Source organism: Erythranthe guttata, chromosome 14 (assembly GCF_056151865.1).
Source record: "Erythranthe guttata isolate IM_541 chromosome 14, IM_541, whole genome shotgun sequence".
Taxonomy (NCBI): Eukaryota; Viridiplantae; Streptophyta; class Magnoliopsida; order Lamiales; family Phrymaceae; genus Erythranthe; species Erythranthe guttata.
In genome coordinates this window covers 19841320-19893014 of record NC_142546.1, presented here as the reverse complement: position 1 = coordinate 19893014, position 51695 = coordinate 19841320, and the positions used below count along the sequence as shown (strand labels likewise).

The window sequence follows — 51695 nt, the reverse complement described above, 5'->3', positions numbered from 1 at the left end:
TCTCCTTTGCGTCCAATGATACCACCAACTCTTTGAGCAGGAACTAACAACCTAAAAACATTCTCTCCGGGCCATCCAGGCCATTTCTTTTCCTCAACAACGACTGCATCATTTTCATCTCCCTTCACTTCCTCTGCAACTTTTTCGCTTCCGTTCACTTCTTCTGCATCAATTTCGCTTCCGTTCACTTGGTCCGCATCATTTTCATCTCCCGTCACTTCGTCCGCATCATTTTCGTTTGCCGTCACTTCGTCCGCATCATTTTCATCTCCCGTCACTTCTTTCGCATCATCTTTTTCGTCTGCCTTTACTTCTTCTGCATCATTTCCATCTCCGTTTACCTCTTCTGCATCATTCCCATCTCCCTTTACTTCATCTGAGTGCTGTGAGTTCTCGGATACATTGTCATCCTGTAGATTACTCAAGTCCTGTTCCTCAATTTTTTCCTCAGCCATTTGCTGAAACAAAAATATCAAAATTACTTCTCAGGTATAAGGCCACAACCAAGGTTTAACTCACCAACGCAGGTTATAATTTACATGAACGATATGAAGGTTAAGAGTAAGTACATAAACAGCAAACTGAATAATCAGAAACTATATCCATTTTATCAACAAGAAAATTCAAATATCACAAGAGCATGTTTACCTGTTCCTCTAAGTTTTCCTCCGCCATTTGCTCCAACAAAAATTTCAAAATAACTTGTCAGGTAGAATATAAAGGCCACACCAAAAATTCAAGTCAGCTTCGACACCAAAACCTACAATAATTTACACCAATGATTAAAGATTAGGAGTGATTACATAAACAGTAAACTCATAAATACGAAGATTCTCGTGATTACATAAATAGCAAACTGAAAAAAGAAACTATATCCATCTTATAATTCCGTGTATCAATAAGAAAATTCCAATTTCACGAGATGTAAGTCTGACAACATCAAACTGTCCCGGTGCAAAACAACGTGGACTAAAAATTACACAATACAGGTCTAACATCTGTCAGTTGCATATACTGGAATGAAATCTCAGCTCACTCGAATCTGTTCTGACAAAATCAAATAATAAAATGGTGTTGAATTTAAAGAAATTGAAGAGAATCTTAACTAGATAAAACTTCAAATATCAAATTAAATGACACATCAAAAACTCCTAACCCAAAAAAAGAGAGAAAAAAAAAAAAAAAAAAAAAGAAGCACTCTCCCACAGCTGAATGCTCCTCCAATTTCTGTATTGCAATATCCAACAATAACAATTTTTGTTTCTAAATGACAATTTTATTCCAAATGAGAAACGAAGATTCTCTAGAAACTTCCACCCAATAATACTATCACCCATCTTTTTCTGCAACACACTAAAGAAAATTCCATCCTCAACTCTCATCAAACACCCAATAACTCGAGCACAGTGCCTTCAAATCACAAATTCTAGCCCAATTAAAAACCCTAAAAAATCATACTTGGCGCGTAAATACAGCAGAACACACACACGTACGTAAACCTAAATATGTGAAATTAAAATCCATGCCGTAAATTTGATGCTAAGGTGCGCAGATACACTTACGTTTTTTGGGGAAGTTTCGAAGTGAGAGAGAGAAAGGAGTGGAGGCTGTGAGTGTGTGAGAGAGAAGCGGGAGATTGAATTTATTTCCGACACTCGGTTAGGTTTTATAGAAGCGGCGAACCAAGTTCCGCGTTATTTAACTTTTAACCCTCCAGCTTGTATGAATTTGGATAACTGGACTGTTTCTAATTTCATATATTGCATTTAGGTCCATACATGAAAAGAGTCCTCCACTTGTCTCCCATGAAATTCTTGGCAAATTACAAATGTTTTTAGATAACACTAATTAGGGATGGGGTGACGAGTAATCATGTACGACGAATGCTAGTTAATGAAACCGAATTATTTTCTAAATATTAATTACTCGAAATAAAATTTGATCGTGTAATCCAAAGTTGGCGGAAAAATTAGTTGTATACCTTGGAAACGAATTTCCCGATTGTGAAAGCGGGCTCCACCAGATAAGTGACGTGTAGCTCATCGGCGCAACTTTAGTAAGTTGTTCCATCGTCATCATAAATTTTGAAATTATACGATTTCGAAACAAAATCGAAATTTTGAAGTAAAAAAGAGGGGAAAGGAAAAGAAGACAATAAAGTTTGAAATTATTGTGTAAAATAACAAAATTTTGGAATTATACAATTTTAATTCTAACAAATCCATTTATAGAGTTCATTTTCAATTTCAATTTCCCCCTTTTTTTCACTTTTCATATCAAAATCTATATTACTTACATTTTATTTTTCAATCCAATTTTAATTTTCAAAAATAATTTAAAATATTAATTTATTATCCTCAAATAGTATACCATTGTTAGGGGTGATGCTTGAAAGCCATTCTTTTATTTAATTAATTTAGTATAGTTGATTTTTAAAACTGAATTTTGTAATTTTCTTTAAGAAAACTAATGTAACTCAAACGTGGGTCAATTGACACGGAACCACTTGCTCCAACCGTCAGATCATCATTTGCGGGACATCTATATTATTTAACTATATATATATATATATATATATATATATATATATATATATATATATATATATATATATATATATATATATATATATATATATATATATATATATATATATATATATATATATATGTGTGTGTGTGTGTGTGTGTGTGTGTGTGTGTGTGTGTGTGTGTGTGTTAAGGAATTTTTTTTTTTTTTACTTGAAGAAAAAGAAAATAAAAATAAAGATGGATGAATCAATGGATTGAACATAACTCACATTTTGTTCAAGGCTTGGAGCCCATATTGAACTACGGAGGTCTCATGAGATCTTATATCCAGTAATTAAATACACCATGTAATTTTAAACCGTAGATTTATATAAATTACTACCTGTTAAACACACATACACATTGGTGTCTGTTATTATATTTAAATTAATAGTGTAAAATTATTTTAGCAGGTGTAGGTTCTACAAAACCCGAATAGTACGAGTTGAGTACAAATTGCATCGTTCATCACGGATTCGGTGTATTGAAACATATGAATACAATTTAATGTTTTTTTTTTCTTGGATACAATATAAACATAAATCTGAAAATATATATATAAACCAAAAGGTTGCATGTACCTGGGCATTTGCAAATTCGAATCAAAGATATTGAACCAATAGGAAATTAGCAATGAATTTGGTAAATATGACTTAGGCTAACCCCGTGATTGTGAAGGAGCGTTCCCATTTCTGAATCTTCTTTCATACGCCATGCATTTAATGCCCGCAACTCAAACATCACACTCACTAATTTTATACTATTAATAATTTATTTAATTAAAATATTTCCAATCACAAAAATTGAAATTAAAAAAGAGAATAATCAAATGCTTCATACCTGTCGGCATTTGCAGAGGCAGCCGCTCGCTATAAATACCCCCCGCCCGATCAAAACCCTATTCAGCAGTAATTAATTACCCCCCTCCCCTCCCACGCAGCACCACAAAATTAAATGGTTGTAGAAAAGCTTCATAACCCTAGCGGAGGGGCAGCGGCGGCGGCGGCGGCGCAGCCGCCTTTCCCCGCGAAGAAGGGGCCGCATTTCCGCGGCGTCAGGAAGCGGCCCTGGGGCAGGTACGCGGCGGAGATACGCGATCCGTGGAAGAAGACCAGGAAGTGGCTCGGCACTTTCGACACGGCGGAGGAGGCGGCGCTGGCCTACGACGAGGCGGCGATGAGTCTCCGCGGCGCCAGAGCGAAGACGAATTTCACGTACGGCGGCGGCGGCGGCGTTTCGGCGGCCGCGCCGCCGATGAGCGTGAACCTCGGCTATTGGCGGACGCCGGAGTTCTCCCGTCCTATCGCCGAGCCCAAGGAGTCGGCGTCGCCGACGCCGTCGCCGTCGGAGTACAAAGGGTATAAGATGGAAGAAGTAGGGGCGGTGGTGATGAGTGAGCAGGGGAAGCAGATTAGGAGTGAGAAGAATCGGCCGTTTCTATTCGATCTGAATCTTCCGGCGCCTCTGTTTTGATCGCCGGCGGCGGCGGCGGCGGGAGGTGAAAATTAATTAAATTGGAGTAGTAAAAAGGAATATTGACCGGGTCTTTTTTTTTTTTTTTTTTTTGTTTTTTTTAAATTTTTGTCTTGTATCAATGTATTTTGCTGCTGCATTTACTGTTTATGTACAGACGATGATTACGAACATTTGACAAAACTTTTTGGACGACTTACTTATATTCCATTATTTTATTTTTCAGTATTTTTTTTTAATTCATAAATGAGATAAGATGTTATTCAATTTCATTAAACTATTAACAAAATTAACAATATGTTGAAATCACCCTTGGCAAGGGCAACTTCGCCAATAAATTAACAAAAGTAGTGTGTAAATCGTCTACAATAAAGTCAATTTCATCTTAAATTTAACTTATAAATTGCCATTTTTTTTTTCTTTTTCTAGAGTAGCTACTCGAAAATGCACGGATAAACTCGTCGTTCACAAATCACAAATACTAAAAGTAAGTAACGACGGACTGATCTAGAAAATGTTGGCAACTGGGAAGAGGGTTCACTTGGTAATCCTGTACTTAACCGTACCGGAATTTCGGTATACTGAAATTTCGATACTTCGAGAATTTGTATTGTACCAAACCGAACAATTCGATTTGATATGATTTTTTATCAAGTTAAGTTCGGTTTTTTCACCGGTAAAAACGGAAATAAATTGTAATATTTTAAAAAAATATAAAAAATTATGTTTAACCTAATTAAATCTTGAATTTGACATTCAAATTTCAATAATCGGTCCTAAAAACAAAAGACGATTATCAATAGACGCTAATTTGTAAAAAACAAAAAGAAATTACCAATCTAAAAATATTTTATAATTTGACATGAACTTAAAGAATTTAAAATAAAAGAAAAGAATAAATATTTATTATATATTTCGGTATTCGGCATGTACGATGTACGGGCACCGTATACCGGAATTCCAAAAAATCTTTACTGAATATGGAACCGAATTTTCTGTTCGATTTGATTCGGCCGGCTTACTGACAAGTAAAAATCTCTACAAAGGAGTACAGTTTAATGACATCGTGCTCTCTTACTCCACCAACTAACTAGGCCACCCTTCATAAATCCAACTGTATAAATTAAATTTGTGAACACTAAGAAATAGGGTCAAATTTACCATTTCCTTCGGTAACAATATTGGCTTGAGCTTTTAATTAAGTTTGGTTAAGTTAATGTGAATCCAAATGAATTGGAACTTAATGAAATTAGACTTCCACTTAGGTGAAATGTGCACTAGGTGACTAGTTAAAGAAAATTATATCATTCACTATACATCCATCAAATATAATATTAAATTTTGTTATTTTACTATGGTGCAACAACTCTCAAACCACATAACATAATGTTTGTAAAGAAAATTAAATTTAGATCAAATCACATAAACTCTCTTGCTTTAACTGTTAGGACGCTTCTTATGTGACAAAATCCATCAATATTATGAAATATGAAGTGATCGAATAGGAATATACTATGAAAGGAACTAATAAATATAATAAAATCTATAGTCGAATACTCAATCCATTGTATTTTGGGTGAATCACAAGAACTTAAAGACTATTATCAGAAATTTAGTTCTAGTTTAGTAAAAGAAAATAAAAAAAAAAATCCCTTCAATTAGGTGCAATTTGTAACACAGGATGATATTAATCAATTGGTTTTTCTATAATACATCAAATTTTAATGTTACTCTTCAAACTATTCTTATCTTTTTAATATGAAAGATTTTGTAAAGGCATAGAGTTAATTATGTTTCAAGGTTACATAAATTAATTGTATTTTTGTGCAAGACTTATTGTAGATTAATGATTATCCTCGAGATAACTCCAATGAGAATTGGTTTCTTGTGGGCATCAGGTTCGGATCCGTTATCCTAACGAGTCGTTTAGTCACCATAATCTACATTCCTCCATCAAATACTTGTCGGACCAAGAGATAGGGGTCCTAGGGGCGAGGCATTTTGTCTTTTGGTACAAGTACACAGAATGTCAGCGCAACTCCAATGGAGAAATGAAAAATTAAATAGTAAAACTTATATTTTAATCCTTCGAAATTCAAACTTTTATTTCCAATGAAAAAATCAATTGGTAGTTATTTTGATATTCAACTTCTGGAGATGTAAAAATGCATCTTGCGAAAAGATGAATCAAAAAATTAACTACTCAAATAACCGATCATAAATTGACAAGTGTCGATTTTAAGTATATTTATACTTATATTTAAAATTTGATAATCAAAATAATAAAACTAGCATCAAAATAGTATTTGGTGATTCATTTTGTCATTGAAATTGCTCTGACTTAACCACAATAACTTTTTCTCAATTATTTTTATGTACTATATCCGTTTCAAATTAACTGTCGCTTTGGATGATTTTTTTGCATCATATTATTTGTCATTGTAGAATTCCGATGATGCGTTAATTACTATTTTATCAATTTTGCCCTCTTAATTAATTGGAAGAAAGCGAATGAAAATAAAATTAATAATGTGGATGATTTAGTTAAACCATGATTGATCTCTCTCTTTGGCAGCAAACTAACACATCTCTGCACCACATCGCAGAATATACCATCTATCAGCCATTGAAGCGTAAAAAAACGTGGGTGTTTTGTAGCTCGAAGCCTCAATGCATCAAATCTCGATACCACCATCTCATCATAATGCACAATGGGAGTTTGTACTCCGGTTAGCTCGACGTTAACTTGATCGCATGATTGGATCATATCATTTATGGTACATATATTTTTCCTAAAATTCATATATATATTTATTAATTTTATTATTATGTGCGCAACAATTCAAAACGACATTTATTTTGTAACAGAGGAAGTAACATACACGGGTAAGTAGAGTATAAATTTGGATAATTTAATCGGATTTTATTTTCGTGGACGCGTGGAATGTCGAGTAAATTTAATTGGACATATGTGTGAAAATAATGAATGTGAGGGGTAAAAGAGTCAAAGAAGAAAAGTATGCCGCTCAGTTCAACATCGTTTTCCAGTGTTGACCTAATGAAAGTATGATATATCATTAATAGTTTGGTTCATGGGGCATCTCCTCATATAACATAATTCACGTGTTGTTCTTCCTTACTGATTTTTCAATTGGTTGGTCCCACTTTCTTTCTCATTGCATGCACCATATTTTTAATTACTTGTTTGATTTTTTTTGTTCTTTCAATTATTCGTTTTGACTTTTGTGAATTCTTGTTCAATTTTCAATTGGTTGGGTTGGTACACCCTTTGTTTCACAATCATTGATGCAGCAACGATAAAATTGACATGGCTGCAAAATAACTTAAACACAATATCATAGTGGTAGTTACGAATGAGGACAACTGAAAAAAATTGTCGCTTTTCGGGCTCTATCACGAATTGAAAAGGCGGAACGGGTCTGAAGTGAGAAAAACTCAGATAAGAAGAAGCACACGTGTTTTAAGAGACCTATAAAAAGAGTGTCGGGTGAGGATTTTCCAGTTTTAGAACTCTAACTGCCAAGTCGATCGAATTTGAGGAGAAACAATAATTTGTATTTAGAGAACTATAATAAGAATGTGTGTTAAAAATACCGATGAGAGTCGTCGCTCTTTTATCTTCAAGACTGTATCTATACATGTCGTATGGATGGGGTGGTGGGTCCCGCGTTATGTCTTTGGTCAGATGACACGTTTAATTGGTGTGACTACTACGTGTTAAGTATGTCTGCTGAGCGCGAGCTATCTTACTCTCTGCGAGTTGGATCAGCTGAATGGAGAGAGGCCGTTGGTGTGGTCGCTCCTAGTTCTACCGCAACTCATGGGCCTCTCCCATGTCCATGTCATGTTGCAGGTTTTCCACCTTTGTTTCTGACATTGGAACGAATATAGTCACATTCGTCGTCTATGTCTACCCCATGTGGGGCTAGTGAGATGCTTCTGTAAAGTGTCAGTAGACAATGCGAGAGTGAGATTCTTACTATTTGGACTTTAGAGCAATTGAGCCTGTATCAATCGTCTATTCAAGAAATGATTGATGGACATTGATCTCAAATGAGATTGTTGGAGGAGAGGACCACCCAAATTAATGTTTTTTTAGCAAAATACTGAAAATTCTATCAATCCCATTTTATTTTATTTATGGACCATGAATAAATGTGAATTGAATTTTTCAGCAGTGGGAAAAATAGTGTGGTCGTTGCCTAAAATATCATTGATCCATGGTTGAAGACTTCACTATTTGAAAACAAATAAGAACACTATTTCGCCTGATAGAATTTATATTCATTTCACAATATTAATAATCAAGGCCAATTTTTATTTGATAACTTAATTTGATGTCCGATAGATCACGCAAATTGGTACGATCAAGTTTTTATCGACAACTATCTCTTTAGACCACCGGAGTAGATCTTCGATGAAGAGCTCTCCGTCGGGTTTGTTGTGTGGAGAGATTTGTGAAGAAGAACATATTTAGTTTGTGTATGCAGGTAGATGGGTTTTCATTGGAACTCGTGATATGTATATATACATGCTCAATTTGAGATGCTAAATTAACCCCATATCGATATTGCATATTCTCCATTTTAATTGATCTATAGTTTATCCGGTCTTAAGTATGATATTCCTATAGTTCATTTCAATATTTTAATATCATAAACAATCACATTATTTTTATCGAACGTGGACAAAATATTCTAATTTATTGGATTATATATGTAGTACTAAATTACTAATACAAAAGTTTACTCTTTTGAATACGTGTGTTGTAAGACCATATTATAAGATCACAATAATTTATAAGAAAATAGCCACTCACAACCCACCTAAGCATCCCATAAGGTCAATCCGCGTCCAAGGGGTGAGTCCAACCCATGGCCAGGGTTGACTCAACCCACCCCACAAATTAGAATTTTTTTTAGGGAATTGCTTTTTGCGGTTTGAAAATTGCTATTTGCGGTTTCTAACAAAATCCCCCACAAAAACACTTTATTTCACTAAAACCCCAAAACTTTCCAAAAAAACCTCAACTATATTCTAGTTGGAGAAAAAGACTTCTAAAATATCTTTTAGGCCATGACCAATGCCCCAGTTGGTCCTATACATGTAACCCGCTATCAGGAACAGAACAGCAATAGCTAAATGATGGTGTGCAATATCGGTCAACCATAGACCCCCGGTTACTGGATCTAATCCTCCACGAAAAGTAAGAAATTCCGCATATTTTGACCAATTCAAGGTGAAAAATGGGGTTGCTCCCTCGGCAAAACTTGGATAAAGTTGAGCCAAAAGATCGCGATTTAAGACAAATCCAAACCCCCCCCCCCCCCCCCCCCCCAAAACGCGTAAAAGCCCAACTTGGGCGCCCATTCATGCAGTGCACGCCCAAGTTGGGCGTGCAAGCTGCATTTTGGCGCCCGAGTTGGGCGTCCAGTGCAAATTTTTTTTTTTTTTTTTTTTTAATGTTCGAACGCCCAAGATGGGCGCCCAAAGTGTGTACGAACGCCCGGACACGTCTTGGGCGTTCGAACATTTTTGCGAAAAAAAAAGGCCTACAAATCGATTTGTAGGGCTTTTTAACATGAAATTGGTTCCGTAATCGACCTACCCAATGCATATTGCACATAAAAGAGTCGAAATTACATCAAAAAATCGAAGCCCAACCCTTCTTCAAGCTTGATTTCGAATTTTCGAATTTTTTTTTTTTTTGCTATTTGCAGTTTTGGGGGTTTTTTTTTGATATTTTTAAAAGTTTTGGGGGGTTTTGTTAGAAACCGCGAATAGCAATTTTGTGACCGCAAATAGCATTTCCGTTTTTTTATTATATTCTACATATATTATTATTTAGTGCATCCAATTTTTATTATTTATTCCATTTGAAATTCAAATTATTCCCAGAAAATACTAAAAAAAAATTCTTCTTAATTTGTCCAAAAAAAAGATCCAATTTTTTTTCAGGGGTGCTTGCCCCGAACCCCTGAAAATTTAAGTCCACCATGTACTAGTTTTCTGGATTTACCACTGTCAGCGTCTAAATAAACTCAATCAATCAATTTTACGTGAATTAAGTTCAAATTAAATGTTCACGAGTAAGGCAAATAACCAAGGCAAATCAACAATCCGATTATAACTAAATCAATATTCCATGAAATCAAAGTGACCTTTTTTGAGAGAAAACGAAGATATTATTAGGCACTATCGGCCAAAATAGTGGGAAGGCTAATTCCTTCCATGGAGTCCAAAGATGGTGACGAAGCTAGATAATGAGCGAGGCTATTGCCTTGTCTCTTTACAAACGAGAAGGTGCAAAACGAAAAACAACTCAAATAAGAAAAACATTCCTCTACGATCGCCCCATATGACTGCAAACTAGGTTCCCGTTTTTGGAGAGCTTCTATCACTGGAAGACAATCACTTTCCACCGTGATAGCATTCCATTGCCGAAATTTAGCTGTGCGTAGAGCTTGAAGAATGGCATGTGCCTCACCTTCAGATGGGCTCACCATGCCCAATACTCGTCGGACTTGCCACCATACACATGTTCCTGTTGCGTTTCGAGCAATCAAGGAGACGCGGTGAAATTCTGAGTTTGGTGGGAAAGCCGCGTCTACATTAAGTTTAAGAACTCCAATAGGCGGCGGTGTCCATGTTTGCGAGAATTCCGGCCGCCGAACATTGATATGCTGTAATTGGGCGTCGTCATATGTCCGGAGATACGCTGCGCACCACCCAACCATGTCCTCCAGATTAATGAAATCTTCTTGGTGAATAATTTTATTTCTACGTTCCCACAATTTCCAACAAACGATGATGGCGAGGTGCAGTTTGTCCGGATCCAGTTCCCGCTTGAGAATATCAAGCCAATTCCAAAACGACAAATTCTCGGCTATAGGCATAACGTGAAAAGGTGCACTCTCCCACATGTGATTCACACCCATGCATCCCGCCACGACATGAAGAATAGATTCAATTTTACTGCCACAATTTTGGCAAAAGGGAGATGTGGAGATTTTCCGTCGATAAAGTTCCAAGTTTGTCGGAAGAGAGTTAGAGCAAGCGCGCCACAAGAAAATCTTGATTTTCGGTGGGATGTCAAAATGCCAGATATGTTTCCAATTGTGGGCTGGTACACCGCTCGAGGTTCCATTAGGTGAGTTACGGCTCGATTCCATAATCGCATGGTAACAAGATCGCACCGTGAACAATCCGGTTGACGAGAGAGACCACACGAGTTTGTCTTTGGTAGAAACTCCTCCAATCGGAACCATTAAAATACGGTGCCGATCAACGGGCCAAAAAAATGAGTTAATAACCTGTAGGTTCCATTCTCCAGTTTGTTGATCAATGAGATCGGCTACTGTGTTTGGAAAAACAGAGTGTATTGGCCTTGGTGAAACGATTTTTAGACTGCCCTCTCCGACTAGCCACGGATCGCTCCATATTGAAGTTAGTTTACCATCTCCTATTCTGACCCGAGTTCCTTTGTTGAGGTGAGCACGGGCTGTGATGATGCTTCTCCACCTTGCCGACGCCCGATTACCAACAGTTGCGTTCCAGAAATCTCCATTGGAAAAATAGCGGGCTCTCAAAATACGGGAAAGTAGCATGTCCGGTTTCGTGACAACCCTCCATGCTTGTTTAGCTAGAAGAGCCAGATTGAAGCACTTGAGGTTCCTAAATCCCATACCTCCCTCATTTTTTGGTTTGCATAAATTACTCCACGACATCCAAGCCATATATCTGCCCGTTCTCGCTCCCCACCAGAACCGTCGTATAAGGGCTTCGATCTCATCTAGCAGATTTTGAGGTAATATGAAGCAAGACATCACATAGGAATGGATAGCTTGCAAGACCGCCTTAATTAGTGTTTCCTTACCGGCCTTTGATAATTTGCTTGAGTTCCACCCCTGGATTCGGGCCCAACACCGATCCCGGAGAAAGGAGAAGACCTCTCTCCGTGTTCGGCCGAGCGTAGCTGGAAGACCAAGATACCTATCATGGGCTTCGACGACCTTGAAGCCTAATATGGTGTGGATGGTCCCCTTCTCTGTTTCAGAGGTAGAAGGGCAGAAGACCATAGTAGATTTCTCTGAGTTTACCACCTGACCCGATGCTCGTTCGAATTGAGCAAGTAGATGTTGTATAATCCGTGCGTTTGCCTTCGTAGCTTGGCAGAAGATAAGAGTGTCGTCGGCAAAACATAAGCTCGAAACCACTGGCACTGAGGGTGCCACCTTGATGCCAGTCAGCCGTCCGCTATCGGTTTCTGTTTTGAGCATCGCTATGAGAGCCTCCGTACATAAAATGAAAAGATACGGAGATAGGGGGTCGCCTTGACGGAGGCCTCGGGAGGGAAATAGCGAGCCACACTGTGTTCCATTGAATAAAAAAGAATAAGAGACAGATGTGACGCACAGCATAATCTGTTCAACTAAAGAAGTAGGAAAACCAAATTTTATCAAAATGCGCCGTAAAAAACACCACTCAATTCGATCGTAAGCTTTACTGATATCCAATTTTAATGCCATAAACTTAGACCGAGTGCTAGAGTTAGTTTTAATAAAATGGTTGATTTCGAATGCAACCAGGACATTATCGGTAATTAAACGATGAGGCACAAAGGCTGACTGGGTTGGAGAGATAATACTGCTCAACACCTGTTTTATTCGATTCGAAATGGTTTTAGATCCAAGTTTATAGATGACATTACACAGGCTTATAGGCCTATATTCTGTCATCTTTTCTGGATTATTAGCTTTAGGAATCAAAACAATGAAAGTATGGTTGAGCATAGCAGGTAGGGTGCGAGTATTTAAAAAAGTAAGAACACAATCAAGAACGCTAGTGCCAATAATGTGCCAATATTTCGTGTATAACAATACCGGAAAACCATCCGGGCCAGGGGATTTAGAGGGAGACATTTGGGAGATTGCTCGGGTTACCTCATCAGCAGTGAAAGGAAGGGAAAGCAGATGAGAAGCAGCACCGGTGATTCGTGGCTCAATATGTTCCAGCACTTCCCCCATCACTCTCTCGTACGGATTTGTTGACGTGAATAGCCCTTGAAAGTAATTTGTAATGACCTGCTCAATATCCACCTTATCCTCCCGCCAAATACCGTCGGCATCTTTGATCTTATGCACCCAATTCTTCCGTTTGCGCTTCGTTGCTTGGTTATGGAAGAAGGAGGTATTTCGGTCCCCTTCCCGGATCCATTGAACTCGACTTCTTTGCTTCCAATAGCACTCAAGATCTCCGTACGTCCTTTCAAGCTCCACCCGGAGCTCTTGTTGTCGATGGATCACTTCTGCCGATTGGGTGGCAGCACCTAACTCGCTCAATGACCTGTGTATTTCGTCTATTCGTTTCTTAGGTTGGTGAACCACAGTTCTACTCCAACGGCGTAAAGCTGCCCTACAGCCATCTGAGTTATTGATGATGGCATCGTAGGGGTTCGTTGATTGTTGCCTCGACCAATGTTGCTTAATAATGTCCTCACAGTCCTCTCTCCTCGTCCACATCGCCTCGAAGCGGAATGGTCTACCACGTGAGCCACTTGTTGCCGGCGCCTCCCGAAGAGTATTAAGGAAGAGAGGAATATGGTCCGACCTCGCGAATTTCAAGTGATGAACTAAAGCATTCGGAAATAGGTTCATCCAACCATTTGTGGCACACACTCTATCGAGTCGGCATCTCACGGTGTCTGGTTCCTCTCGCCGGTTAGTCCACGTAAACGGCACTCCATTAAAGCCCAAATCCGTGAGTCCGCACTCGTCTAGTGTTTCCCTGAAAGCTGCAACTCGGCCTGGCTGCCTCACGGCCCCACCTTGCTTTTCTGAGTTGTCGAGAATCTCATTAAAATCTCCGCCCACTAGCCAACGTAAATAGCTCTGGGATTGAAGGGAGCGCAACAACTGCCATGTAACCGATCTTCCATTAAAATCAAAGTGACCTAGAAGTTATGAAAATAAAATTGGAGTTGCTGAAGGAATTTCACCAAGTTCATCTTTAACTCTGGCAGGAAGGCCAGAGATAAACGATGTGGCAGATAGTCTTGCAAACAAGGTTGCATCTATTAATTTTGACAATGTTTTGTATTTTGATACTGCACATATGTTCTTGCATAAACTCTTGTTGAACGATCATTTGTGTACTTTTGGTCGTTGTACTTTGAATCTCTGCACTTTGTCGGTTGTTTTGAAATCGTAATGGAACGATCGTTTCCTTTTATGTTAAAGAAAAAACTTTATAATCTATATTTCACAAATTCGGCTCAATTACACATAATTATATGAATTTGTTTGATGCCGTTAAATCAAATAAATGAATTTGAATTTCGCACATATTTCGTGTGACAGATATCTGCGAGCTTTGTCAACTGAAGTACGAAAAAACATCAAACCGAAAGAGTAAATAGTGCCCATAACACGAAAGAAAGAGTAATTAGTGAGAAAGATTCGTGATTGACAAAAAAAAAAAAAAAAAAAAATTATTTGAAAATGAAAAGAACAAATAATAAAAAAAAAATGAGGAAACACAAAAGTCATGAATCCTTTTACTTTAGTGCTTGTGAGCTTACCCTACTTGCCTAAAATGATAATGTCTTAATATGTTAAAAGAAGAAACTTAATCATAACTCTAAATTTGTCATTTTGTGACCATTATGGCTAAACCCTACATAAGTCGGATCGAATCGACGGTTCACAAATTATGATATTTAACCTTCACTCGAATCTTATATACACGATCGTGATTCGAAACTTAATCATAAATCTAAACGATATGTTTTTTGCTATAATAGTTTAAATTCATTCACATTTATTGATTTTCTTGATACTCAGCTCAACAACCCGAGGGTATAAATTTTTTATCTAATTTTATTTCGGCCACCAAACGAGGATCCTCGATCGATGCCTTTAAAGAACCTTTCAAAACAATCATGGGCATCTCAGAATAGCATATCTCACTTATATAATCCACATAAATGCAAAGAACTTACTACACATTAAATGCAACATACTAAGATTCCTTCATGAACTTTTCTTTTCTCTCACTAAAAACTTTCTTCCACAATTCAATACTAAATGCAGCACCAAAAGTAAATGCTCAAGAAAAAACAACAAACATGCAGAAAGCTTCCAATTTTCTCAAAAAGAGCAAAAGTCACTTAAGATTAATCGAATTTCTCTTCTTACAACATGTAATCACCCCCCCCACAAATCTTGCCCCCCCACCCCCACCCCCATGGGAAACTTATGTACACGAGCAATCAATCAAGCCGATTCCCAAAATAGATGTGTCCGAGAAATTAGGTGCAAAAGGACTTGAGATGAGAATACTATTCACGTATTGGCCGATTCGGAAGGCAACTTGGGGTGGTTGTGTTCGCCTTCGTAAGTGACAATTAGCATCGAAGGTTCTTCCAAGCATCTTTCCACGTGTTTCCTTGCCGGACACCCTCTCAAGCTACTACACTTATAATATCCCCTGCACCCGATAACGAAAAATAAAATTATCATCGGATTAATCAAAATGTATTGAAGGTAACATACATATCAAAATGGAGTAATTACTGATTATAGGTAAAAACTACCTCATTCGAGATAGCATTAAACTCAATAGCCCGAATAAAAAATGGTAAGATTTGTTGCCAATCACTTATCGAACAAATACTCGACACAACAATCTTACGCAAAATGTATTTAATTCTGCATGCACTCGACGACAAAGAGTTGAATATAAAAACAGAGTGAGTTCCCAAACAGCACAACCAAGAAACCGTGCACCGAATTCGGACAGGACGTAAGCAGAACAAAATTAACATAACTTGATCGGGGAAAAAACAGCTTTAAATGAATTTACAAACACATTCTATAATATAAACGATTACCGGCAATCAGTTGGAAGTCGTAAACGAAGCAGTAAATGGAGAGAGTGAACTAAAGCAATACCTTGGGTGAGGAGAGCCTTTGATTGGTTTCTGACCATATTTCCTCCACGAGTATTCGTCGGGCGGTATATCCGCTAATTTGTTACTTATAGCAGGTACTTTGATAGACCTTTTCACCCGGTGCTTCCTACATTCCCGAAAAAACAATCGAATATTAAAAACTGAAAAAAAAAACCCGGAGAATTGAGGCGACCGACCGTAAACAAGAACTACCTCTTCTTCGAGCAATGACATCGAGCACTGCCGCCACATTTGACGCTACCATCTTCTCCCCTTCCGTTGCACCGTCTCTTGTTATGGTACGAGCTCTGATCGGCTGACCGAGCTGCCCCGATCAAACGGAACGAACTTCCATCCAGATTGGCAACGGTGCCGTCCATGCTCAACGAAGAGATAAACGACCTAGTGGACGACATTGTTGGGGTGCAAGTGGAGCTGTCGAAATTGAGGCTGATGCCGCTGTTGCTCCGCCGATACATGAGCTCAGCCTGCTGCTTCAACTGCTGCTGCTGCTGCTGCTGCAGTTGGAATCTCTGCTGCTGTTGTTGGTGGTGTTGTTGGTGGTGGTGGTGGTGGAGAAAGTGGGAGTTTGGTAATGGTGTTTGTATGGCAAGTTGGAGGTTTTTGCCATGGGAGCTCAATTCAAGAGAAGGGTTTTTTCCGGTGTTGGCGGTGGTGGGGGGTGGTGCATTTTCTTGGCTGATTTGGAGGAGGTGGTGGAGGGGGTTTTGTTGGTGGTGGTGGTGGTGGTTGTTTTCTGTTGTGGTGGTGAAGATTGGGTTTTCAAGAAAGATGTTTTGAGGGAAAGGGGTTTGGAATTTCTTGGACTTTCTCACTCTAGCATGGCCGCAATTGGGAGAAGAAGAAGTGAGGAGAGAGACAACTTTCTTGAATTTGTGGACTGCATCACTTGTTTGCTCTGCTAAATTCCTGGTTTGGTTTTGATCTTGATGGTGTTTGGATAAGATGTTAATTACTCTGTGGCAACTCTCCACAGCTGAAATATTTGCCTTTTCAATCTCCTCCATTGATTCTCTCTCTCTCTACACAGAAAGAAATCAAGAAACAAGGATAGAAAGAAGAAGAAAAAAAAACCCTAATTCCCAAATTAAAAAGGGGCAAAATCCATATGTTATCCAAAGAGGCAAAAACTGAAAACCCAGATAATCAGAAGCTCCATTTATGGCAGCAGACAAATTAGGGCTTCTTTAAAGCAATCAAAGAAGAGATTCATTTCTGCAGCATAAGGGGGTTGTGAAAATTAATCAAGAACCCTCAAAAAAAAAAAAAAAAGATGAGAGAGAGAGAGAGAGAGGAGAAAATCCAAGGAGCGAAAAAAGAGTGAAAGGTGAGGAAGAAAAGAAATCAAGAACGGAACTTTAGTTGGACTTTAGGAGGAAAAAATGGCTGAGAAAAAATTAAAAACCCTAGATTCTTTAAATCTCCATAGGGGAAGAGAAAAATTTGGGATTGAAAGGTGTGAAAGAGAAGACTTTGCTTTGCTTTTTTTCTTTTTCTTTTTCCTTTTGCCAGGGAAAATTGACACAAACCCCAGAAGAAATCCCTTTTTTTTTTTTTAAATTAATTAATTAATAACTCTGCTACAAATTATTACAACGAATATTATACTCGGAATGATAAATATATTGTATTCTATTCTAGAGAGAGAGAGAGTTAGAGAGAGAGAGAGGCATTTGGCATTAATTAAAAAAACCTGCGCACAAGGGAAGCTCAGAAGTGAAACTGCCGTCTCTGTCGCAGATTTCAAGGTGGGGTCCACTTTGGACTTTGTATTCCTTTTTTACTTTTTTTTTATTTTTGATTTTATTTTTACTAAATAATAATAGTGGAGTAATTATTAATATTTTTAAGACAGGGGATTTGTATTAGAGCGATGCTTTTGCTTCTTCCAATGCAAGACTTATGTCTTGTCCTTTTGCTTTCAAGAGCATCTCTCTCTACGTGTTATTTTTGTAATTTTTTTATCTTATGGACCAACAGTTGCAGCATCCAACTCAAGTATTGATTTTTTATTTATTTTTTTTTCCTGTTTTTTTTTCAGGAAATATATGGAGTTGATTATCAATTCGACCTGAAAATGTACAAAAATGACTACAAAATGAATTTATTTAATTAAATTTGCTGTTTAAAAAAAAATTAACTTAGGATCTACAAAATGGGCACAAAATATAAAATCGAGCTCCAGCCCAATTGACACAATTCTTGATTTCCACTTAAAAAATTAAACGAAGTGGACCTCAATAAAATAGTAAAAAGTTCCCGGACCTTCATTTATAGGGCAAATTACGGTCACTCTCACAAGATAAATTGAATATATGAAAAAATCATTCATGATTGCATAATTATAATTATCCACCGTGTCCGTAACTATATATTTTCTTACAGATCGATTTATACAGTGTCAAGTTTATCTACTGAAAGATGATTTTTTTTTTAAGACAATATATAGTTTAGAAGGATGGTCGTAATTTGATCTTATCTCAGGAGGTGATCGTAACGTGCCCATTATAACCAGAATCTACACCGTGCATATGCAGTTTAATTGATGATTTTTTAAAATATTAACATAGATTCATTTAAGGCCAAATCTCACTAATGATCTATCATTTTGATACTTAGTCCATTTTAGTCATTCTTGTCTCAATTTTGTCCTTCATCTCTATAATGCATCTCATTATAATCAATTGGTGTATAAATTGTTAATTTTAACGGAATATCCTTAAGGTTGAACGAAATATTCCATTCGTTAATTATTTTTGAAACATTGTGAATAAATAATTAACTTTATAATTTAAAAATAATATTTGCAACCCAGAAAAATATAACTCATAAAAAATAATCATTTATATTAATATAACTTCAAATTAATTATACAACATATTGATTTATATTAATATAAAAACATTCATTTAATTTTTTTTTTGATTTTATGTTAATATTTAAAGAACTAATTCGATTGTAAATATTTTTCTATTGTTTATATATTGTGTACGGTTTATTAAAAATAATTATTAGAATGGAATATTCAATCCATTAGATAAAATATTCCGTTAAATTTAACAAAATTATACACCACAGGATTATAATGAAACAAATTTTAAACTAGTGCATACCTGTTAAGAAAAACTACTAAATGTTCATATGTGTGATAAATAAACTAATAAAATGACTAAAAAAATATATCTTAATTGTTTAACCATTCGTTATCTTACTATCTATGTATGCTCTTGCTAGAAATGCCATATGCTCTTGCACATGATATAAGTGTTAAAGTAGTGATCGGCAAACCAACTTGAGGTTGTGGTTTTTTCTATAGTTGTCTGAAACAATCTATTTTGTATTAATGAAATTCATCTTTTGACATTTTATATATATTATTCAATGCATGCGCATAGATATAGTCCTTATATTTATTGTCTATTTTGGATTGGTCTAGTAGAATCGTGAGATAATTTATAAATATAAGTAATGTAACTGTAAAACCAGTGCATAATCGAAGGATTACACCAACAATGATGATACTTGTTTTCCCTTTTGATACTAGCACTTAGTGTATGTGTACCGCATGTCATCGGCGGTATTGTGCCATCGACATACATAAGTGGGTGCTTATATAGATGAGTTCACTGAATTTCCTCGCCTTAGAAATTTCTAAGCGGTTTTCACTTATCCAGTAGAGGTTTATATATATGGTATAATTGTATACCATTAATACTTAAACCCAGACATCACCGTGAGTTCATTAGATGACTAGCTATATCGTGAATTATCTCTGAGTCTCCTCGAAGACTGCTCCAATGGCCAATTTCCGTACAGTCTAAAATCTAGCTACTGTAAAGTTTGTGCATTTTAGTAGGGGATTCGCACAATAATAATTCATCGGATGTAATGTGTATTCTATCAGTTTGTAATCCATGATTTTCTATCCAGAATAGATAATGGGGTGATTATAGATAAGGGTTCCTTTGAATCACACACGGCAGAATTATATAACTTAGAACGTTCACACAATTATCAAACTAATAAGAGGTCTTGGTCAACCAATGCCTCTTATTTCATCAGGACATGCCATTGATGAAATCATATTGTACACGAGCTATATCACATGGTTCTTGCAGACACTTCATTTGTATTTAGGGAATCATGATACGTTGTTGCTAGGCACCAATCTTGATTCAATGGGTATTCAACGATTAGATATGTGATTGATCTAAGAAGAGTCTTACCTTAACCGGGACTCTAGGGAAGAGTTTGCCTATGAACAATGTGTTGTTCGAATCACAAAGACTTGAGCGTCGTCAACTGGTTTACACCTAACCATTGAGGGTCATACTGCTTGGGACGAGAAGCTCTTAATAAGACGAGCTAGTATTGAATTAAGTTGTTAATCTTATGTGATATGATCCTAACTAGCTCCAACACAAAGAATTGGAAGAAGAGACAGCATGTGAGTTTAATGAAGTTGTTCGTGTTCATAATGATAAGAATCAGTACAAGGGAGTTGATTGAAGAACCGATGGTTTGGAACTGAAGAAAAGAAAGAGGGAATTTGTTTGACTAATCCAATTCCATGCATCCGAGATTCTCGCTTATTTCTGGCAGTCTTACCATTCGGGTAATAACTCTCTTATCCGAAGTCCAATTAAGGTGATTCTAATTGCTACGGAAAGCCAACTTAAAGATCTAAAACTTTGGTGTTTTGATCCGAGAGAGATTCGGTGTGAAAAAGGTCAGAAATCGAGCTTGAAGTCAACACACGTGCACAGTCAAGTGTCTACTCGAGTTATGAAGAGTGTTCGTATGGTCGACTTGATGTTTGGAGTTTGTATTTTATTATATTACGTTTTAATATTAGGATTTAATATATTTTTATCATATTAGAGTTCTTTGTGGTTAGGATTTTCTTATTTATTAGTTTCCTTATTATAGTTTAGGTAATAGTCATTTTCTTTGTGAAAAATGAGTCGGTTTAGATCTTATAAATAAGCTGCCAATTTGGCTTATTTTAATGGACGAATTTTAATGATTAAATGGAGTTTATTCTCTTTGGTTCTTTAAGAATTGTTCGAACATTTCGGTGGATTCCGTTTGTTCACCCCGACTTATCAATCGATCTTTTGCAATCGATTGTGGCGTCTTCGCATACCAAGGTTCTTGCCTCTTTATAGGCAACGGGTCGCGGTTCTACCCTTTGATCCCTTCTTTGGACGGTCCAGGATTTGAAATCCGAAGTATTGATACCGGGTCTCGTCACGATGTTGGCGTGGTTCGTGTCATTATGATAGTTAGATTGAATCCAAGTTTCGTAACTGTTAATTACGGATTAGAATGAAGAAAGACCGGAGAAATGAGTGAACTTTCTAAATTTGGAAAAAATTCTGATTTAGAAAGTTTACAGTATTGGAACTTGGAAGTTTCTGATTTTTGAAATTGAAAACTTGTGGATGGCACTCGTATTGACAAGAACGTTGTACTCGTGGTGAATATGTAATCGTTATTTTTTTTAGAGTAATCGTTTGGGAGAAACGAAACTTAAAAGGCATCGGACTTAAGTTGCTTAACGGGCGGCTTAAGAAGACCGAGTGTTATATATTAACATCTATGTCGCAAAGAGTTTACATGGAAAGACAACAATTGCATGCATGTTTATTTCGTAGGTCTTTGATTCATATTGTTGCTGAAATTTTCTAGAATAATGTGTTTTACATTTTCTTCTAGTTTAGTAGTTGATTACCATAATTTAATATTTGATTACTATAATTTAATTTATAGTTGATTTCTATAATATATTTAGTAGTTGATTAATGTGATTTAGTAGTTGGTTAAACTATGTTATTTTTTAAGTAGATGTTTTCGCTATTTTTTTATTACTGAATTGTGTTGAATGTCACTGTATTACAGATTGTTTTTGTCAATTTTGAAGTTGGTTATATTCATCAACTACTATTTTAGTAGTCGATTTCATTAATTAACTACACTTTAGTTGATTAATATTATAGTCGCTTAATATACCACACATGGAAAAAAAGTTTAAAAAAAATGAAGAAAATATAAATTTAATTTTTTTTAAGAAAAAAATTAGAATAAAAAAAAAAGTAAATAACAAAAAACGAAAAATAACAAAAAAAAAAAAAAAAAAAGACGAAATGGATGCGTAATGGGAAAAAAAATAGTGAAAAGGTAAATCTAGGATGGAAAAGTAGCATGAATTTATCTTAAATGGTGAAAATATGAATGTATTTCTCCCTACTATGCTTAGGGGTTCCGTTTTATCTAAGAACGCCTTTCGTATAAATATATTTTAGATAATCGATTAACTATCTTCAATAATTCTTACTCCCGAACACTTAATTACGTAGCAATTTAATATTTAATCAATATTCATTGACCCAAGAGCGGCGCACCTTATCAAAACGTTGGCCAAGAAACGGACCCCGTTAACCAGAGCCCAATATACTTTTGTTGATAACAGTGAGTGTGTAATACATGTTAGCCGTTGCACAAAACGGAGTGGGGCCGGGATGGTGCTTATCGTGCGCCGGGGGTACGTATGATAGCATTATGTGGACCCCACAGTCAGGATTAGCGTTGACCTCACCCAACACCAAGATGTACCTCTCACGCACGCATGCACCTTCATCATTCCACTTGGCTTACAATATTAATAAATTTTCATCAATTTCAAATGCAATATTGTAACTTGTACTTGCAAGTATATCTAATAATAAAAACAAAAAGGTATAAAGATTAGAGTAAAATAGTTAAAAATTGAAATTGCGAAAAAATGAAAATCGTTACATAGGTTGGTGTTGAGTGAACGTCCAAAAACTTAAGTTGTTAGTATCGCTTATCGTGTTGAATGACCGGCCACTTTAACTAAAAGTTTAAGTTGTTAGTGAAATGTATCATTTAATATTAATAACTCCAATACGCACGGCAGACAAATTATGTTTGAAGCATTGCACTAGAATTGTTGGAATCGGTGGCGGTGGGATTCAAATTCAGGACCTTTCATTTTGTCTGACTGGAAGATATACCATATTGAATGACCACCTCAACCAAAAGCTTAAACTGTTATTGAAATGTATTATTTAATATAAATATCTCCAATAGTTCACTATAAGATGTTGTTTATTGTTACATATTTTGGTCCGAATTCTATAAAAAAACCATTACTCGATCCAGGACCGTTTAACTTACCCAAGTCCATGAAGGAAAATAATATCCTTCATTAATTTAGACCCTAATTCTCCACTTAATTATTTCTGCAGCCATGAAGGAAAATAATATAAAACTACATATTAACAAACCTAATGCTTATCCTTAAAGAAACATGGAAAATGTGGAATGAATTAGTGGTTTGGTAAACAAAAAAGTCATGGTGGCCAGCTGTACCATAGAAGACACCATAATATCCAAATTATCACTGCACACACACTTAGTGGAAAACATTAAAACAAAAAGATAAGTGTGCTATTACTAAACTAATTAATTAATGGCCTAATACTTATCAGTTATCAGTAATGCTAATTATTACTTTACTATGTTATTGGCTTGATTACTTCATCTTCCACACTCAGATAAATTAACAAGTTATTAGGTGACACGATTTACTTAAAAAAAAAAAATTCTAGAGAAAAAGATGACAAGATCATTTGCTCAGACTCAAATATACTTTTAGTGGAGAAAACCTCAACCGTAAATCTTTAATTTTGTCTCATTATATATCACCATCGTCACAATCAGTGATGAAGCCAGGATTCTATAACTGAGCGAGGCGAATGTACACAAAACAATAACATAAAAAAATTAATCACATCAACGATTGTTTCAAGAGTCGGCAGTTTAGGATATGTATGTTACGGACTTAAATTTCTGGGGGTTCGAGGGCTGCGCCCGAAAAGGGATTGTTTTTATTTTTTTTATTTTTTGTGTGTGTGGATAAAATAGGTAATTCCAACGGCTAAGTTTTTCTTTGAAATAGAACTTTAGTTATTGAGAGGAGGGAAAAGGGTAAGAATTTAAGATGGATTCGAGGTAGCACTTTACTTTTTGCATGCTAAAAAGCATATAAAGCCAAATCTGCTCCCTTGGGATCCTATAAAGACATTTGTGCTTTATATATATATATATATATATAAAATATATAAATGTATATATATTAGATACACATGGATATTTATATAGTTATATATATATTAATGCCAAGAACTGATTATGCATAATAATATTTCAGGACCAGAGTTTATATTGAAGTGAGAAGAGATACTTTTTTCAGTTTAGTTATTGCTCTGTTTGTCCTAGCAATTATTTGTTTGATGATGCAGAAAGATCAGTATTTCAGACATTGTGCTGGAAATTTTCAGGCGTATGCAAAAAATGTTTTTGAACATAAAAGACAATTTCACACATCTCTTTGAACATTAATTATCCGAAATCATTCTTTTAAAGAAAAGTATCAGAAATTACTAAGTAACAGAAAATCATCACCAGACCAAAGAATAGTCTAATAATTAAATTGGAATTTGGACATTTGTTCTTACTTAGGACATTAGAATCAAGAAAGACACCAAAAAATTAAATTGAATAAATCATCACATTTCACTTGAACTTAACTAATCAAATTGTTTTTAGAATCTTATAAAAAAAAACACACACACACACACACAGTGGGAAGAAGAAAAAATAAACAAGGAAAGTGGAGAAAACAAGATTTGAACTCTTTAAAATCACCTTTAGTTTCTCAGTGAGAAATTATATATACACACACACACACCACAACATAATTTAACTAGATAAAAGAAAGTCAAATTATCGAGCAAAAATTCCTTTGCAAGAAAAAACGAACAGGATCGGGAAAAATGTTTTGTCGTATTATTTCCATTTTCCCAAACAATGTGTTTCTTTGAAAAACTATTAATCAAGTATTATTGTTTCCTTCCTCTTCTTTCTTGGCTGGCTGTGCCTCTATTTGTTCTTTTACACCTGACTTCAGATATATCCGCTGCACAAAATAATTTTATACAGAAGACCTTATAAGAACGGTAAGCACAAATATTTGACGCTGGAAATTAAAAATGAAAAAAAAACCCATCTCGATTTCCCCTATTTTCTCCTCCATCGAGCGCTTCTCCAGACAAAACAAGTGCACAAATGGATAATTTACATTGTGTACAAGTGGTAAATGAGTGTCGAGAATATTTAAACATCGGTGAAAAACGATACCTTGAGGTCCGTTAGCCATCAGGGTAAAGAATATGTTATTGAGCTTCTCCATCTTTCTAGCATCCTGTGCTTGGTCTGTCTTGAATTTTATACACTGATAAGAAACCGAAAAACCATTTCAGATAATGACGAAAGTCGGCAACTTAATGTTTAGTGTGTTATTGAGGTAATCGATTATCCTCTTCGAATTTTGCAGCATCCTATTCACAACATATTTTGCGGATAACGATTGTAACTATCGACATCGTTTTATACAGCTTAAGCACCTTACAACAGTCTTATTTTTTGAACATGCAAAGATGCAAATATGAATTAAATCGGCTGATCAAACTGTTTGACATTTGACAATGACAAGGTTGTTTGAAGTCAATGTACATATATACTGTATTTTTTTCCGGGATAACTCAAGAGCGATCAATATAACCTCAGGCAAAACAAAGAAATCATACAATTGTACGCTGACACATAATGCGAAACTGAAGATAAATGAACGAAAGAAGAATGATATTCATGAAATTGGCTCTGTGTGGTCAATTAGACGATGATTTTATGTACAGCAGTCGGCTGTAAGGTAGAGGTTTGAATTGAAGGAGAGATAATGCTCAAATTTTATGTTTTGTGCTTATTACAGTTTACATAATAACACTCTCTATGTAATGAATGAACAAAAGAAAGAAATTTGAGACGATGAGCCTGTTTTCACAATTTATGAGCATAATCGTCATATCGTTCTTCTCTTTAGAAACCTAAGGGTGAACAAAAAAATGAGAATTCAGATGTCAGGTGAGAATACGTCAACAACTCACTAGCCCGACCCCTAATTCTTACTAAAACAACTTATTTAAGCTCATGTTAATTTGAAAATTAATCTCGTGTGTGAATGTGCAGGAACTCCTCCTTCCCGGTACAAGTAGTATAACGTACCCATTCCCTTTGTCATTGAAAAAATCGAGAAAAAGCGTAATTATGAGTTTTATTGTGCTTTTTCTTGATCACAAGACATGTAGTATACCAAATGAAACATAATACAGTCGACTTGATTATGTTCAAAGACCAGAAGCAAATATAGATAGAGCTAACCAAATAGAGGAAAATGCGATGTACTGAAATTGAACATTTATCGGAAAGTTACAGATCAAAGTGTTGCAGTGATCAAACTCTGAGATACAATTGAATCATTAAACGTGTTGCAGTGATCAAACTCCTAATTTTCTTATCCATCCTTCGTCCACATTTACACAAGTAATTATGCAATAATTTGGTATGCCCTTAGTTAATCAATGTAATCTCAGAGAAGAGAACAAAATAGATTTTCATCGAGTAGCATTTCATTACCAATTTCTTTGTCATCATATAAATGATTAAAAATCTACAAAATTCAGAAAATTTATTTTTCATTACCAATTTCCTTGATGATTGCAGAAACAGAGTTTCGAGGCGTAGCGGAATTAATAGAATTCTCTAAATTCTACACATTCAAACCTAGGTTTTCACACCACTACACCTTATAGATAAGAATACATTCTACAACACAGTTCCAATAATAAATAAATTAAAAAAAAAGAAAAAAAAAACAGATTTTTGGGCAAAAACAGAAAAATACCTCCTTATCATCAGTGACTTTGAGAACCAACTTGCCATCGCAATGCCTGTATTTCGTCGAGTAACGAGTCTGGATCGATCAGAATTGCACGAAAGTAATAGTAAACACAAAATTATTAAATCAAACAAGTGTAAAAAAAAATAAAAAAAAAAAAAAAAATAGAGTAGATGAAATTACTTGATCGGGTTGGGAGCGAAACAAAAGAAGGGATTTTTCTAGAAAATCGTCCCATGATGCCACGTATACCATTCTACTGTGTGTGTGTGTGTTTTGAGGAGAAGACGAACGAAGCTAAATCGATGGCGCTGGAGTTTTTAATTTGGCTTCGCAACTCAGGCCTTCGGGGCAGTGAACTCTATTATTATGATTTATGAAGCGAGACGACGTCGTTTTCTGTTTCGTTCTACTGCCTAGGGTTTATAAGTTCAAGGGATTTGTTATTATGTATTTGCATCCAAACATACTCTAATTGAGTTCGTTATTTAAATACTAGTTTAAGTTTGATTCTTTAACAAAACAAAAACCAAACTTAAACACATACTTTTGTTCCATAAGTTGTGAAGTTCGACTAAAGATAATAAAAATCAAGCTACTCGAGCTAGATTGATTTGTTACTCGACTCAGTTACATATCAAACTAAGTTGAAATCAAAACTCAATAAAAATTTACAACGAGTTTGAACTACCATAAACTTGGCTCGGACTTTGTTCGTTTACACGCATATTTAGTTCCACTCTTATTTGCCAATTCGATAGCGTCTATCAAACTAATTCCCGACTAGTATTTATAATATTCAAATGTATATATTTCTATTGTTATAACTTACATATTTCTTTGTCATAATTCTCTTTAGTCAAAGTATAGTAAAACTGATCTATACTATGCTAAATCGGGAAATTTTTATCATTCATTTATACATAAACACTCACACATGCATATTAGTGTGCGTGGATCAATAATAAAAATTCACAGTGTGTAATCTTCATCGGCCGTAGCATAAAAATAACCGAGAAAATTAGTGTTATGATAAGAGTCCAAAAGTCGGGACAACCAACTTTGGTGAGATCAAATATGAATCAATAAACCGATACTTCTGAAAACTCGAATCAGTAAATATTTGCTGACACGAGTTCTCTCATGAGAGTGAAAAAATGTTTACCCAAACAACAATACAGACACGTTATTCAATCAAGCATATATATATATATATATATATATATATATATATATAGGCTATAATCAAGAGAAAACAAACATCATATAAGAAAGAAAACATCAACGGAACTCTTAGGATTGTGCTCCCAAACATCATAAGTTACATATATTGTTACAACACTTCCACGAATTCGAAGATCAACTCTCATGCAAACTTTTTATATAATAAACTGGAAATGGAAAAAAATTCAAAAAAAAAAAAAAAAACAGAATAGAAATTGCGTTCAAGAATTTGGAAGTCTGCGAGCATAACCGAGCACCATGACAAAGTCCTTGGCAGAAGAGCCGATAGTGGCGGACACTCTGTCGGTAGAAGTTGTTTGAAGCCAAAGGTCAACTAGATTGTTCAGGGTCAATGTGGGGACCACCGTCTGCCCCATGCATTTTATGTCAACCTAACAAATCATCGACCAAATTATTATCACGTAAGCTTATTATTGAGTTATTGTTGCTACAGATACAACCATGGATTGTTCTCTGAAGAAGCTGCATATATAAAGATATAATTAATTATATCAAAGAAAAGTTATTTTTTTTTTTAACTATTACGCAGACGAACGAGAATGAGGTGGTTACCTCGACTTCGTTAGGCAGATCTAACTTCCTCTTAAGGTACTTTTGAATAAAAGAAACTGGTATTGTCCCATCCCTGTAAAGAACAAAGTCATATAGATTAGCGTAATTGATAACAAAAAAAAAAGAGGTTCTTGTGAAATATGCAGCATGCAAGTCTAAAAATCGAGCTTTATTATGCTACTGAAGTCTGGTGCCGAAGGAGAGAATGACAAGTTCAATTAAAAGTGTAAATTACAATTTCTTCGTCATGCAAAATTAATTCATAATACCTCTCGAGACTTGGGATAAAATATTTAAACGGATCAATGATTATCAACTCAAGTTTTTTAACGCATCATTTTACCAAATAGTTATGCATTGATTCAAACATAAAACGAGACCTGAACTAAGAGGATCAATGAGAAAGGAGTATAGGAAAAACGAGGACATAATTTTGTCCCAAAATGAAAAGTTAAGGCAGGTTACAGAGCTTTTATACGGGTATCAGACATATGCAACTTGAACTAGTACTACCACCCTGTTATTAACCAAGATATTTAATTACGTATAATCGTAAAATCAATAATGCATGAAAACAGAAGTTTGTTCATGGGGTTTATAACTTATAAGACACACGGGCAAAATCTCGGGCTTCTGATTCCAAGCTCAAAAGAATTCAGCAAAGCAAAAGTATATCTGCTTAAATACATTTCTCTAAGTCTTTCATGCAGTCATAAGCTAATAAAAAAAGGGTTCAATGGTTAATCTCTCTATTACTGCTGACTTTTTGCTAATCTTGTTAGAACGGAACTGCATTTGATGACAAAGCAGCTGCTTATCGAGAGACAAATCTGATTAGAGCTTTCAACAGAAGAAAAAAGCAAATTGATTGGTTACTTAGGAGAAAAATACTAGCTAGAAATATCAACAGTCAGAACCACATTAGTACTGTTAACAAATAGAAATAAAAATCTTAGTAAGTAACAATTATCGCATTTTCCATTACAAGACCCTTTTACTGATTTCTATATACCCGACTGAATACACAAATTTTTAGCACTAAAGCAAAGATGTTTCCACATTTCATGCAAAACCAATAAAATCCCAAAAAGCGAAACGACCATTCAAAAATTAGAAAGACAAAAGCGAAGGAGAACTAACTTTATTCTCAAGTAACTTGCCGAGATCTGAGGCAAGGGTGGTGCATCTCCTTCCCTGAAAACATATCACGCAAAATTAGAGATAAACCAAAGAAGTAGTAAAAAAATTAACTATTTTTCGTTCGTTTAAAAACAGAGAAAAATACACGTAAGAATTGACGTAAACTTCTTACGGTTCATTAGAGGCCACTAAGGAGAACCAAATTGGATAATTCCTTCTCTCAGATTTAGCACTAGCAGCATCGAGCATCACCTGTGGCGAAACCCTCATTTCACCAAAATTTTGCACCTTGTGACGTATTTTGCGCATCTTTTTAGGCTTATCAGATTCTAGAGGGGTATTATGGTCACTAAAATTCTTCTCATCTTTAACCTTTGCCTTCTTCCTAAGTTCCTTATTTTTTGTTTTCCTGAGAAGACCCTCCTCATTGTCAAATGTACGCTGTTCTTCAGATTTAGAAGACTTGCTCCCATTCGCTGCTTCGACCAAACAAGTTAAAGGTTTCCACAAATCGACTTTTCCTTCGTAATTCTCAGAATGCATAGATGGCTCGCCCACAGCAGAATTCTGCGAATAATAATAATCAGTAACAATTAAAGATTGGTATTTTTAACATAGGAACACGAAGTTGTTATAGCCCACAATCATACATACCTGTTTCACATTTTGAGAAAGTTTGTTTAACTTCTCCTGTGAGCTAAAGCTTTCAAGGTGGTCTCCAATGGTGTTTGTCACGGGTTTTTCGATGGTAAAATTTGAACCCTTTGAAGCTTTTCTTGCAATGGATTTGGATCTTCGACCAGTCATGCCAGTCTGTGCTGTAACTCTCGGTGTACTAACCACCAAAGATGAGAGCGATCTTTCTTTTCGCTTAGCTGGCAACATAACGGGTGTTGCAGAATTAGGGGCCTTCACTTTTATTCTCCTATGAGGAAATATTTTTGCTCTTACGTCTTGTAGATTATGATCCGGCCTGGTTAAAAAATATCCATCAAATCTCTAAGAAAAAAAAAACAATTGCCCACCAAAAGTAGAGCAAATACGATTGGTCGAGCAAATATGAGGTCATCAAAGACATTTAATGATGTAAGTTTCTTGAGAAACAAGAGAAACATATACGAAAAGAAAAGATTGTTTCTGAAACAATTCGTTCGAATGCTTACTTATCTATTCCAATTTCCAACCTACCTCTATATGGGTTTACAGATCTTACCTTAAGCGTAACTGCTGTACACGAGCGTTTAGCAACGATCGTTATAGTATGAAATATTGCAATTGCTAGAACACATTTTGTTCTCAGTACGAGTCAACCATTTTTCTATTCTTTTACTATGAGAAACTTCTCAAAGTTAACAATCCTATGAGTTGAGTTAAAACTGAAGTTGAGATAAAGGATGTCAGGTAAAGAGCACATACGATAACCAAAGCACATTGTACATAAAACCTAACATTTGATAGTTTTTTTCTCTCGAAAACAGGTTTCCTCTTTTCTTAAAGCAATGTCAAAATATCCTAAATTCCTAATTGTAGCTATGCATATATTTCTATTTATTATAATGGAATCGAAATTTCACATAGATATAAAAGCAAAACTATAGAAACTGACGATGTGATACAATTAATCAGATAAAATCTTTATCAGACGCCAGTGATAAACGAATACAGCTTCTTTTTCAAATAAAACCATTAAAATAAAAAGAAAAATGACAGCACATTACCGTATACGTTTTCCCAAAATATTATCCTCTAAAGCACAAAAACAAAACCAAACGTAGCAAATATTTTCGATATTTTTCTATAAAATTGCGTATATTACCGCATAAACCTAGAAATTTCCCTGAATAACTAGAAAAAAACTAGAAAAACACTGTGACATATAATGCTAAAGCAGAGGTGACAAAAGGTAAAAATAACACAAGGAGATAGTTTATATGCATAAAACCTCGTTTGCATTCACTGTTAGACATTCATTCTATGTTATCACATCAAGAAAGGATTATAAGACAGCACAAACAAGTGCATACGCAAGTTTGTGAGTCTGCATGTATAAGTTATAAAAAGAGAAATAATAACTAAACCAAGTTAAAAGAAACCAAAGGAGATATAAGCTGCAAGTTAATCTGACCTCAACTTCTCAACTGGAGCACATCCCAAATTTATATTGCATATTGGACAACACTCCATTTCCTCATCCGAAAGCTTGTAGTATATGCACTTTCTGCAAACTATATAACATACATACAAACAAAAAAAAAAACAGACTTCAAACTATGAGAAAAACATACATACTAAAACCGATTAGTCCAAGGAAAATCGATGAATATGACAAGGTCAAATGAGAACAGAAACCAAAAAAAAAAAAAACGCCAAAAGAAACGAAGTAGTATTGGCATAAAGCATATACTAAATCAGTAACAAAGTCTATGCTATCAAGAAACTTAAGCAATATTATTAAGTTAAGTTCAACATAACATCACAATGGGAAAAAAGAACACACGACCCACTATCAAGATTGATCAGCCCCATGTTTCAACAATATGAATCAGTGAGTGTGGGCCAGAGTTGACTTTTAGAAGCAAATAGTCAAACTAATTCATTTATAGTAAACAAGACAAGATAAGCAAGCAGTGCCAAATATCCTCTTTCAGCCAATTAACCAACGTGTTTCCTTTACAATACAGCAGTACACTTTTATCAAACACCTGAGTGAGGTCAAAATTTTCAATTAAAAAAAATCCAGTCCACACAAACACATCGGCCAACTGGCAACCTACGGAGCATAAAATCGACAAAAAAAACAAACGCCCATAAAATCAAAATTACGAATAACCCACACAACGAATTTAACAGGCGTATTCACGAATCGAGGACAAAATTAGGGCAGGACGAGTGAAGGAGGAGTACTGACAAGTGTGGAGGCACTCAATTATAGTGGTGGCATCGCGGAGGAGCTTGTGGCAGAGAAGGCATGTCATGCATGGCACCACCGCCTCCCGCCGCACCTTCACCGTCTGGTGCGACATCTAATTATCTCCGATTCACCTAAAATCGACTGGAGAAATCAAAACTATTCGCCACGTATCTTACGCGGTGCATGCTAGCTCCAGCACAGAATTGATGGTGGTGTGATTTACGTCCATTCCTTCTTCATCCACTGTATCTGCATTAAACCCATAAACAAAACCCCACAATTACTACCGCGGAGGCGTTTTACACAGAGCTCCCCCGCAAATTAAACAAAAAAAAAACGGAGTTAGAAGTTGCGGCGAAGAATACACCGGAGATTTGCTAGGGATTTATAGCTGCGAGCACCTTTGAATCTGGGGAGAGGTGATTTGGGGGAAGAGAGGGTGGCGCCTTGTGGGTGATCTGTGCGAGTGTGTGTGTGTTTTGGTGTGCGTTGGAGGGGATTTGGGTGTCGAAATCTAGAGAGAGAAAGAGGAGAGAGAGAGAGAGAGAGAGAGAGGGTCTTCGTTGTTACAAAGCAGAATGAATGAAACCCAAAAGAAAAATGACTTTATAATAATAATATTGTACTCTACTATATCTGGATAGTTTTGAAATTTCCGAGAGCTGTAACCGATGGTTAATATTTACATTTCAAACTTTAATTAGGGTATGGTTTGTTCAAATTTAAATAGCATTTTAATTATTTCAATTATTAATTTATTTAATTAAATTAGATTAATTGAGTTTATTATGGTTGAAAATTGGAATAAATTTCCGAATTTCATCAATTCCGATATGATCATTTTGTTTTTATTTCCACAATTTTTCATTACAATTTCTGATTTTCTTTTTTCAAACTTTTTTGGGCAGAATAGGATTTTTTCTAAAATTTTCGATTTTAATTTTTAATAATAATTTCGAAATTCCAATTCTTTTTTGAAATTACACTTTTAGAATCAATATTCTTATGCATTTTATGTTATATGTGAATAATAAAATGGTTTTTTTTTTTTTTTCCGACCAATTTCGATATGAAAATTACAATATTACGATATTTTTTTATTCCAATTTTTAGTATCCAAAAACAAAATTGGAACAAAATTAGTATTAAATCTAGTAATTAATTTGATTCAATCCTGTTCTACTGCACGACAAATTTGGATTTATACTTGCTGCAAAGATAGCCAATATTATATTAATATAATTTAATTTCCAATTCTTTGCGGATGGACGATATATTTGCTGTTATTGCCGAAGAATAAAGGGTATTTTGTGAATATTATAGCAACTCAATTCGATTTTTAACCATAGGCAAAATTAGTGAAAAAAGAACTTGATTTTGAAATTGCACTGAGATAGGTCCAATCTTATGAGGAAATTAGTGATAACCCCTAATTTGGTTTTCATAAAATTTTGGATTAAACTGAATGTAAATCAACTACGATGTTACGTATTAATCGACTATCATAATTCTATAGTTGAACAAAATATTAGTTCTTAGAAATAATAAATCGACTATAAGGAAACATAGTTGATTTTTATGAGGATATCGCACATGACGTATATCGGTATATGCCATGCTGATAGGAATTTATCTACTTCAAATTTTGATAAACTTGTTCCTTTTGAGCACAAATGCACCGTTCTTCTATTTTATCGATTTGGGTGTTGGGTTGATGTCGAGATAATGTATAGCGTTTTTCGGCAATACCCTCTAGATCTTCCGTCTCCTACGCAAAGACATCATTGTTAGCCTAGAGAAAACCAGCACTCTGCTTCCACTTTAGGCTCAAGGCATGCTCCAACCCTTGGGAGTTTCATGCTACTGGGGACTAACTCCACACCAAAATGAATCTTTGTCGTCAAGATCTTTAAAATATTTATTTAAAATAATTCTAAAAGTGTATTTCCATCAAACATGACTTGATTACTACAATAAAATTAAAATTAAAAGTGTATTCGCTGAAAAACAAACAAACATCGTTTTATTTTTCATGTTCTTATAAAATACATCTTTCTAACACAAAGATATAGTGACTGCTACAATATTTTTTTTTCTCCTCCCAAAATATAAATAAATATTAATTTTATTCTCAAATTTTTCCCCTAGAACATCTTTCCCCAAGATAAACCAAAATAAAACGCATCCAAACATTGCCCACATTTTTCAAATCTTCCACGATGTAAGTCTTGTGTGGTCATTTCGCTAGTTGACCAACACGTGGTATGTTCAGCTTCCATATTCAATAACTAAGAGATTTCGATGTCGAACCATCCCAAGAATGCATTATCGTCCGCAGTCGCACCAACACTCATTCAAAAAAATCAACACACCACACATAGATAAACACACAAACTACTAATATAAAATAAAAATAATTAAAAGAAAATAAATTGGGTTGCCTCCTAATAAACACTTAACTTAAAGTCTTCAAATAATTTTAGCTATCGAAATTATTATGTCCAATCCAAAGACTTTTAAATTGTGCATCTATCCATTCGATTTACTACCGCAATTGCAATCAATGCGTGGATGGCATTGCAATATGTCAGGGTCCACCTTGACTTGTGGTGCACGTTTTTTTTTTGTTTGCTATCAATTGGTACAGATTCAATGTAGGGTGTTCATCAGGTGAACCCTCAAATTGGTCAATGACTCTGCGTAGAACCTCGACATCAAACACAATATTAGCCATTTTATCAATCACTGTTGATGCCTTCAAGTCTACTACCTCAACGACGAAGAGATCCACAATTTGAATATTACTATATACATCGATTTCTCTTGCTCTAAGACATCTTTGATATTGTATGGAAAAATGAGGATGAAAAGTCTGGTGGATTGGAGCGTGGTATACAATTGTTCACCGTATACGATCACAATCGTAAAATAAACTACTATTGCGATAGTTGTGATCCATTACAATATCTTAAGTTGTTTTCTTTTGGGGAGCTCGGATGGCATGCACAAATTACAAAGTTGGTGCGCCCACAAAAATGTGCCAAAATAGAGGGAAGGTTGTTTGTGTGGGCCATGATACAGTTGCTACAAATCACGTGCACTAAGCCGATGAATTACTTTGGATTGAAGAATAAGGTTGGTGTTTATTCTGTTGTATATTTCTTTTATTATTTTCCTTATTTACTTGAATGGATATTTTTTATTTACAATGCTTCTGGAAAACATGAGCAATTGTTACAATGTTTCATGCAAAACATATTATTGTTACAAACTTCAAATGCACAATAATAATTATTTCTACTTGTTGCATGTTGGCATACTGGAAAACAATTGACAACCGATATGTACGTTAAAATAAATGTCAGATTATTATAGGTCAGAAAAAATTCAGAACGAATAATGAACCTAATCGTTGTATGATAATCTTTAAGTTGATGGTGTGGTTGAACCTATGATATTGGGAAACGAGTTGTTCTTCTGATTTCTTTTGTCGGCGATCACAAAGATTTGCAAAAATGACATGTCAACGCTATGGCTCTTGTCAAAAAAATATGGAAAACTTGATATCTTCTTAACCATGATGTCCAATCCCGCGTGGGAAGAAATCACATCTTTGTTAATGCTTGGATAAAAAACTGAAGACATATTTGCGGACATATACTTAATTGCTCAGGTTTTCAGTTGAAGCTTTAGGAGCTTAAGCATGATATTCTAATTAATATTTTTTTAATGTTGTTACAGTGTATGTTTATGCAGTTTAGTACCAAAAGCAAGGTCTTCCTTATTTTCATTTGGTTATTATTTTGGAAGACCACATAAGATTATATTTCAGGGGTTTATGGTCAGATTATTTTGGTTGAGCTTCCTAATAATTCACATCCATTCATATGTGCATATGTAGTTATACATATGATACATGGCCCTTGTGGCGACTCAAATTCTAAGAGTGTGCGCACGCATGACAGTAAATGTAAGAACCATACAAAAGAAATGAGACTGTCATAAGGTTGTTGTTACAAATGTGTTTCTCAGTAATAGATTTGTTCTGTCTTACTGAATGTTTCTATTGGCCAAATTAAACCATCATATTAATGCAGAAATATGTGTCGATATTAAATTTGTCAAGCACTTGTACAAATATATTTACATGCGTCATGACAATATAATGTTTTTTTCTCATGCATCATTATATGAACGCGATGAAATACATGCATATCAATAAGGTCGTTGGTTATATATGTGCGTGTGAGGCTCACTGGAAAAAATATGATTTCTTAACGAGCGAGATGTTGTGTGCAGTTATCATAGTGCATGTACATTTACCGAATCATTAGCCGTTGCTTTTGGTATACAACAGTCGTTGAGGCAGATTTTTGATAACCCTTTGACCAACAACACTATGTTTATAGATTTTTTTACCTCAAAAAACAATGATGAATAAAAAATGGAAGTTTTGTTTGGTTGACCTCGTACGATTAGCTTGTTTGAAGGCGTGCGATATATTGAGTGAGTTTGATTTTAGTTAATGCATGTTGCTCAACTTCTTTTGAGTATTTAACGGTTGTCGATGGAAGCAAATATGTTACATTTAGTGAGGCTGCTAGATGTTCTTAGCAATCTGATAAATATGTGGATGCTATTTTGGCAAAGGCCTCTTTGTTTTATGCCCCTTATTACGTGTGTGTGCTATTTGCATTACTTATTGTTTACGACATCACTATTGATGTTCAAATACTGCCCGACAAGTATTGCTCTTCAATGTTTGAAGACTTTGCTCGTGAAGGAGTGTTGACGAAAACTGTGGTGCTTAGGGAAATTTTTGTCATTGATTTGGTGCTTAACTCAATGGATAAATCTATTATGTTTTTTCAATTTGTTTTTTCTACAATCCATGTGAAGATGACAAATCCAACATGGACTAAATATATGAATTCTATCTAAAAGTTATAACGGATGATATGATCTTTATAGACTTTGTGAGCACTAAAAACATTATGTATTTGATCAAAATGTGCTTAAACTTGATACTAGAAGTTATGGGGTATTTTTTTTTCTTGATGATATTGATGGTACTGGCAAGACATAATTGTACTGACAGTTGCTTTCATAAGGAGATATAACCTTGGTTGTTGCACTTTTAGGTGTGGTTGCATCGTTGTTGCCGGATTGTCGAACAACGCATTCAAGATTCAAATTACCATTCGATGTTGATGGTGTGACTACGATAAGGTCATTAAACAAGCCACCCTAGCTAGAATGATACAAAAGGCAAAACATATTATATGGGATAAAACAACGATGGCAATCGACATACTGTTGAGGTGTTTGAATTCTTGATGTTTGATTTATGCTATAGTCTGTTTTTCTTTGGTGGAAAAATGGTTTTGTTTGGTGGTGATTTCATACAAGCATTATCGATTGTTGCTGGTGGTTCAAGAGATCTATTGATTGAAGCTAGTTCGGTTAGCTCAGCATTATGACAAGATATCTTGTGATCTCCACCAAAGTTAACGTTGACGCAGCTTTTCCACGAGGTAATGATTACTATTACACATCTATGGTTGCTAGAGATTTACAAGGTCAAAGTGTGTGGTGGCAGAATTTTTGACATCTTGGCTGAATGTTACCTGCCGAGGGGGAAGCTTGGGCCGTTTTACAAGCTACTCTTATGACGTTAAGCTTCAGATTGCCTGACATTATTATTGAGGGTGATTGTCTCCCAATGATCGATGCACTTAATGGCTGAGGTTCTTCACTTTCTTTTGTAAGACAATATGCCAATATATAAACTAGCTTACGGTATTGCTTCGCCTTGAACTTTGGATTCTTTGGAGGGTGTGACCCTCTCCCCCTATAATTATATTTTCCCATCAAAGAAAAAAGTACTTGAGAAAATTCAGCAATACAAACATTAAAAATCATAAAAATGTTGGTGAATGGCGCATGCCTAGCTGAGTCAAAAGTCAAAGGCAAGGACAATACTTGGATACGTCAAAAGGTTTCTTCATTCTGTCCACACTATTATTTTCAGACACTGTGTTAGGTAGGTGTACCAGAATTCTTAAATCCTATGTTACTACAACAACTATTGCAAATCAATCAATTAATTCAATAAAATTCAATATTTTAGTAAACAAAAAATAACATACATTGATTTTTTCAGTGCTAATATTAACCAACACTCACAACAAACATTGCCAAATCAAGACAAAACTAAACTAGATACAAACATACACGCGGTAAGTACACGTCGAATAAATTATATCAAGAACCAACGAGACCTTTGTGCCGAGCATACGAAATTATCGACATAAAAATCGATCCAGAAGCCAGTACTGTAAGCATCACCACCTAAATAACGAGAGTTCACAAGCATATTAATAAATTATATCGAAGAAAAACCGAAGTTTTAAGATGCGTATTTATAATGTATGCATACCCATTTAAATAGGTGGCCATGGCTTTCCCTCCATGGATATGGAATGTTCATCCCGAAAATTGCGGCAACTAATGAATACACGGACAAACAAACCGTGCCGGAACTTAGAAATAGCTCAAGCTGCACGAGATTAAATAAATAAATTAAAGGGATGATTAAATTCTAGAAGATTGATAGGAAATAAATCCAATAATTAATGTATATATATTTAATTTTTGTGACACCTGAATCAGTTGATTCCTATGATTGTCCAACTGCAAACGAAGAAGACAACTTTGTCATACAAGAAATATAATACATTTAATAAATTAGTTTTCTGGTATTACCTGAATATTGATATAATCCTCTGTGTCGTCAATGTATTCTCGCAGCTGAAAACGAAGAAAATGAATAACAAAAGGAAATCTAAATTCTCTATTTGTTTTTCAATACTATTAAGGAAAATTAAATATACTTGTTGTAATTTCTCTATTTCGATAAATTCAAAACTACTACACAAAATTGTAACCAAATTAAAGCTAATGCATTGGCATATATACCGTGGTCAACTTATTCATCGTGCTTTCTATTTGCATAAAGTACGCCTGCAAATCATAACATAACATAATATTAAATATTAATATTGTATTGAAAGAAAAATACCAAGAAATGAAAAATACTTCCAATATAATATTAATTCTTCGAGTAACGGAAAAAACCTCAAGCAGCATTTCGAGTTCCTCGACATTATTCTCCTCTTGGGAAGTGGTTAACGCACTTGCCCTGCTGCTACTTCTAGATATTTTCGAGATTGTCGTCCGAGATTCATCATCATCTGCTGCGAAATGCCAGTTACCATGTCCGTAATCACTGGAACCGGAAGCTGATGTGGCAGATTTTCTTGATAGATAAAGTTCCGCCATGTCATCGTCGTCATCAAGAAGTTGCTCTATTTCATCCCTTACCTGGAAATGTACAAGTCTTTTATTTTTGTAACATATAATTAAAAGAGGGTTTATTGCAAATAGTGCCCCTGTATTATATCAAATTGCTAAGAAACTACCCTATGTTGTTTTATTGGCAAAACCCCCTATGGATTAAACTTTTTTTTAGCACACAACCCCCTAAACAAGGGTACTAATTGCTTAAAAATTTAAATAATAGGGGTTTTTTAGCAATTCAATAAAACACAAGGGTACTTTTGCAATAAAGTCAATTTAAAAGATACCAATGGAAAAAGTTTGCATGTTTCCAATTTAAGATTGTTACACTAACAATTCATTTAGTCAATAAATTATTTTCACTCTTAATAGTTAATTTCATTGCCTAGTTCATCAGCATGTACTTCCATTAACAATACACAAAAGGTAAAAAAAAAAAAAAAGAAAAAGAAAAAGACGAGCATACTTTCTGAACCCGACTCGTCAATCTTGACATAGAACTCTTCATTTTACGCACACGATCCAAGTTGCCACTGGTAGTCTGCATATACATCCAATCATAACAAGTGTCCGTTCATATGACCGATAAAAATAAAAATCTGATGGAGTAATTATCATTATAAATCGGATTACCAATTAGTACTAGACAAGCTTATTACAAGAATTTGAAGATTTCGATTACCTTAGCAGTAAGGTCATCCAAAGCAGGATAAGCAGCAACTTCCAACTCTCGAGTTTGTGCATCGAGACTACTACAAACACCTTCTAACGCTACTTCTAGCGCTCGGAATTCAAACGGGAACTCTTCTCACAATTTGATCACCACACAATAATTAGCAACACACACTACTAATAACTCAAAAATAAAATAAAATAATAATAGTAATACCATTATGTTCACTAATCCCAACTCCATTATTACGAGCTTGGGGCAACTCATCGTCTTCCGCTTCACCGCCTCCGCCGCCGGCCAAAGGCAACCGTCTTTGCAGTTCTTCAACAATCGGCATTACATTTTCATCAAGTGGATCCCTCAGTAATACCTATTTCATCATAATTCATAAACCACACCAAATTAATTAAATTAAATTAAATGATTTAATTCGAAAAAAATAAATCTGACCTCATCTGTTGTTATAACCGCCTTGATATGCTGCAATTATCGAAATGATTAAGATAATAATCACAGAGCCCCATTAAAATTAAAATTAAAATTAAAAAAAAAAAAAAAAAAAAAAAAAAGGTGAATAATTAATAATTACCACCTCTAAATTGAGGACGATGGCCTTATCTCTGCCGAGAATAGCAGAAGGGTAAGAAAGGAGAGGGTCGAGAATTCGAAGATCTCTGGCATTAATTGGAACCCTATTCATTATTTCAAACTTATCCAAATCGAGTACTACACCTTCTCCGCTGCGCCCTAGCAAAATCCAGCTCCTCGAAATCGCTGCTTTTTTCTTCACCGCCGACATTTGAGTTTCCGCAGTAATAATAAATCCATCTTCCTCGCCCATTTTTTTTTTTTCAATTAATTAATTTCCTTCAAAAAATTCAAACAACTCAGAAATCCATGGCTAGTGTGTGTGTGTGTGTGTGTGTGTGTAAAGTGAAGATACAGGAAGTTGAAAACAGGGGGATATTTTGGCGGTAGTAGGGATTGATTTGTATAATTGGGTGTTTTAGGTAAAATAGGGTGGAAGAATTGAATAATTGATGTGTGATGAAATCAGAAAATGGGAAGTGATTAGATATGTGTGAGGTGGTGGAGGGACCATTGAATTTGATGGAATTGCTCATATCATATGCATGGATGTAGTATTAGTAGTAGTAGTGGAGGTGGCAGTTTCTCTCTTATAATGTTTGTTTGTCTTCTTTCTATTTCTAAATTCTTTTTTTTTTTTTTTTTGGTAATGCAGGAACCCGCAGCCAACCATATAGGTGCACTGGGTAAACCTACACTCTCGTATAATAGCTTGCAAACCATACGAGAGATGTAAACCACACTAGGCTAACCATGTGTGACAAGCTCGACCTAGCGACCGTTGACAAGGGGATTCGAACTTGGGTCAATTGACCCAAGCTCCCTTGCTCCAACCGCTAGGCCACCCTTGCGGGTTTTTCTATTTCTAAATTCAATATAGTAGTATCTTTATATGTTCATTAGAAAAGGCTTGTTTATTCTTGTCAAAAAAAAAATATATATATTTAAATAAGGCTTGTTTCAAAAATCAATATATTAAATTAAACGTGTAAACTCTTTTTTTCTTTTTTTTGGAAGGCAACTAAACTTTTTTTTTTTTTTTTTAAATATTATATATATCTGTAGTAAAAAAGTTTGCAAGCCTGCTCGAGAGCTCATGAACAATTGAGAAAAACTCGAGCGGGTTAAAATTCCAAATTTAACTAGCTGATTCAATCCATCTATACTTATATAATAAACGAAAAGTTCAATGTTGCACCTGGTTATTTACACATAGTGAATTTGAACAGTAAATTTAATTAAATAACTATTCACTAAAAACACATACATGTTATGAATGTGTAACCAAGTGAGCAAGTGTAACATCTAATTTTCTATATGTATATAATATTACCACTTACCAGCACAACAGTTACGTGGGACGCAGAGTGAATGCCACGTTTGAAATAACTGCCACTAAGCTTTTTTTTCTTTTTTGATAAATTAACTGCCACTAAGCTTACTATATGCTATATATAAAATTTTAATTTATTTGGGTATGCCAATTGCCAACATGCAATATAATGGCACGTTTTTTACACAAGCTCAATGACCAATTTCTTAGTGAGAGGAAGCCTTTCTTTCCTTGTATTACCGAAAATGCCCTTTATTGTTAGGTTGGGCCGTTGGACTGGTTTAGGCCTGGCCGCTGGTTAAGCTCTTAATAGGCTCTTTATGCACTAATGAGAAAAGGAATTCTCTTTTGTTTTGAAAATATATATTCGAGGAGGTTCAATATTTTTTTTTCCCATAGTTAAAAATTCAAATTCAAATTCTTAATTAGTGAGGCTTCTCTAGGCAACTTAAAGTACTTGTTTTGCCTTTTAGTTGCCATGACCCCCTAACCTTATCTCTTCCTCTTCCATCCACGCCATTACATCTCTCTCTTTCTTTATCTTTCTTCATCTCTCCCTCTCTCTAAAACTCTCTTGCCAAATTCTAGCGGCAAAAAATGGCTCCAAAGCAGCAAAAAAGAAGGCGGCCATCGGCGGAGAAAAAAAAAAGAAGTCGATGAAGAGGTCGAAGAAGAGGTCGAGATCTGAGACCAACATAACAGAATATTTATTTCTTGGGTACCTTTTTATTTGTTTCAATTTTTGTGTGTTTGTGGTTTGATCAATCGTTTTTGAGTCCTTAGCCGCCGAATTCTGAGGTTAAAGTATCTTTCTCTCTATTCCTCTATCTCCTCTCGATCTTAGTCTGTTTTTGGTATTTTTTGGTGTAAAATTCAGTTGCAGCAAAAAACGTCGATGTTGAGGAAGATGGGCAACAACATGCCAATTAGGGAGAATCAGCTATGTAGTCATGTATAGTCATATATAAGATATGTAATATTTTTTTAATGTACAGTGATGCTGGTGGTTGTTTTAGTTGAAGAATTTACACATGTAATATTTTGGATATATTGTGAGAATACAAGTTGACCTGCAACATAAAGATTCAAATTATGATTTGTTTTTCGTGAATGTAGATTGAATATTTCATAAATAATAATCTTCTTTTTTTATTAATTTGTTAAATATGAATGAGTTACCTTATATAATTGAAAATATACAATTTTAAGTTGAAAATGTAAAAGCCATATATGAAGCAAGAATATGACTATAATTGACTATAGTCATATATAATTATATATAGTCATATTCAAAATAGTAAACTTTTCGGGAGAAAAACATCACAAAAAAAAAATTAAAATTATATTTTATCATTTTTTAAATAATTCTTTTAAAAGAAAAAGAAGAAGAAAAATGTTAAATGCAGTTGGTGGAAATGTTGAATGCAGTTATGACAAAAATTGCATCATAGATTTTTTTTGCCTCTTGAGAGAATATCTCAAAAAAAGTATTTTAGGGGTGAACTTATCCCTATTTCATATTAATGGTGTATATCAGATGGGCCCATAAAATCAAATGAAGATATCAACAAAAAATATTCGATTGCACGTCAGAATGCATGGAAGTTCTTGCTTGTAATCAAGTTGAAATAACGTACTACTACAGTTAGACCTCTATAAATTAATACAGTTGGGAGTCTTGGGACCATCAAAATTCCATTAATTTAACGAAATATTAACTTATCGATAAATTAATAATTATTAATTTATGAAATTATTTTTATTATTATTTTCTATATACATTTTTTTTAAATATTTGTACGTGTATATTATTCATTGTACTGTTAGTTCAATGCACTATTTTATAAAACGCTTTCACGAATGGACGCTCTTAAAGCAACAATGGTATTGAACACATTTTTGTTGACTTATGAGAAAACTATACCAAAAGTTCTAACCATGTTAACAAAAGTGAGGGACGAAATTTATGGTAATTTGAACTTCAACAAGAAACAAGTGATAGTTAAATTATTGTTTATTAATTTAAGAATTATTATTATGCATTATTAATTTATATATTATATGGGGCTTTTTAAAAATTTTGAATGTATTATCTTGTAAATTTAGAGAATTGTTAATTTAGCACGTTGTCCATGAGTCGGGACCGAAAAAATTTATTATCTAAGCAAGGTTATCAATTTATCAAGCCCTGCCACCATGGCTTTGGTGGACGAGAGAAGGAACATGGCTGCCATTTGGGCCGAGAGCAACAATCTTTCGGGATGGATACTTTTCGGCTGCCAATTTTTTTCCCCTCAGTGAATCTATATGCAAGTTTTGCTTATGCAAATGAGATCATTTCCATCTTCTTCAGATTGGCTGCTATTATTTTTACGTTATTTAATTTCATTAACCAAGCATAGAAGAAGGGAGAAGGTAACGAAAGCAAACTACAATCAATTCTGTAGTCGTCTCTTGAAGGTTCGAATCCAATTACTAGTATCGAAATTCTTACATCCAATATCCTTTTACATAACCAGGCATTGTATTATTTGAGGCCACACGGAAACAACATTAACAATACATGTATTGTTTTAAAGGTCAAATTACGGCCACCCCTAAGGTATGGCCAAATTACGAAAAAATCGCTCTTGTTTGGGTAATTACAACCACCCCCTTCTTTTAAATATTTTTACATAAAATTTATGTAATTTGGTTATTTACCGAACCAAATCGTATATTCAGTTCGGTTTTACCGATTTAACATCCCTAAATTTACCTCTGCATGAGTATTTTCGCAAGATAATATAGTTGAGGGGGGCAGCTGTAATTATCCAAACATGAAGGGGGTTTTCGTAATTTGAACTCATGGGTGGCCATAATTTGCCCTTGTTTTAAATTGCAGATGCAAGATACAACATAAGATGAAGATGGACGGAAACAACACTTGGTATAAAATAACTAATGTTTCTTTGTTTCTTCACTCGAACATTATAAATCAACAAAACCGAAAACCATTTCTCCGCAAACCAAATTCATGTGAATAGAATCAACATCAACAATACATATATAATAAATAAACCTTAATCCTCATAGACCAAAAAAACCAATTGTAAACAACAACTATGATTATTCCGTCACCAAAATTTGCCGCCCAACGTAAGAGATAACACACGGGTAATGGCTCAAGACACTTACTAGGCATGATGGTAGTGATGCAGTTTGTACAACAACACTTTCCCGGCAGCATTCCCCATCGCCATAAAACCTCCGTTAGGGCTGAAATCCATACAGCTCGGATAATGCAACGCCTGATTAGACGGCGGCCAGTTCGAGAAAACGGTGAAAGACGGAACATGAATCAGCTTCAAGCTATTCTTTTTCATGCGAGAACTCACGGCCAAAATCTGCGCATCGTGGTTAAATTTCACAAAATCCACTTTCGTAGTCAAGTTCTCAACCGCCTTGATCGGCTTCTTCTTCCCACCCAAGAATTCGTCCCTGTTGTAAATGTTCACGATCCCACTGTCCGAACCAGCAGCAAATAAATTCCCGACAGGGGAAGTGCAAAGAGCCGTACCGTTCAGACAACCTTCATCGGTGCCTATGTGGAAGCAAGACCTTGTCCTTAAATCCCAATGGTAAATCTTCCCATCTCCACCAGAGCTCAACAATTGCTGCCCGTCGTTCGTAAACGCTACCGATCTAACACTTCCATTCATTTTAAGCGTTCCGATCAATTCCTTTGTCTTTGTCGAAACCAATAAAATATGCCCTTCGTTGCCAAGAAACGCAATAGTTTTAGAATCGGGACTAACTTCAAAAGATTCCAAGCTCTTCTCATCCCTCCCAGCAAGTGGCCCTATTCTATCCACCTGTGCTTTGACCAAGTCAAAGCTGTAAGCGAACTTCCTCCTTCCTGTTACGATAGCCTGCGAACCATCGGGTAAAAAAGCAGCCTTTCGAATCGGGCAGTCCTCGAGGAATATGCTCTGAATCTTTTCGTTCTTTTTGCCGTCAACTTGAAAGAATCTCAAAGTTCTATCCAACCCACCGACGAGCAGCAACTGCGCGTTCTTATGGAACTGGACAGAGTTAACCGGAGCATTGCTAGGGTCCTTCAAATTAGCATCACCGAGCCTCGAAAACTCAAGATGCCCCGGTAATAATTTCGCACTCCTTTTCAAGACAAGGTCTTCGTTCGTTCTGAGGATGTCTTCAGCATCTTGAAAGCCAGTGGCTACAACCACTTCACTTTCTTTGTCTGAATCTTCATCAGAGCTGTTATAATCTCTCGAATGGGCATCGGGGCGGGCCCAGTCGGTGCCTGGATTCATCTTGATATGCTGAGCTCTTAATCTTGAAACGTACGCAGAGCCGGAAATTACGCTTTCGTCCTCCTCCTTCCTCAGCTTCCGCAATCTATTGACTTTAGCTATGTTTATGGTAGCTTTCTCCTCTTCTTCGTCAACCCACACGGGCTTCCTCTGATTGTCCGCCTCAAGTTCGTCACTTTCACCTCCCATATCCACATCCTCTTCATACACGGAGACCGCGCTATTTGCTGACCTGTCGGTGAAGAACAGTGCAGCGGTGTTGTCCACCTCATCCCTAGATTCCTCTTCGTCGACCTTGCCGAACTCGAGTGGTGCGTACAAGGAGCCGAATAAGGAATTCTCCAGCCTCTTCATTTCCTTCTCCCGTTCGATTTCCATTTGCTCGTCTTTCTCCTTCCGCACTCTCTTTCTCTTCTGATTCTTTACATCTTCCAAATCAACAACCGCGCCACCATCTTCAGCCTCTTCCTGCCCTTCTCCAACAGGGGCAATTTCGTCTTTCTTCGAATCCCTCTTCTTCTTTTTGAGCTCCTTAGGTACGGCATTTTGAGAAATCAAGCTCATATTTGCTGTTCCGCCAAATGCTCTAACCAAATAAAGATGATAACTAATCAATTAACGAAAATCTAAACCAGATGTCAGGAAATAAATTTTACGATCGCGCACCTCCGCCGTTAAGCGGCGGTGGACTGGGTTTAAAATAGAAAATTAATATTTTGCAAGCGTGCCAAACTTAAACAAACGATACAATTAGCAGCAAGAAGCTAAATAAACTACCAAAATGCAGAAAAGAAAAAAAAACAAACTTTAATCAATAGAATGGAGAAAAACTTACTACGACGGTGACTGTAGATTTTTCAATTTATTTTCCTCGCGCGGAGAAGTTAGCGGGCGGGGGACGGAGGAGAATGGGCGGAGGAAGATGAAATTAGGGTTTAAGGGAATTGTATTTTTGATGCTGAGGTATAACATGTTAAATGGGCCGGGTTTATATTAAATGGCATTTCCAATGAATCCGACCCGCCCTCAAAACAAGATGGGTCGTACTCCGTCGGCCCCACTTAATTTCCAATTGTTCATTTTTTTTTTCATCATTTTTATATTAGAATTTAGGACTACATATATTGGATTAATTTTTTACTGATAATTAATTATTTAGTAAGTAAAATATTTGTTTCATTTGATTAGATCTCGTATTACATCTTCAAAAATAAAATATTTTTTAAGGGTCTTAAGATATAGGTTCATAGTGACAAAATTCATTAAAACTAAATGACAAGCGCTTAATTAAACGTTTGTTTTATATTATTTATGAAATTCATTCCAAAATGGCTTCTACACAAAAAAATAAAATCTACACTAAGTAATATTTAAACAAAATTTATCAAAAACAAATATGCATTATACATTTTAATTTTGCGTCTAATAATTTTGGTATTATTTCTTTTTTACGCAATACACGGTTTTTTTTCTTCATTTTAGTATATTTTCAGTATTATAAAAATCTATTTTTCCTTTTTTTTATATATAATATTGAAAATTATGATTTTGTTTCTGCCATAGTCACCTACAGACACCCATAGGAACTCGTAGTAATCGTAGTAATCCATAGAAACCGATAGTAATCGTAGTCGCCCATAGTCGTACTCACAATTTAAAAACTCTAACTTTGCCTTTGAACCCTAACCATCATCCATCCGTAACTACCCATCATAGCCGTTTTCATAACCTAGCCCCACAACCAGAGATTTGCCTCAACTAGCCCAGCCATACCCGCCGTTGCTAACATACCCACCTTCATAAACCTCCCACCATACACTTCGCCGCGCGCCACCTAACACTCAGATTTGCCGGAAAAAAAAAATGGAGAAACAGAGAAAAGGGATGGGGTGGGGCGGGAAAAAAAAGGGTGAGGATAAAGAGAGAAATGAGAAATAAATGTGATTTTTTATTAGTTATATAAAGGATATTTTCGGGTTAAATAGAAATCAAAGGATGTGGTTCAAATTTTATTTAGAACTAAGGATTTAGTTAAAATATTCTATTTAAGGTTGTCAACCATATCTAATTAGATTTGATTTGAGGGATGTCAAACATATTACTCCATTTTCTTATTATATATTGTTTAAAAGACTTTCATTTAACAAAATTAAATAGTAATAAGTTATCCCTCACAAAATTAATCACAGAGATAGAGATGCTTCTGATTTAATGAAATATTAGTATTTAATTGTAGGTTCTGGTTTCGGTAATGTGTTTCGGTAAGTACATTTTTTCTCAACCAAACATTTATATTAACCCCTCTCGTATAGTCAATAATAGGGATGGCGATGGACGCGTATGGGGCAGGTTTTTGGAAAATTTGCAGTTTTGCACCCACACCCGCCCCCACTAGCAAATAGTTTCACCCATACCCCTTATGTACCTATTTCGGGTTTGGTTTTATTAAACTCTTACCCACCTGTACCCACCGCTCTAGCAAAATTTTCCACCCTTACTTGTTTCGTATCCATTTCGGGTTTGATTTTATTAAACATGCCACCACCTGGATCCACATTTTTTTATATTAATAATTTATTTAATTAGAATATCTCTAAAAAATAGTATTTTATAGTTCAAAAAATATATAAAATTAATAGAAATATGTAAACGGGTTAGATACAGGACGGATATGGGTGAAATTTTTAAAACCGTACCACTCCATTAAATAACGGGGCGGGGATTATCCAATAAATTTGGGCGGGGCGGGAGGGACGGGTACCCGGTGGATCGGGTTAAATTGTCATCTCTAGTCAATAACACATAATAGTAGTTACCGACATAAGCACAATTTACACTGTTGTTGATTCTTGCATTTTCCGGAGCAATTTTTTTCTTCTAGACCATGTTGGTCGAACATTTTCATAAATATGACATTTTTTGGGGTATTTTAGAAATAGAATAACGCGTCAGTATAAATTGCGCGTTTTAAGAAGACGACACGTGTCCGATAGATCTACAGTTCTTAAAAACACGTCAGTTGAAGTGACGCTTCTTAAGATGTTGCCACGTGTCCAACATGTTTTCAGCTTTTTTTTTAATTATACATCTTAAAATAATAGAAATTTAATTAATTAAACTGAAAATTTTATTAATTGTTTTCTTTATTTTTATGGATATTATAATGTCGCTGTATTTACAATATTAATTTTTGTATTTAATTTGTTTTTAATATAAAAATACTAAAAGGTTTAATTAATTTGAAAGCTTTTTATTGCAATTTTTTTTGTTTAATTTGTTTTGATATGAATAACTAAAGTATTAAAAAGTTTAAATAATTAAACAACACTATAAATAAATACAATAATAACGTCACGAGGCGGCTCGGCTCATTTAACAAAACCCTCCAATATTCACAAGATAAATTATTATTATTTTGCACAAAATAGTAATTTTTTAATTAAAAATACATACCAAAAAAGAAATAGAGTAATAAAACATAAGCTCAAATATTTTTTTTAAATAAATTTAATAATATAATCACAAACTTTGTCGACCCGGTTTATTGAAACAAGAGGCGATCACTTACACCATAATATACTTCCAACACAAGAATTTGGATAAAAAGAAATCATGTCAACACGAAGTATCAATCTATCGGACTTCCCGATTCTCCATATTCAACGAGATCCCGAATCTGATTCGACGCTGCTCTAGAAACCAAATGTCCATTATTTAAACAAAGGTTTTACTTTATTCATTTTTAATTGCAATTGCATAAGCTTCATTGTTGTTCCGATTGTGTTGGTTAAAAAATTAAACTTTTACTTGGATTTCAACGAAGAAGAAAGAGAGGTTGTCGCCTAATTTGAAATTTTGAAAGGAGAAATTTGTCTAAAATCCATTTAGAGATTGATTGAACGAATAAGTACTCCGACTATTTTCAACTGAATCGGTAAGCGGCAACGTTCCTGGTTTTCTTAAAATTAATTATTCACCACAAAATTGCTAAAAGAAATATACATTAACCACAACATTGCTAAAAATATCTAAAGCTTCTATTATTGAAATGTTTTGGGATTTGGATTTAATTATGGACTGAATGGGTGAGTTTAGTAATTTAAAAAAACAGCATGGTAAGCTGTCAAAAAAATATTTCAGTAGCGCTGCACATTGTGTTTGTTGGGGTACAAATTTTTGAACTCCATTTCAAAACTGAACATAATAACAAGATTAATCTATCTACAATAAAAAAAGAGAATAGAGGGTTTCAGATTTTAACTAACAAGAAATATAGTAACACTTCTAGGAGTTGAAAACCAAACAGAAAAGTTGTGAACAACTTTATGTTACAGCTCAGTTTTCTTGTCATTTTTCTCGTCCAGAACCGGCCGACGGTGGCACCAACAGCTCAACATTACGCGCTGTCACCAAAACCTTTGATATATCTTGCCGGAATCACTCAAATTTCTGGCCAAGTCTCTTACCCAAACACCACCCCACATAGATTTAAACTCTCTCGCATTTCCCTCACTCAGTAGTAGATCTCACCCGATCACTGAAGAACGTGGATCTCAAAAATCAAGCGGAGATTCAAATTGTCAGGGTTGTTTTTCTCTCCATCTCTCACATGGCGTTTTATATATAGATGGAAAAGGTATGTTGTCTCTAAAATAGAAAGCATAAAAGAAGCGGCCATCGTCATGGTCAAGCGGCTGTGTTGCCAGAAAATGCAAAGAGGC

General features: G+C 35.2%; 7 protein-coding genes across 9 annotated transcripts in view; 1 reads left to right on the top strand and 6 right to left on the bottom strand.

Moving 5' to 3' along the window:
• Positions 1-1724, bottom strand: part of LOC105950144 (flowering locus K homology domain) — a 5790-nt gene extending 4066 nt beyond the window's left edge. Inside the window, exons 1-3 of the mRNA XM_012973463.2 lie at positions 1563-1724; positions 649-760; positions 1-458 (exon numbers count right to left, since the gene is read on the bottom strand). The exon at positions 1-458 is cut by the window's left edge and continues 79 nt beyond it. Of these exons, the coding sequence (XP_012828917.2) occupies positions 1-458; positions 649-675 (485 nt within the window). The 5' untranslated portion in view covers positions 676-760; positions 1563-1724. The remainder of the gene's footprint in view (positions 459-648; positions 761-1562) is intronic.
• Positions 1725-3378: 1654 nt separating this feature from the next.
• On the top strand, positions 3379-4246 carry LOC105950116 (uncharacterized). Its single transcript, XM_012973435.2, has one exon. The coding sequence runs from the start codon at positions 3525-3527 to the stop codon at positions 4041-4043; it is 519 nt and encodes a 172-aa protein (XP_012828889.1). The 5' UTR covers positions 3379-3524; the 3' UTR covers positions 4044-4246.
• Positions 4247-15190: 10944 nt separating this feature from the next.
• LOC105950230 (putative WRKY transcription factor 21) lies at positions 15191-17773 on the bottom strand. The gene is made up of 3 exons (XM_012973576.2): positions 16228-17773; positions 16016-16141; positions 15191-15551 (listed from the first exon to the last, which is right to left on the bottom strand). Exons 1-3 carry the CDS (start codon positions 17040-17042, stop codon positions 15407-15409), a joined length of 1086 nt encoding a protein of 361 aa, XP_012829030.2. The 5' UTR covers positions 17043-17773; the 3' UTR covers positions 15191-15406.
• Positions 17774-24734: 6961 nt separating this feature from the next.
• Positions 24735-27242, bottom strand: LOC105950154 (signal recognition particle 9 kDa protein). Its single transcript, XM_012973473.2, has 4 exons — positions 27041-27242; positions 26864-26932; positions 25261-25354; positions 24735-25039 (listed from the first exon to the last, which is right to left on the bottom strand). The coding sequence occupies exons 1-4, from the start codon at positions 27110-27112 to the stop codon at positions 24963-24965; spliced, it is 312 nt and encodes a 103-aa protein (XP_012828927.2). The 5' UTR covers positions 27113-27242; the 3' UTR covers positions 24735-24962.
• Positions 27243-28124: 882 nt separating this feature from the next.
• Positions 28125-33339, bottom strand: LOC105950248 (E3 ubiquitin protein ligase DRIP2). 2 transcript variants are annotated; one of them, XM_012973598.2, is made up of 8 exons: positions 33107-33339; positions 32703-32954; positions 31920-32019; positions 30449-30767; positions 29967-30361; positions 29795-29848; positions 28655-28727; positions 28125-28473 (listed from the first exon to the last, which is right to left on the bottom strand). In XM_012973598.2, the coding sequence occupies exons 2-8, from the start codon at positions 32815-32817 to the stop codon at positions 28303-28305; spliced, it is 1227 nt and encodes a 408-aa protein (XP_012829052.1). In that variant the 5' UTR covers positions 32818-32954; positions 33107-33339; the 3' UTR covers positions 28125-28302. The 2 variants fall into 2 exon arrangements, with proteins under 2 accessions (XP_012829052.1, XP_012829053.1); XM_012973599.2 differs by having other exon boundaries at positions 33071-33285.
• Positions 33340-38793: 5454 nt separating this feature from the next.
• LOC105950238 (magnesium transporter MRS2-I) lies at positions 38794-41849 on the bottom strand. The gene is made up of 11 exons (XM_012973585.2): positions 41330-41849; positions 41188-41217; positions 40954-41107; positions 40747-40868; positions 40531-40605; positions 39843-40088; positions 39684-39728; positions 39471-39515; positions 39369-39398; positions 39145-39264; positions 38794-39056 (listed from the first exon to the last, which is right to left on the bottom strand). The coding sequence occupies exons 1-11, from the start codon at positions 41576-41578 to the stop codon at positions 38970-38972; spliced, it is 1203 nt and encodes a 400-aa protein (XP_012829039.2). The 5' UTR covers positions 41579-41849; the 3' UTR covers positions 38794-38969.
• Positions 41850-45568: 3719 nt separating this feature from the next.
• LOC105950220 (Transducin/WD40 repeat-like superfamily protein) lies at positions 45569-47949 on the bottom strand. Of its 2 annotated transcripts, none has more exons than XM_012973565.2 (2): positions 47810-47949; positions 45569-47560 (listed from the first exon to the last, which is right to left on the bottom strand). In XM_012973565.2, exon 2 carries the CDS (start codon positions 47536-47538, stop codon positions 45835-45837), a length of 1704 nt encoding a protein of 567 aa, XP_012829019.2. In that variant the 5' UTR covers positions 47539-47560; positions 47810-47949; the 3' UTR covers positions 45569-45834. The 2 variants fall into 2 exon arrangements, with proteins under 2 accessions (XP_012829019.2, XP_088669682.1); XM_088813556.1 differs by having other exon boundaries at positions 45569-47581; positions 47810-47934.
• Positions 47950-51695: the final 3746 nt, after the last annotated feature.

Coding starts and splice junctions, on each gene's coding strand:
- LOC105950116 (XM_012973435.2), top strand. CDS start 3,525: ATGGTTGTAGAAAAGCTTCATAACCCTAGCGGAGGGGCAGCGGCGGCG.
- LOC105950230 (XM_012973576.2), bottom strand. CDS start 17,042: ATGGAGGAGATTGAAAAGGCAAATATTTCAGCTGTGGAGAGTTGCCAC. Junction 16,142..16,227: donor TGTCATTGCTCGAAGAAGAG/GTAGTTCTTGTT, acceptor TCGGGAATGTAG/GAAGCACCGGGTGAAAAGGT. Junction 15,552..16,015: donor AAAGGCTCTCCTCACCCAAG/GTATTGCTTTAG, acceptor TATCGGGTGCAG/GGGATATTATAAGTGTAGTA.
- LOC105950154 (XM_012973473.2), bottom strand. CDS start 27,112: ATGGTATACGTGGCATCATGGGACGATTTTCTAGAAAAATCCCTTCTT. Junction 25,355..26,863: donor AAGTCACTGATGATAAGGAG/GTATTTTTCTGT, acceptor GTTTCTTATCAG/TGTATAAAATTCAAGACAGA. Junction 25,040..25,260: donor GATGGCTAACGGACCTCAAG/GTATCGTTTTTC, acceptor TATTTTGTGCAG/CGGATATATCTGAAGTCAGG.
- LOC105950248 (XM_012973598.2), bottom strand. CDS start 32,817: ATGTCGCACCAGACGGTGAAGGTGCGGCGGGAGGCGGTGGTGCCATGC. Junction 30,362..30,448: donor TTTCTCAAAATGTGAAACAG/GTATGTATGATT, acceptor TATTATTCGCAG/AATTCTGCTGTGGGCGAGCC. Junction 28,474..28,654: donor ATCTGCCTAACGAAGTCGAG/GTAACCACCTCA, acceptor ATGATTTGTTAG/GTTGACATAAAATGCATGGG.
- LOC105950238 (XM_012973585.2), bottom strand. CDS start 41,578: ATGGGCGAGGAAGATGGATTTATTATTACTGCGGAAACTCAAATGTCG. Junction 39,516..39,683: donor CGATGAATAAGTTGACCACG/GTATATATGCCA, acceptor CTTCGTTTTCAG/CTGCGAGAATACATTGACGA. Junction 39,057..39,144: donor ATGGCCACCTATTTAAATGG/GTATGCATACAT, acceptor CTCGTTATTTAG/GTGGTGATGCTTACAGTACT.
- LOC105950220 (XM_012973565.2), bottom strand. CDS start 47,538: ATGAGCTTGATTTCTCAAAATGCCGTACCTAAGGAGCTCAAAAAGAAG.